We start from the raw sequence: 72,089 nt of genomic DNA, 5'->3' as shown, positions 1-72,089 counted from the left end.
TCTTGCCTTCAAATACTGATGCTCAAAGAAACAATAGCAACATGCCACCTAAAAGAAAAAATTAGAAAAAATTCACAACTTAGGGACTGGTTCTAAGGCCTATTTAGAAATGAAGATGCTTTGACTTGGTCAAAATGGACAAGAGTGGTGATCTTATCTTCAGTTTTACTCAAACTTAATATGGAGTATCTACTCGACTTTTCTCTTATCCTAAAATTCGACTTGCTAATTCGGACTAAAATTTGATCCTTTTTGTCTGAGGCTGAAAGTATGTCTGAGGACTTTGGATAATTTGGAAGGTGACAGTGACACGATCGGAATCACGAAATCGACATTTTGGACTTTTACTAGGCATTTGAGACTAAAGAAGAGGCAAATGAGTATGCTTGGTCATTAGTCAAAACACAAACAAATACAGTGAAATTAGTGACGCTCAAAACCACAAGATGCGTAAAACCATTTCACATACGATAATAATCTACCAGAAGATCATTTAGAAAAAGAATTAACATTTTCATAAACGCACGCCCTTTCATTGATATTCTCACCCTTGTCTTTTATTTAAAACTTCTCTTGCAACAGCCAATGAAAGAAACCAGGATGAATGAATCGAATTTTGACAACTAGGAAACCATTCATCTTTCTCCATGAGAAATGAATGGAAATTTTAGGATTTTATGAGGAACTTAGCAGCAGCGGCAGAAGAACAACATAAAAATATAAAGACTAACAGATGGAATTCATAAGAAATAATTCATATCATATCACTTACTCTACATACATATGCACACTTTGAACATGATCAACTCACGTGTCCTAACAAGAGCCATCATTAACCTAATCTAAAAAAAAACCAGAGAACCCAATATTACAAAGATTTTCAATTTTTCATTGGATCATCCAAAAAAAGAGTCCGAATTTCCATTTTCACAAAAGAGAACATAATTTAAACTAACAGATGGAATTCATAAGAAATAATTCATTTCATATCACTTACCTTACATACATATGCACACTTTGACCATGATCAACTCACATGTTCTAACAAGACCCATCACTAACCCAATCTAAAAAAACCCCAGAAAACCCAATATTACATAGATTTTCATGGGATCATCCAAAAAAAATAGAGTCCGAATTTCCACTTTCTCAAAAGAGAAGAACAATTTAAAAAAGAAAAGAAAACATATTCAAATGCGGTTTCTCTTCAAGCAGCAGATCTAGAAGCAGCAATCGATTTACAAACTTCAACAACCATTCGAATCTCAAAATCCTCAGCCGATTCCTTAACAGTCCTAGCCCTTGGGATCCTTTTCGCGCCAAAAGTTTTTCCGGTCTGAAGAGAGCCCGTTGTTCCGGCCAACTTCAACATAGAGTTCATATAAGCATCCCGGATCCGACCCAAGAACGACGATTTTTTCGGTGACGATTTTTTCATGGGCTCAATTGGGCTTTCCCGGACGGACTTTGATCCTCCAAGAGTATTACCTCCAAGCTTTTCTATTTTCAGATTCTTCTTGCCGGATCCATCTAGGCGTTCGTATGTTGTGGTCCAGGATCTTTGCAAGCTCCGACAAAACTCTGAAGGGAAATCCTCCATATTTTTCTTTTCTCTTCTATGGTTGCTGAAATGATGAGAGAAATCTAGTGAAAGTTTTGTTCAGATGTGTTTGGGAGAGATGGATGGTTTAAATAAGGAGAGAGCATGCCGTCGAGGACTAAATTAATGTGGCGGAAACGTGAAACGACCTCCTAACAACACATAACCGTTCAATAAGCCTTATTTGACTGAGATATATATTATGTATGAAATTAGTTTATTTTTTGTGTGAGTGATTTTACTCTTTCAAACAAGCTCTTCTTTCCTACGAAATTCTCTTATACATGAGGAAGTCTAAACTAAAGGGAGCCCTTTCAAAAAAGAGGTGAAAGGGCTCTCCCATTGGCTGCACATCACCATCCTGCAAACATGATGGTGATGTGCAGCCAATGGGAGAGCTCTTTCACCACTTTTTTGCAAGGGCTCCCTTCAGTCTAGAATTCCTCCTTGTACATATACTAAGAGAAAATTTATACACGTTTTTTTTTTTACTTTATATTAATAGATAAAGGGTGCTGATAAATTCGCCCCCTTAATATTCCACATTCACCCCTTTAAAGATAAAACTAACATTGTAACCGCGTTACCGGCTGCAGCAGTAAGCATCCATTAACACATTGACATTTAGAACTGGGAGGAGAGCAGTAAAACTCTCTCTCTCTCTCTCTCTCTCTCTCTCTCTGGTCAGCTAGGGTTTGGCAGGACCCCTACTCGCAAGGGGCGGAGCTACATGTAGCATAAGGGAGCAGCTGCCCTAATTGAGTTGGGCCAAACTCCTTAATAGGCCCAACTCAATTGGGCCCAGCCTTATGTATAACCTGCCCTCTCATGTATAATACACTCGTTATAACCTGCGCCCCTTATGTATAATCCTGGCTACTGCCTATCCCCATTTCTGTCATGCGTTACAATATCTAGAAAGCAAGGAGGGATAGGAAAAGGAGGAGGGGGTAAGGGGGAGGTCCATTCCTTTACAAGGGTATTACTTTTTTGAGAGATACTTGACTCCTGAGTTAGGCCTCTCTCCAAACATGAGTAGTTGCCAGGAATTGAAATGACATAGGTTTTTCATTATTTCTTTCGACGTCTGCTTTTTCCTCCATGTGGATTTGTTGATGTAAACCTTCTTTGGTATTATTGAAGAAGAAAATACTATTAGAACTAACAAGAAAGAGATATGCGTAACAGAGAAAACAAGAAGCTATTCAAAATAACGTTGATGCACTCTCTGATGGAAACGTTAAAGACACAATAGATAAAACAAACTAGTACCCTAGATATTCTCAACCACTACCTAATGGCTATCCAACCTTAAACAAATAACAAAAAGAAACAAGGACTCTAAGAGAGTCGGTGGTGATTAAACGTTCACAATTCTCCCCCTCAACACCAACTCGCCAAACTACTCAAACATGTTATGAATCAACCCCCGTCGGCCCGACCCCTCCGACGCCGTGCACAAATCAGTGATGACTCTAGCACTCCTCTTCAGCGTTAACTCTCCACAAGTCACGCTAAGTTCCTTCCGAGCATTGACTAATTCTCATCAAACCAAGCTCTTCACGAAACTTTCTGAATTTGTCAATCGGTAGCCCCTTCGTAAAAATATCCGCAATATGCTCATTGGTTTCAATCGGTGTTAGTGAAATTTCACCACACAAAACCTTTTCCCGAATGTAATGATGATGAACTTCGATGTGTTTGGTTCTTGCGTCGAACACCGGATTCTCCGCAAGTCGAATTGCACTTTCATTATCACAATACAATCCAACTGCATAATCAGTATCTTGCCCAACATCCCGCAACAACTGAAGTAACCACGTACATTCTTGAGTTGCCATCGTTGCTGCTCGATATTCCGCTTCAGTTGTTGACAACGCAGCCGTTGATTGTCGCTTGCTACACCAAGATACTGCTCCAGATCCGCCACTGAATATGTATCCAGTTGTGTTGATCTGCGTGTAGAATGGTCATCTGCATAACTAGCATCACAACAACCATAAATCTCAAATGGATCGGAACCCCTTTTTCATATAGGATACCATAATCAATGAGTGCCTTTTTCACCTTTTTCACGTTTTGCACAGTGATACCGATTTTGTATATCTTTGCTTTATTTTTTATACTTCATTATTACTCCCTTGTTAAGTCCAACAGTATCTTTCTTCCTAAATAACCCAGGAGAGTTTACAATTACATTTACAGCAAAAACTGAATCAAGAAAGGTACTTGTTAGAGTTTTAAAAATGTGTTACCGACACCATATAAAACATGGGTAACCTAGTTGACGTTTGGTGTTGCAATATTAGTTTTAATCTTTAAAGGGGCAAATGCAGAATGCGTGAGGGCGAATTTATCAGCTCCCATAAATAAATATAGAAATGGGATTTGCTAGCGTCCATCACGGAAGGCATTTCGCAGATGGCCTATTGCATGTGAGACCAGCCATCTCGTGAATGAAGACAAAATCTGCTGGAAAGTCAGCCCGTGTGGATGCTCTCTCGTACAACAAGCCATCCGAGAATGCCTTCTGCGGTGAACGCAAGCAAATCCCTAAAGAAATATATTTGCTCGGAAATTTTGCTGAAATCTACTTTGTAGGTGACTTTTGCATGATATCAGCCGCACATGCAGATTTTTCAGCAGATTTTGTCTTATTCATTTAATTCATCTGAGGTGGCTGTTCTCTCGCAAAAGTCAGCAGTGAAATGGCTTTCCGTGAAAGGGCCTAGCAAATCCCATCCAAGAAGCATAACAAACCGGTTTCATAACCAACCGGATTCGTATGAAAGTTGCATCCCAAAAGCCTGAATCCGAACCAAATAAACCAATACATCAGTAACATGGATCTCACTCCATCAATGACTACCATTTGTTTATCAAATGCTTCAGCAGGCCATGACCTCATTTTAATACAATGTGGCGCCCCCCAGGGCAGACTGGGCCCTCCACATTTGATTGATCTAAGCCGTCCATGTAATATTGATAGACCATGCTTTAGATTTTTTATGGCCCCAAAAATATCATGCTGATCACGCAATCATAACCAAGATTTTAAATTTCGACCGAAATCCGAAATTTCGATCCAGGTTTCGGTCGATAACAAAACCGAAATTGATGATACATGAAACTGTATTTTATTTCGGCTGAAATTTCGAAATTTCGTTTATCTCGAAAAAAAATTCTGAAATTTAAGGGATTTCACCCATGGTTTTAAATTTCGGTCGGTCAAGACCGAAACTGAAACGTACCAAATTTTGGTCGAAATTTCAGAAATTTCGTCAATTTCGGCGAAATTTGGAAAAAAATAGTATTTTTTTATTCCTTTCCCAAATTTTGATAATTTCGGACAAAATTTTGGACCAAAAAATCGACATTTCGAGTGTCTTTACCTCGGCCAAAATTTCGGGATTTCGGCTGAAATTTCGATTTCGGCTAGGTTCGAAATTTATGCCGAAAATGAAATTTCAAACCATGATTTCACCCAAAAATCAGGATTTTTTATAATTATTTAATATTATCCCAAAATTTCAGCCGGTATTACTAAACCGAAAATTTTGAGCCGATATTACCAAACCGAAAATTTCGGTCGAAATAATTTTGGGGAAAAAATAGCCGCTAGAGTAGATTTCGTGGGATTTCGAACGAAATTTAGTAATTTCGGCAAAAATTTCGATTTCGGTGAGTACCGAAACTCATTCTGAATCTGAAATTTAAAACCTTGATCATAAAATCTAATAATATGTAATTTTTTTCATTTCATGTCATCCGTTTCTTATATTTAGTTTTGGTTGTTCATGTTCAGCAACAAAAATTACAGGTTAATTATACTATTGGCCTGATATTTAGGCCATTGGAGATCCACAGCAAGGACTATTACGTGGACGGCTTAGATCAATCAAAAGTGGTGCCCACGACGCCCTAGTGGGGTGCCTTGTGCCCACATGAGGTTCTCTTCTTAATCTAGTCTTATACATCATCTCCTTCAACATCTTGCCATGCTCTCTATTTTCTCTCTTTTACTATGATCACATCTCTCCCCTTAGTTTCTTCCTTACTTGATCTTTACTTCATCTTCTTTTCTTTTTATCTCCAACATTAATGCTTGATTTTCAAAATTTCAAGTTGTCTATACACTCCTCCTTCATCTCAATCTCCATACTATAACTCATCTAGCATCCAATAAATTAGATGAAAATAATTATCTGTTTTGGAAGAATGAATTGGTCCAACCCTTGATTACTAAGATCTCTTTGGCTTTGAAGATGGGTTATTTTCTCTACCTTCATAATTTTTTATTGCCAGAGAGTGAATCTCCGACTCCAAACCCAACTTTTGTTCAGTGGGCTCGCATTCGTCAAGTCCTCTGCAGTTGGATCAATGCAACTCTAACTGAAGGATTTGTAGCCCATGCTATTGGACACCTTATTATTTGTAGCCCACTCTCTATTTTTGACCATATGCAACCCTCTCTAATTTCACTGACAACTATCTATCAGACCATTTTATGCAGTGATCTTGTTTCTCCTTGCACATGGTTGCCTTGGTTTTTATTACAAATCCTCTGTTACCGTTGTCACAACTCTCATTTCCCTCAGTTTGACGAAATACATACTCTCCTTAATCAAGTAAAATCGTTTGAAATATTTCCACATCCAAAACAAGGAGAAAACCCCCTTTGCTTTCATTCCTATGCGAGGAAAATCGTTTGGGTTCGCCATATACCGGATACAAAATCTCACACAATAAGTCTAATTCTATTATTAGCTTTGACACTCCACTATTCAAAGTTGTAAGAGATTTGATCATGCATGTGAGGTTAATAATTAATCTTCCTTGGTCATTCCCGCAATGAACATTTCCCGGCAATACAATTTTGATTGATACCTTTACTCTAGAGCTCCCAAGATATGGCAGCTAACGCTTCCAACCTTTAACAACAAATGGGATGTCTACAAATACCCCTCTTTAACAAAGGGTACATACATGCATTACCAGAGCTTGAAAGATGCCATCATTATTTACAACTGATTGATAAAAGGTCGGGGCTTCAAGGATCTCAAAATTTCATTCCTCATAAAAAAAACCATTGTGAACTGGTCAAGTTAAAAACCTCTCACTTACAATTAAAAAACCTACGAAAACTAAAGAAAATCAAGTGAAAGTCGTGTCCTAGAGAAATAACTCAATGGATTAATACTCAGAATATCCCAAATGAACAGGTTCTAGAGAATCACGACACTGTGGGATAGCGATAGGCCCTGAGGACGAAATTGTCTTCATAGGATGATCCTAACCTTTAGTTTCTATAACGTACATTCTCTTTATAGATTGGAGTACTATATATGGAGATTATTTTCAGCCTATTTACGTCGTGGCCCAACAAATGAATGGTTTGGATCATCCTCTGAAGTGGGCCCCAAGTACTTTTTGAAAACTGCTGAACTTCACAGTCACACACCATATAAAATCTCTAACTTTCTATGACTAATATTGAATACTTTACAAGTTAGGGTTTAATAGATAAAACTCCTTTTCAATTAATATCTTTCGTATATAAACTTGCTTTATTTAGTGGGCAATTCCCATGAAAATGAACCTTCTAACTTCAACCAAATGTGCGCTTCAAAAGCTAAGGGTGCATTTGAATGTACTCCCAATTTGCAATATGGCTACGATTTGGAGCTTTCTCGATGGCTGTTTATGTGGATAATGTTGGCACAAATAGTCACACAGAATTTCATACGCGTTACAATGACTTATACAAGTACTCAAAGGAGTGTTTCCTCTTGCTAACTTCTCTGATGGAGACAAGGTGAGAAGCTAAGTTGGGTAGCCTTGCTGGTGCAGGGACCTCACTAATATCTGCTTAGCAGCTTAAGTGAGATATGGGCTCTGTTAGGTAGGGAAGATAAATAGGACACTAAGGGCCCACAACTTAGAATCTATTTATCTTCCTAATGTAAGAGAAGGAATGGATCTTGTCCGTACTAACAGATCCACTTCATATCGGATCCACGTAAGTCTTTGCCACTAGTATCATGACCTTGCCACTAGTATCATGACCCATTTCCTTTCTGGAGTGCTTTCACATCCTACTTTTTGAGTCCGAGTCACACTCCATGTAGAATGGGACCATCCATCAGAGTGTCCTGGTCGACAAGGGCGATGGCACATGAAAGGGAAGGGGGACAATTGCCCCCCTTAATTTTTTGGGAAAAAAATATATGAGGAAGTCCGGTGTTTCGGGACTCTATTGGCCAATAGGGAAGGGGGACAATATTAGGGGTGTAAATGGATATTCGAAAATTCGATTACCGTCCGCATCCGAATCCGTTTAAAGAGAATATTATCCGGATCCGTTTCAAGCGGATATTATCCGAATCCGTTTATGAGATATCCGGCTCTTAGCGGATGCGAATCTAGTAAATGGTATATCCGATCCGGTTAACATCCGAATCCGAGAAGTAAATCATTTTTATTTATTATTAATAATATCATTAATATTTATTTTTAGTAATGACACACTATATTTTGTTTCTAAAAGAAAAGTGAATTTTCTTTTTAGAAAAAAACAAAAAAAAAGTGTTTTGGGTAGGAAATGAAGTAATCTCTCATTTTAAGGGCATCCTTGAAGTTTGACATGGCTTCTTTATGAAGCAACAAATGTGGCCTGTATGATGAAAGAGACAAATGGATGATGATGATTGAAAGAATATGTCATAGTTTCTAGAGAATTCTAAAGCAAAAAGGCCATCTAGGTCATTGATGGTAAATGGACGGCTCATATCAATTTTCCAACTTAGGGTTATATAAAAACCCAAAATGTAATTAAAAGAGGGGACTTCTAAGGTTTGCAAGGAGAAACAAGAGAGAGGAGAAATGAGGAGGCTGAGACACCATCTTCGGCATTTCTTGGGGCCTCTAACCTCACAAAAATCCATCGCCGCCCATCTCCACCTTCTCACAGCCACCTCCATCACCGCCAGTCACCTTCATCTCTAACCCAATCCCCATCTCCATCCCCATTTCTCTTCATCTTTCACAGTCAGCACCCCCACTTCCCCTGTTCAAAATAGCCCAACCCATTCCATCATATACACACACAAAAAAGAAAGAAAAAACCCAAAGATCACTACGAACACCATCATCCATCCCGACCGCCTCTCTTTCTGCCTTTGTTTTAAAATGAAGAAGAGGATCTCATATATTTTAGGGTTTGAGAGTTAATTTTGTGAAGAGAAGGTAGAGGTCTGATTTTAGGATTTGGAAAATTCATTTGAGGAGTAAGAAGGAGAAGAAAGATAAAGTGTTGCAATAAAATGTTCGAATTTACAGGATAAACGGATATGGATAATATCTGAATCCGAACAATATCCGGCGGATACGAATTCAGTAATAGATATTAAATATCCGTCAAATTCGAATCCGAATCCGAATTCGGATAGTGTATACGGTAATCGAATTCGGATATAGTCATATCTGATTCGAATTCGATCCGTTTACACCCCTAGACAATATGAAGCTATTCGAGACTCAGTGGCCATAATGTGCCTTGCTGGCTTTCCCTTCTAAAACTACAATTAATACATCGGCAAAAAAATAGCACATCTACTCTTGATGCTAAAACTGACAGGCTGGCATTGATTTTGAAATAAATTCGTCTCTTAAATACCATCAATAGAATCCTAAATAGTCGGCATTTTCCTCACAATCAAAACCATTGATTTGTTGCACCCTTGCCCATCAAATCATCTCCATTGGATGATCCTAACTCTTCAATCTATAGATATTTCTAAATGTAATTTATCTACATATTAGAAGGTTAGGATCATCCTATGGAGATGATTTTTTTCACCTGTGATTCCTAAATCAAAGTGTACTAATAGGACACACACGCATAATCTAATATTTGCACTCCATTTAATTGAAAGGTCTCAGATCCCTTGAGAAACATCTTTCAGAGAAGGAGATTATATGAAGCGGTCATGTATGAGGGTGTAGCCAAGGCCCACATTATTTGGGTGATCCAAACCGTTCATTTGTTGGGCCCTAATGTATATAAGATGTGCCCCAAAATATCTTCTCCATTGGATGATCCTAACCCTCCAATTTATGGAGGTTTAAAATTGACGGTACAATATAGAAATCTGTACATAACAGAGGGTGAGGGTTCGGATGAACAGTATGGAGAATTTTTTTTGGGATTCACCCTATCTACATCTACGTAAGGCCCAAAAAGTAATGGTTTGGATCAGCCAAACGATGCTTGGTGGCCACCATATATAATCTCGTTAGAGAGGGGTTTTTTTTTGTTGACTCAAATAAACCCCAACAAGTTGACACGTGATAATATAGAAGTCTCAAGTAACTATATTTACTCCGTCAATGCCCGTCAAGAATAACGATATAACGAGAAATGCGCATTAAAGAATGGAGCATGGCCGACTATTTAGACCGATTTTTTTGCCGATGTATTAATCGTAGTTAGAGAAGGGCAAACCAGCAAAGCGTATTCTGGCGAATATAGAATTCCGAGTACAAAATAAGTTTAAAATTTTAATTTTACCATTTTTATATCCCTTCCTTCTAAAAAATATATAACAATGAACATATGAGGGTTTTTTTTTGGAAACTATAATAGTGCTCTCTTTTGTTTGGAGAAAAAAAATTACTATAATTTTTGCCCCCCTTGTGCAAAATTTCTAGCATCGTCCCTGCCCACAAAGACAAATCCACAGCATGGGGATCTAATATGCTTCGTCCAAGGGAGAACTTGGAGAACGATGGGAACCCATATGGAGGAGGAAGGAAGCTGAAGGTCGATCTGTTTTTTTTTCTCTGGACCTTATGCCAAACACCTTGATCCGACGAAGGGGACCGAAAGTCAGGATGGTCATCATGACCAAATTGAATCTGTTTGCCTTTCTCATTAGCATGCTCGATTTCATCGTCTAGAACTGCAAATTTGTTTGGATGGATTTGATCTAGAAGAGCTGAAGATAAGGCCACAGAGGGTTGAGAAGTGACATTTTTTATATGGCTTTCAGGTTGATGGGCAGATGGGGGGGGAGTAGGGACATCTACTGGACCAACAACTGTCTCCTTGGGGGGTTTACTTTTGGGCCTCCATTCATTATTGGGTTGGGGTTGGGATTGGGGTTGGGGTTGGGGTTGAATCGATTGGAGATGACAGTAACCTGATCCATGGCTAAAATCCAAACAGTGAATACAAGCTTTAGGCTTCCAGGCATACTCTATTGGCTAAGTGATCTCTCCCGAGGAAGAACAAAGCTTGATGAAGTCAGGGAAATTTTGCTCGGCATTGACTAAGATGCACATTCTAGCATAATTCAGCCTAGAGGATTCAGCCGTTTGAGTGTCCATGTAGAGGGGCTTCCCAATCAAACTAGCTATTCTACTAAGGCAGTGAGAGTTCCAGAACTTTAGGTGAAGGCCATGAAGTTTGATCCAAATCGGAACTTCCGATATTTTCTTCCTTTCCATCGAAACATTCGGATCCCATCTTTGGAGAATCAAGGGTCTTCCTCCATAATTTTGGCCATTTTCTTCTAAAACCCGAGTGCAATCTTCTGCATAAGAAAACTTGAATAAAAAAAAACCATGGTCCATGGTAAAGACTTGTAGATTACCTTTCAGGTTCCATTTACGGCTGAGGGCTTCACGAAGAGAGATAAAATATGGCTTTTTTCCAATAAAATACCCGGGACTCTACTTTATCACATGAAGGACTGGATAATGGGCAAGATTTCCTAAGAATCTGGGAGTAGTCTCGGGGAGATCCCGCACAAGTTCCAACAGCATTTACTGCTATCCCTCTATTAGTACTATTAGGAGAGAAAGCAGCGGTCTGGGCATGCGTACCTATCACCATAGATGGAGAACCAGAGGCTCCTAGTATCCCCTAGAGTTTGTAATTGAACACATGATACTAATGAAATTTTAATATGTTATGGATCTAAAAAGATACTAGTAATGCATCACAAAACAATTGGGAAGAGATTGATGGACGAAAATATATAATTAGGCAATAAATATGAGTGTTTTGTAATCAGGGAGGCGACCGATCAAGTAGGAGGGGCGACCACCAGTCCAGTTAGGCAATCATCCTTTTAACAGAGCAGTCGACATTTTCAACTTACATTTTTTTAATAAATTGACTTGAAATCTTAAAATTATTGGGACTTTGATTGAATCTAAGAATGAATTATACAAAGTAATTAAGAACACTCATAAAAAAAATTAAAATAATGATCGACAATGACTTTCGACCTGCATGTTATAGAAACAAATTTACTAAGAGAAAATTAGTACTTTTGAAAAATATTTGAAAGCAATTAAGACTAATAGAAAATACCCAGCTAAGACTGACTTAAGCATGCAAAGAAGTATACAAGCTAATAATGGAAACAATTCAAAATAAATATGAAACTATGTCCCAAACATGCCTTAAAGTAGAGAAAAAAACTAGAAAAATAAACTCAAACTTATGAAAATCTTGAAAAAAAATAATTATGTCTTAGAAGGAGTAGATCGAGGGTGAGGTTGTGTGGATACTCAAGTTTGATTTAGAAAAGCTTTGAACTCGAATTGGCATTCTTCTTGCTCTTGTGCTTGGGGAACCCGGGGCCCTCGGGCATAGGAAACATTCTTATATATGAGAATGGCCTCACTAAATGGGCCTTCTCCGCGCCTCTTGGAATCAAGGATTCATATGAGGCAGAAGTGAGGGCGATTTTACAGAGGATAAGACTTTTGTTTGGAAGAGAGATGGATAATCTCTTAGTTGAGGGTGCTTCCCTCAATGTTATCAGATGGTTGGACGGTAGTTCTCCCCATCCCTAGAGATTTTTCAGAGTTCTTTGATGTGATCTTGGACCGGGTGGAGGGAGGACCACCCAGTATGTTTCCAACATGGTGCGAATGGAGCAGCGGATCGTCCAGTGAAGGAGTGTACGGAGCGGCACTAGATGTCTTTGATTTTCTCGCTCTTTGAGGAGGGTTTCTGTCCTTGTATCCTTTTATTGCTTTTGGTTCTTTGTTTCTAGCCTTGACTAGCTCGTGGATTGTTTTTATCAATTAAGTCTTAACCATTTAAAAAAGTAAACAAAATTCATGTATCTATTTTGTTTCTTCCTATCCTTTGTCGTGTTGAGTTTTTATATGATGCCCGACCATGAAGTACCGTCAAAGCGGTACCACTCTTGATATTTGATCCAACAGCAGACCACTTTTTAAGAGGCTGCTGTTAGATCGAATATCAAGGGCGATAACTCTGACATACCACCTTGACGGGACTTCACGGTCGGGCATCATATAATTTCTCGTGTTGTGTATCTCTCTTGTGCCTTAACATATCTTTAATAGGGGTGGAGACCAATGGCTACAAATTTAAGGATGTAATACAGTCTCTAATTTCTAAGACTGTTAAGAATGTTCTTGAAGAATTTAAATTGTTCTGATTTGAGTCTTATGGATAAGGGTGTCAATTTTGGCTCGGGCTCGGAAGCTCGCTCGAGCTCGGCTCGAATCTTTAACGAGCCGAGCCGGCTGTCCAGGCTCGTTAAGCTTAAAGAGCCGAGCCCAAGATAGGCCAGGCTCGGCTCGGCTCATTAAGGCTCATTAAGCATTAATATATTTAAATATATATGTTATATATTAATATATACACTAAAAGGGTTGTCCAGGGAGTGAAAGGGAGAGGCAAAATATGTCACTTCTTTTTTGGAACCCCATTTGTTACTTGGACCACCCCCTGTAGTGTAAAAAGAGTAGTCGAATTACACTAGATAGGGCTGTCCAGGGAAGATGAGGGGTGTGAACTTAATATAACAAAAGCTCGTTAAGGCTTGCGAGCATGGCCGAGCCTGACCGAGCCGAGCCGAGCCCGAGCTTGGTTCGAGCCCGAGCCGAGCTTTGGAGCTTAACGAGCCGAGCCGAGCCTGGCCAAGCTCGGCTCAACTCGGCTCGTTTACACCCCTACTTATGGAGATTGCATGCTGAGTGAATCCCATTCAATTTATATGTTTTTTTTATCTTCTACTCTCCTTTTGATGCATTCCTAACTGGAATCTTCTGCTAAGCACTTAATTTGGGTCGGTTCGGATTAATGTTTTGCAAAAAAATGAATTGGAATCAATCCGAACCCAACCTCACAACCTAATTTTCAGGTAAAAGCTCAACCCGAATTCCCAAAAATTGACCCGAGAGCTGCACCTTTATTAAATTGGTAGTGAAGGGAATTCAAACATTCAAGTCTTTCGGACTAGCTTAATTGATATTCTATTGAAATGTCTCAGTGGGTCGCACCTCTATATCATGGGCTTCTTCGTGTTAATATCCTAATTCAACTCAGACCATGTTTTCAATGGCAGACCACACTTCAATGTGCCGGGCCCACAGACAGATTGGATTGTGTTGGGACCCAGAAGTTAAGGGGAGGAAACCCATTCCCTTATAAGCTCATCCACATTGTACCCTTTTCCGATGTGGTACTATTTTGCTTTCACGTGGAACCCCCCAACAATCTCCCCCTCAACGTGGAAGCACCGTGGACAATCTCACCCCTCATGCCCGGCTCTGATACCACTTGTTGGGACCCAGGTAGAACTCGCCCTCAAAAGCTAGTTGTTAAGGGGAGGGAACACATTCCCTTATAAGGCCATCCACATCGTTACACTTTTCCGATGTGGGACTATTTTGCTTTCACGTGGAACCCACCAACAATCTTTATTTTATTTTATTTTTAATGAAATAGAACACTAGTAATCAGATTCCAAAAGGATCACAACCTTGCCAGTGTGAATTGTCATCAGGTTCATGCCCATTTCACTACATAAAATTCTAAAAAAGTAAACCATCACATTTAATTGCATAAAATTCTAAAAAAGTAAACCATCACATTTAATTGCAGATATAAAGAACAAATGGCAAAACTCATAAATAGGCTGTAGCGCTAGATTATCTACATACGATGATCCTAACCCTCTAACCTACATGTGTTTCCATAATATACGTGCAGTCCTTCTACTGATCGGAGGATTAGGATTATCCTACATAGATGATCTGTGTAGTACTGCCTATTTATGTTGTGGCGCAACAAATGATCGGTTTGGATCATCCTTTGAAGTGGGCCCCACGGTACTTTTCGAAAAATATTGAACTTCAAGAGGACACACCATATAAAATCTCCTACTTAAAAACTAAAATTGGACCCTGGGAAACAACGGCTGTCTGTCTTTCTCATCAAAATGCTATCTTCTTTCACCATTCATATTCATAGTTCCACATGCCCAAGGTATCTCTCTCTCTCTCTCTCTCTCTCTCTCTCTCTCTCTCTCTCTCATGTACATGCACAAGGTATGGTGTTCTCTCTCATCTTACACATTCCACCTGCTCTTATTTTCAGTTTTCAGAGATATATAAGCTATGTCAGGTTGTGATATATAAATTTCCAACGAATTTAAGAATTTTTATAGCCAAAGGCCCAGAGCTATGGAAGGTGGCTGTGTGGGGCCATTGGCTCAATAGATATTGTTATGAAAAATGTTTTGTCCCCTTCAAGGTTTTGTCCCCTTCAAGGTTTTGTCCTAAGCATCGAGATCCTTTTAGGCTATCACTTTCGGTATATATTAAAAAGTAAATTTAGCGTTTGAATTCTCACACAAGCTTTGATTTTTTTAAGTAATGTGAAAGGATTTTTGTATGCTCAGATGATACAATTCTGTGAATATATTTTATGCTTTTAAAATTAAAAACACAAAGAGGATTGAGGATTGGTTGGCTGCATGTTTCCCAAGTCTGATTCTAGACTTCTCAGTTTAAGGCTCTTGTGTGAAACAAAATTAGAGTTTGGAGTTCAAATATTCAATCAACACCTAATTCGCAATTATCCTACCTTAACAACTTTACATGATTAGGTTTGGACCCTTAACCATAATCTTTTGACATTTTTAGGTCCCAAACCCTATGAAATAAGGCTGTAGACCTAGTTTTTTGTGGGTCCGGTTTGGTGGCTAGTAGTACCCCCTGAATTTGATGTGTGCATTGATCTACGCAGCCCTCTCGTACTAGGCTTGGCACCTCGCAGTTCTCCATTTAACATCTAGCGGTGTTCAAAAAAAGGAAAATATTATGAAATGTCAAAAAATTAATAGAAGGAATTTTCGGTTAAGGCTCCATTTCTTTTGATGTAAAACAAATTTTACACCCATTTTTTCACTTTATGCTCTGTCTATTTTGACGGTAAATGGGCATAGGATTTTTTATTTTTATTTTTCACTTAAAAATTGGCGTAAAATTTGTTTTACACCCATTTTACGTCGAAAGAAACAGCCGTAAATATGGGCACAAATTTATTTTTTTTAACGCCTGCGTAAAATGGGTGTCAAATAAAATTTTATGCTCATTTTTAAGTGTAAAACAGTGGAAATTTTGTTTGAATGGGACGAAAGAAACGGAGCCTATCGTACAACAGGGACCCATTTCCAGGTGTCAGTGATCGGGTCCACAGATATTTTTGGCCGTCACAATTTTGACCTGTTGTTTTTTATCCATCCCACCACCATTGGATGATTCTAGACCAAAGATCATGCACAGTGAAAAAGACATATATGTCTTTAAGCTCTTGATTTTTCGTGCATCAATTTTGAAATAAGATCTCTGCTCCACATCAGTCCTAGGACCACATGGTCATGCTGTCATGGCCCAAAAGTTAACGGTCTTGATTACAAAGTACATATGCCACATGTGCATTGGATCATGGTCGTTTTCATTGACAAAGGTGAGATTGATCTTCTGGCCGACCTCTAACACAGATATTATTGGTTCAAATTCAGTGGATAAGAACCAATTGATTGGATGGTTAGCAACATTTAATTTGTGTAATTATTGGCCAGTAGCCAATCCATTTTAGCCTTTAGGGCCCAAAATCTTAACAATTCTAATCAGATTTTACAGACCCACGTACACAATGGAGATTTGAAGAGATTTTTACCGACAAATCCCTAATCTTAGCCTTAATCTTACTCCCATTAAAAGCTGTTACTTGAAGGGCATTTTTGTGAAAAATATGTTTATATCTAATGATGTTAACATAAGTAGCATGAAGTTTTTTACTAAGACATGATTAATATCTAATGAAATTAAAAAAGGCAACGAACGTAACCTAAGTGACCAATAAATTCATTTAAAATTTGGTTAAGTAGTTGATTTTTGGGCTACAGACACTCTTAAGTCTAAGGTGAAACCCATGGCATGAACGATTCATTTCAATATAGGTATACGCCATTTTCACGATCGATGAAATTCAATTTGATCACACAATCTCATCTACTAGAAAGGGAAAGAGTAAATGATTCATATATTCAATATAAGCAAAAGTTCATTAATTGGACGGTTAGAATTAGCCAATCCATTTGATTTTGGGATTAGCAATTGATCAAGACCGCCAATTTCTTTGAAGAGGAGGACTAAGACAATAATTTAACCCCAATCACAATTCACAGGAGATATTGCAACCATTCATAAATAGGGGGAGCGTTATGGAATTTTAAAACTTTTTAAGGATGCTTCGTGAAAATATCCTCCGAGTCATTGAGTGTTGAAGATGTAATAAGCCCCAATAGGAGTGGGGTCCAAAACCGTACTCCTAGATTTCACCAACTTGCCACGTCATTATTTAAGTCGGTAAGATGAAATATCGGTTGCCCACGTAAGCATGGGCCCCAGGAAAGATACCACGTGGCATGTCGCGGCGGGAGATAACTGTTAACGTCGTGAACGGGGACGGTGACGGTCAGAAGACGTAACACCTTTACTTGCATGTGAAAGAAAACTGTAAAAGGACAAAAATAATATTTTATAAATGACGGATGCTTTTTAACGGCAGCTACTTAACGGCAAAGCGAGCTCACTCGCAGAACTTTGGCTGCCCGCTCCACCAATCAGTCGTTTGAGCTTCAGGTTGCTGAAATTACGAAAACGACCCTTGTGTTCTTCCCTTCAGAAGGGTGCAACTTGGGTTGGGCTCAATCCGAACCTGGCTCGTTCATTCCAATTGGGGCTCGTGTTGGGTTAAGTTTGGGTTGGGAAATGCCAACCCAATTTAATTTCGGGTTAAGTTACGGTTGAGGACTTGGGTAACCTTACTTGAACTTGATCCCATCTCTTAATTTTATTGCAATTTTATCATGATGGTCAAAACATCAATGCTATATTTTTTTTGTAACAACGTCAGAGAGAACCTTAACCCCACCCACCTCCAAATCTCTCAACCCCCCAGCCCAAGTGAATTAGGCTAGTTGGGTTAGGGTTGAGAGATTTGGAGGTGGGTGGGGTTAAGGTTCTCTCTAACGTGACACTCAAGTTGGAGTAGGTTAGGATTAAGTTAATTTTACCTTCAGTTACGCTAGGGTTGACCTAAATTCGACCCAACCCGGACCTACTTGCACTCCTATATTCATCCCTACCATTCACACATGATCAAGATTCATCGCTGCTGTCCGGTTTATAAAATGATAGGCATTACTCTTTAATTATGAAAATGAGTGCCATATGGAAGTACTTCTTAAAAAAATGTCAAAGAAATATATTAATGAAACTAAAATAACAGGGGGGAAAACCCAACCGATCAAGATGATTAAAAACAACAAAACATGAAAAAGCCACCACAAGGATATAACTCAATCAAGCGGGGAGGAAATCAAACACCTTCAACTCCACCCGAGAGCACCCTTCCCTAGCTAACTTGTCAGCTGACAAATGATATAGCGAGACTCACCACTCGATCGGATATTTCATCCATCAACCGAGCCAACCTCTGAGGAGGAGATGAAGAACCCTCCAACCACTTATTCACATTTAAAGAATCACCCTCCACAAAAAAAATTGTTTAACCGACGTTGGTCCAACATTGATATTCCATTGTCCAGTGCACGCATCTTTGCCTCATATTTGAATCAATTAAACCAATAGCTAGCAGCCCCCCCCCCCCCCCCCCCCCCCCCCCAAAATAAATAAATAAATAAATAAAATAAAAATTCCCAACTTCATCGCTAAGGATTCTGCCAATTCTCGTAGGTCCAGGATTGCCCAAACTTGGCTCCCAAACTTGGGAATTTGCCGATCTTATCTCCCAACTATTAAAAACCACTTCCCAACCTTGCCATAATTCATGAGTGGAAACAAAGTAGAAACTTGGCAAAGCTCTTGCTCATGCAATGGTTAGAACAATGACCTTAATGTAGAGAAAATGAGGGGATATGACCCACCCTTTAAACACCCATGCATTCCTCTCCTTCCATAGGACCCAAATTACCACTAGCAAGATAATCTTTCATAAATAACCTCACTTCACCCTGCCATGGGGTTGTCGTCCACGCTTCTACTAAATCTAGAGCTTGTGTGGTGATTAGGACTGTTGATCTGTTGGACAAGGACCATTAAGTTTAAAATCACATCAATTATGTCTTCTTAGTTGAGCCTTTGTTAAAGTGATATTTTTGTAAATTCATCCTTCGACAATAAACCTACCCACCAAACTACAAGAACATGAGCCGTTGGCAGCTCCGTCAGTTGCTTGACGCCAGGTCCACGTTATCCGACCCAACACTTGACGCCGTTAATCTCAAGATCCTAAAACCGATATCTATATCTACTTGACATAAAAAAAAATGAGAGTAAAAGAACTACTGCAAAAGGAAAACCATAAAACCCTCTCTCTCTCTCTCTCTCTCTATTTCACTGTTCGCGAGACGTCGAGACTCTCTCTCTCTCTCTAGTGGTTCTATGGCGTCGGTGGGTCAGATTTCCGGCGAGTGTGTCAGAATTCCGGCGATCGTCCGGGAGACCATACAACTCATCCTCTCTGACGAACGAGAGTCCAAAATTAAGGCGGCGAGAGAAATCCGGCGACTGACAAAGACATCATCGAAGCACCGGCGTCATTTCTCTGACGCCATCGAACCGCTCGTTTCCATGCTCAGATCGGACGATATCGATTGCAATGAAACATCAATTCTCGCCCTTCTCAATCTCGCCGTCAAAGACGAAAGGTCTGATTTTTTATTTTTTTTATGCTCCTCTTTACCTTTTTAAATCTTTAGAGGAGAAATTGGGAGATTTTAATTTTTTTTTTTTCTGAAGTTATGAAGAATGGGAGCGTAAAGAGGAGGAATTTGGAGATCTCAATTCGTTCTAGGGTTCTTAAAATGTTTGATTTTAATGTTTGTTGTTATGAATTTCTGAAGAAAGGGGGCGAATTTTAATTTTTTTTCAGCTGAAAATTTTGCTGCTTTTCTTTGAGGAGAAGAATGTTCTTTACTTCAGGGTTTACTCTTCTTTTTCTCTTTCTCCTTTTACTTTTCTTTTTATCTTTTTTTTTTTTTTTTTTGCAGGATTGCTATTCTTTTGTTTATTTTTTTTTAACCTTATTGGATAAATTGATAAAGTTCAATTTTCTCTTTTATTAGTTCGATTAGTGCTTTCATACAGGTGTGTTGTAACTTGCAAGAAATTTGAAGAGCTTAGAATCATGGGTATCACTTGTGAGTTAAAAGAATTATATTATATTAATGAAAATTAATCTATTTTAAGTATTAGAAACTGAAGAACATTGGTTATGTGTAAATTACGAAACACTCACTAAATCTTGGAGATATGATTATATTAGCCCATAATTCAATATGCGAAATCCATTGAATCCTGATGTTTCTTTGAGGCCAAAGTATTCGAGTACAATACTTGTATATGGGATATAGCTGGTTTTGTAATTTTTTTGCTTTCATGTACATTTGTTAGGGAGGATACTTGTGCCGGCATCCTATCCACATCTGTGGAATCTTGTCTAGTTGTATCTGTATCCATGGATTAATGAGAGATGAGGAGGTTGTAGGAATTGTTTCGTATTTTATTTTTGAAAATCTGTGAAGTAATCCACTCTTTGGGGAGTTGGATTTTGAATGGTAAGTATGATTGAACAGGTAGATGACCGTGTTATGGATAGGTCTTAAAGGTCGAAACTGCCAAAGATGGTGGTTATAGGATCCAATTCTATGTTAAGACTGCTTGAAATGGCCGCTTTATGTTGCTAGAGTCAACTTTGTTGAGTTGAGTTCCACTTAGTTGTCTGTATTTCTCTATGGAAAACGGATTTTTTATTTGGCTCGCTTGTTTTAGTGAACTCTGTCCGTCATTATGTTTTTAGCATCTGAATTAGAAAGACCTTAAAACTGGTAAGCTAGAAAAAACAGACTTGGCACAAAGCCCAGTTGTAGGTAATTTTACAGCACTGATATTAATCATGTTCAGTCTTTTTTTGTTTGTATATTTCATTGTTATGGTATTAGAAAAGAAAAATAAAATAAAGGCTTTCCTTATCGCATCCACCGTCACCTCTTCACTGTCTTGATGAATTGGGTGTGATGCTTGAGTTTGTAACATTAGAATACTGTTGCTGCTTGGAGTTAGATTCACTGGAGAATTTTGAAATCTTAGGCTGGATTGGTTTTTTTTTTGGGTTTTCAATGTTCACGTGATACTGATGAAATTTTTGGCCACCCTGGCAGCACAGTCGTGCCCTTTGTATTGTTGGACACCCTCAAGTCAGTTTTGCTACAGGCTGAATTTCAAGCTCTCATCTCAAATTGTTTTGTGTGTATTTCTTACTCTAGCCATGCTATTGGTCATTTTCCTTTAAGATGCTTTTATTTCTCTCTAAAAAGTTGGCTGGTTTGCGTAATAAGATTGGACAAAGAATTTTGAATCCTTCAGTCACTCAGGAGGGGGAGGGAGTGTTGCCCCGTATCATGCCAGGTAGGTCTCATAATTGACATCAATCCAAGAGGTTGATGAAATCCTCCTGCAGGGAATTGAACATTTTTGCTTTGCAAAGATGACATAGGTTATGTCTTCTTTGAAAATATTTTATTGGACCTACCGAACGATTTCTTTTATCAAATGGAAATTGAACTGTACTAACATACAGGGGTCTAGAAAAGAATGGTTGGTGGACAAGTCTGGTGCAAGATTTAGCGTGGTCTGGAACGGTTTATGCATATATTAATATATTAGTAGCTAGAAAATTGGTTGGACTTGGCTCCCGCAAGTGATATCTTGCCTTTCTACATCCATGAGTAGAATCCTTCTGTTACATACATTCCTCGACTGGGGCTAAGTTTACTAGAATGTGTTTATGGAATTTTTAGTAAAAATATTGTCAGGTTTCTTTATGATTCAAGTTCTTCATGTTTGATAATGTATTAATTGAGTGATATCTATCACAAAGTCGCCATGGCTATGTGATGCTCTTTTTGGGATCATTTGCTCCTTAGAAAGTCTTAACATTTCCGGTAGTGGCTTTGAAAACCATGGGCTGCTGGGAAATAGCAAAGCAGGGATTGCTGTTCCCACGTTCAGGATTGTTGATTGAGAAGCTTAAATATTCAAGGTGCTTGTGAGGGTAACTATGGTGAATACATTGTCCAGGTTGCACTGAATTAATCGCTGCACTTGACTATAGTTCATTTGCTTTAATAACACTTATTTGGCTAAAGACTTAGGTATGAAATGCGCGCATCCAGTACCTAGGTTTACATCACCATGTTCATGCTCATGAATTCTCATAATTCTCTGTATTTCATATATTCTTGAGGTTGGTGACGTGTCCACACCATACCTACATGCATTTATATGTTTGTTGCTAATTTAGTTAGCAAGTAATTAGCGTCTGCCGCAGCTATTTATAGTTTTTTTTTTTTTTTGAATGGTAAAATATTATTGACAAACAACAAAGATTACATCAAGAACAAGCCGACTGAGGAGGTCGACATGAAAAAACAAATACAAGAACAAGACCAGAAGCACGATACAATATAAAACATCAAGGGGGCAGGAAATCAAACAACTCTAGCTCCTGTCTCCCCACACCGCCTCTTGCTAGGCCATTCGCCTCAGAATTAGCAGACCTTTTAACATGCTGAAAAACAACATCCGCTCCTCCAGTCCGATCTCTGCCGCAGCTATTTATAGTTTTGCACGTAGAGTTTGGACTTTGGATACCGATGGTCAACATAGCACTCTAAATTTAGCTAAAATAGGTACACAAAATCTAATCAATAGCTTTTCATTTGAAACAAGTAATTAGGGTTCATACATTAATCCTAGGAGTGGTAATTGTGACAGTAGTTTATGATTAGTATGTAGCCTACAGTTTGTAATATTTCCAATTACGAATGAGATAACATGTCTTTGTTCTTTCCTTTCGCATTTTGAGTTTTTTGTGTTTTCTGATTTCTACATTATGATCTGCAATAACTAAGAGGTGACTTGGTTTTTACCAAGTGCAGTGACAATTATTTTTTGGTTTGTTGCTAATTTAGTAAGGCAAGCTTGATTGTTAGAAGCTTTTACGACGACAGCTGATTTCCATGTTAATATGATACACAGTTCTAGTCTTGATGCACCCCTTGTTTTGATCTTTACTGTGATTTCCTTTTGTTTTTCCCTCTATAGGAATAAGATCAAGATTTTGGATGCTGGTGCACTTGAACCACTTATCAGTTTCCTACAGTCACACAGTTCAAATTTGAGGGAATATGCCACTGCTGCTTTACTTACCCTCTCTGCTTCCGGCATCAACAAACCAACCATCAGTGCCTCAGGTGCCATCCCTCTCCTTGTAGATGTCCTTAGAGATGGAAGCTCACAAGCCAAAGTTGATGCACTAATGGCTCTTTACAATCTTTCTACGCTCCCCGATAACCTTCACATAATTCTTTCTGTTCAAGCCATCCCTCCACTGATTAACTTGCTAAAGAGCTGTAAGAAATCCTCGAAAACAGCAGAAAAATGCAGCGCCCTACTGGAATCCTTGTTGGGTTTTGATGAGGCAAGGACCGCATTGACGGCCGAGGAAGGTGGAGTGCTCACAGTGGTCGAAGTGCTTGAGGATGGATCACTCCAAAGTCGTGAACATGCTGTTGGGGCACTTCTAACAATGTGTGAGAGCGATCGATGTAGATACAGAGAAGCAATTCTCAAGGAAGGGGTCATCCCCGGTCTTCTTGAGCTCACTGTTCAGGGCACACCCAAGTCTCAATCCAAAGCTCACACACTCCTGCGGTTATTGAGGGATTCTCCTTACCGAAAATCAGATTTCGAGGCTGACACTCTAGAGAACATTGTATGTAACATTGTTTCCCAGATCGATGGTGAGCACCGGTGTGGGAAGGCAAAGAAAATGCTGGCTGAGATGGTGCAAGTTAGCATGGAACAGAGCTTGAGACATTTACAACAGAGGGCTTTTGTATGCACTCAAACTGAGTTGCCTCTTGCAAATTGTCCTTCTGAAGTTCCTTCAAAATGACTGTTTTGGTTTTTGGGCTTGTTTTACGGAGTTTGGGAGATCAGTCTTCTATAGATAAGAATAAGATAGAAGGATATGCCAGTCCAGGCCATGATGGTAACAGGTGACTGGTACGTGTTCATGTTTTGTTCTTTAGTTGGCATGTAAAATAAAGTGTATTAACATCTTGGATGTTACCCTTTGAAATTCTGTTGGGCAGGGGTAAGTGTGTTGTATGTATATAATAAGAACAGATGGAATTCAACTTATTCTTTCGAGCTTCCATATCAAGAAAAGAAAGAATACACTTTATGTAAATTGTGTCATATAGACGGTATTTGTTTTTAGAGAGTCTGAAAACTGACTGACTTTGTTGAGTTGCATTTGAAGGCTAGAAAAGATCAGTTTGTTTGACATCCCTAGTCCTCTATTTCCTGTGGGGAAATGATCTGAAAATTTAACTTTTGTCGTAATCAGATCAGTTCGAGAACTGTTTTGTACCCACCAAGAACCAACTCTATATCAAAAATTATTGTGCACCTCAATATTTATTTTGCCATAATGCTCATCTTTCTTGCATGATGTGAACATAGTACATCGGTGATAAGAATCTACTACAAAGGGTGATTCTGAAAGATGCCAATGTGGGAACAGGTTCGTAAGAAACATGGCAAGACTTGTCCCTCGTATTTCTTATTCCTGGCATTCCTTTATTTTGACCTTCTAACCAACAAGTCTCATGGGCCTAAGAAGACTACAAGCTCAAATAATCCAGACTTAAAGGCGAACGGTGCAGTTTTCAATTTCAGAAGTGATGAAAGAGCAGAAAAGAGGAAAGAGGTAAGTACCACGCGGTTCTCTTGACTTCATACTTGCTTCAACTATAAATTATAGAGCTTAATTGGCTGAGCAGTTCATGGCTGTGGCTGATCTGATCCAGTTCTACATGAGGTTGGAGGAAAAGCTGCATACTAAAGCGGTTAGGATGAACCAGATCGAAGCAAGAACAAAGATGAGAATAATCTACCAGTAAGTTTACTTGTATCATTTATTAATGAAAACAGTGTTTCTTGTAGTCAATCAGAAATGATGGGATCAGTTTCTCCTGTTATCCCACTACATCCCTGAAATTAGATTTTAATTGCAAAGCCTGTTTACGGGAATTTCTTTTCATGGGGATTGGGTAGGAGATATCAAATTTTATGGGTCTTAGTAGGTTTTACTGGAATTCATCAGCCGACCCCAACTAGTCTGGGACAAAGGCTTAGTTGAGTTGAGTTGAGTGGGCTTTACTCGAAAATCCCAGAAAACAAAAAAGAAATTACAAGAAAAAATAATATAAAAGGAAACCTAGTAATAAATTGTGAAAAAATGTGAAAAATGAGTTTGGAAAACTAATGACATTTTTCATGCCTAATGATGCACATATCATCGCAAACAATGTGAGTAGAACAATGGACGAACAAAACCTAGAAGCTTTGTAGTACAATCACGAATAAATAACGCGAAGCTTTGATCAAGAGTTGTTCAACCACAGTTCCAAAGGTACAGAGGGGCCATGACCAAGAACCCTGAACACAACCTATACTGTGTATTGAAAACCATGATTTGCTTGTTGCCATGGCCTACACATGTTTTCTTTTGAAAGGTAACAGATTTTATTAATGACGACGGCCATAATACAGGCATAGGGGACAAGGTGTCCCCCAAAGCTACTACGGCGGTATCAGCCCGATCAGCAATAACGCCTATCCTTTGCCCCTTTGCCTCACAAAGGGACCCACCACCGGTTAAGGGTCAGTAATCATCCATTATAAAACAATGAGAGGTGGGATTTTAGTATCCTCCAGCAATAATAAACAAAGAAATTAATCTCAAATCAAATGGCTCAAAGGGTCTCATGCTTTCCCTTGGCGGTTTGCCTGCTTCTTTGACGAGATCCAGGATTTTTCCAGCAGTGTGAATATTTCATTTCAACATGTAAGGAGATCCGCTAACGGGCGATTAGCAAGAGAAGGGGTGTCTAGGGAGGTTTTAGCTCTTTTTCCCGCCTTGATTATTGTTGGCCTCTGGCCTTCCCCTTGGCAACCCGACCCGAACCCGACCTCCTTCCTCTAATTTTATCTTGATTTTCTATGGGTTATTGTATTTTTCTATTTGGCCCAAGGTGAACCCGAACCAACCCGATTCAACCCGACCTGATTTTGGTTAGATGGGTTGGGTTAGGGTTGCGAAATTTGTAGGCGGGTTGGGTTAGGGTTGACCATCCTCAACCCGAGGCCCGGGTTGGGTTGGGGGAATGCTATCTCGGGTTGTGTTAGGGTTGGCCTCAACCCGATCCAACCCAACCCGAGTTGCACCCCTAGCTAATTCGGATTGCTCCGGTATTATGTATGTATAATTCCAGCTGCTTGGAATATGGACCTCGGATGCTTTGATTTTTCTAGTGGTGGTGGATTTTGTGGATATTTGATCTTAATAGGGAAGTGAGGAGATTCACCCGAAGATTAGTTAAATTTATGATCTGGATTATCTGAAATCCCTTATCGTTTGTATAGATTTCCAACGAAAAAATATGATATCAAGAGATTGGAAACGAGTGAAAAATGTCAAATGAAGTGAATTTTATGAGAAAAGAGTAGAAAAGAGTAATTAACGGTCAAGTTTGACGCCATATATAATTCTCCGTATCAAAGACTTGGGATCATCCGATGGAGATGATTTTTGGGGCAAGGCCTATTAATGTTGGGTCCCAACAACTGGATGGCTTGGATCTTTGAACAAAGCAGGCCTAAATGATTTTTTCAAAAAGGATCAATTACCAATGGGGGACAAAAATTAGGTGAAATTATCAACAGGACCCATGCTTTTCAGAAATTATCAACGGGGGACAAAATATGTCTTGTCATTAAAAGCTGGACGAAAATGCCCTTTTCTTAAGCAACACGTTTTGCTTTTCCACTTTTCCCCTCGAGTCCTGTCATGATCGCGCACTCGACGAAATAGCTTTACAAGTGGCATTGCCCTTCTTCACTCACGCGATATTGCTGGATCTACCAGTCATCTTCTTCATCATTTAGCCACCATTGGAGGTGGGAAAACTCAAAATTTTGAAACGTGAGTTCATTCCCATCTATATTTCAATATCTAGGTTTTGTTTTTCATTTGTTTTAGGGTTTTGCATTTCTCCTTCTCCCTTTCAATGGAGGATGAGGAAGATGAATCGTACGGTAGAAAGAAAAAAAACGTGAAAATGAACGAGTGCAAAAAAACATGAAGAAAAAATGTGTTCATAAGAGACTTGATAAGCCCATTCGGAATTTGGTAACCCCATTTTGATACTGGATAACCCCAACCCTAGAGACTTGAAACCCTCTTCCAAAACTCCAGTACCCTTGGGCAATTTTAAGGGACTTGATAAGCCCATTCGTAAATTGGTAACCCCATTTTGATACTAGATAACCCCAATCCTAAATACTTGAAAACCCCCTTCCAAAACTCTAGTACCCTCGGCCAATTTTCAGAGACTTGATAAGCCCATTCTGAAATTGGTAACCCCATTTTGATACCTGATAACCCCAATCCTAGAGACTTGAAAACCCCCTTCCAAGTCAAAACGTGTTGTATATGCTAAAGGGAATTTTCGTCCAGCTTTTATTGACAAGACCTCTTTTGTCCCCCGTTGATAATTTTTGAAAAGCATGGGTCCTGTTGATAATTTTGCCTAATGTTTGTCCCCCATTGGTAATTGGTCCTTTCAAAAAATATTATTATTTGATGTGGGCATTGGTGTACATATTTTATTTTAAAAAATGGTGGGCCTACTTTGTTCAATGATATAAACAAGAAATGATATATCTGCCCTCTTTTCTTTATTGGCCACCCTCTTTTAGTGTAAAAGGAGTAGTTTTAAACAAGGTTTAAAATTTCGGTTTCGGTAACTGTTTTGGACCCCACCAAAAACCGAAATTTCGGTCCGAAATTTGGTAATTTGGTTCCAAATTTCGGACAAAATTTTGTAACACTTTTTTTTTTTTAATAAATAATGTCTTTAAACCGAAATTTAGGACCGAAATTATTTTGGAAATTTTCGGTTTCGGTCCCCACCGGTATCCGAAATTTCGGATTTCGGTAGAAATTTTAAACCATGGTTTTAAATACCCTAGAGAGGGTGGCCCGAGGAAGAGAAGGGGCCGAATAGTTTACTTCCTGAAAACAATTCAGTTGGGCCCAACGTACACGTTGAGAGAGAAGGTACTTTAGTCATTTGAAAAAGTAACACAAGTTGGTTTTGGGAATGTTTTAGCAATTTTTTTCTAAAAGCAATACCTTTTGGCAAATATTAAAGGACTAATAATTTTGTAAAGCAAGGAATAATTGGCAAAAATCAATTAACTTGGATTAATGAAAGACCAACCACATAGTGCTTATGTGACAATCAGTTAGGAAAACAAAAGTTGAAGCAAGGGATAAACTTTAATCTTATCAACATCCAATCATTACAATGTATAAAAAAGTAAGTAGTGATTATATATAATTTAATCCTACTCAGTTAATCAAGATATGAAAAAGCCAATTGTAATTTTCTTTATTTTATCAATGATATCTGGTAGGGGTCCTGCCTAACCCCAGCATAATCATCAAAAAAAAAAAAAAAAAAAGCCATTTACCATAAACGTCCTTCCTTTCTTTCATTTCATCCAATGCTAACCCTTTGTTCACTTGCAGCTTCATATCATCTGCTTCCAAAAGGGGGGAAAAAAACAAAGCATCCCATACAACTCCCATTTAAAATTAATGCAGACTCATTATTTGCTACATCTGAAAAACAGGAAAAACTTAAGCTCACTAACTTAGAAAAATGGCTAACAAAACCATGAACAAAGCTCCGGTAGCACCGGTTGTAGAAGAAAGCAACGCCGGGGGCGAAGGATTCCTGTAATAATAAGGAAAATAAGGTAAAATTTTGGTAGGAGGGGGAGGGACAGGATTATTAAAGTATGGTGGAGGGTATGGGAAATATGGTGGAGGGTAATTATTTCCGGTGCCGGGACTATAAGGTGGGTAATAAGATACGGGATTCGAAGGCGGTGGGGGTGCGAAATTTGTGGTTGATGTGGGTGGTGGTAGACAAGGGTATGCGCATTCTGCCGGAGACGGAGGCGAACCATATGTTTGATCTGAATTCCTTGTCTCCAGCATCGCGGTTGCCGGAAATTTCATGATCATGGTTAGCATGCAAAGGGTATAGATCATTTGATAGAGTGTGGTGGCCATTTTGTTGTGAAATGGGGTGAAGAAGATGGAGATAGGGGAGGAGGAAGTTTTGTGTCAAAGATAGGTGGAATAAATGAATGATAAAGGTTGAAAATAACTTAAATTAGAGGCTGGGCCCACGGTGATTGGGTGGTGTAATACCGGACCCACACCTGTCCCTAGTTCATGCAGAGTCTTTAACCGGTGGGAGAAGTTTCAAGAGGAGTGGTGACTTCATGAGGAAGGGAAGGAAGGACACTTAAAAAGCAAGTAGGGGGAAGAAGACCAAAGTAGACTTTGGGCTTTCCTTTTTGTATCAAAGTTAGGGGGAAGGATTGAATGTTGTTATGTTAAATGTTCAAAATAACATAAATTAGAGGCAGGACCCACCCATTAAACAATCCTAATCGTTCGATCAATAAACATTACCTATTGTTTGCTTTCAATCACGGTGATAATTTTGCCATTTGAAAAAGATTTCCCACATTTAATAACACCGTTTTATTAAGCCCAAGGGAGTCTTGGGATATAAGGTAAAGAAATTATGGAAAATAATATTTATGACGACAAAAATATTCCATGGATAGTATAATTCCTACGCCTAATTAAGTAGATTTTATGTTTTCGTTGAACAGAGAGAAAGATTTCTGATCATGGGAACCAAATTCATGGAAATGAGTTAAACCAAACATTGGAAAATTCATTTTCATGGAAATTGTTTTCCATACATACAAACATTCACTAAATTTTGATAACTTTTAAGCCATGATTGTTTTGGATTATGAGAACCTATTGTGAGCCCAAAACTGATTATTTGAGTCAAATTTTTAACCTATTATTATGAGAACCTATTCCATGGTTGCCCCAGTGATTTAACTCAACTAGAATGAGTCATGTTGACTCTAACACGAGAAAGAAATTGAGGAGTTTTTGTGCTATGTGACCTATTCATTAGAGTGTGTTGATACTCGAATCCGGCTCGGTCGATCAAAGGGCCCTTCCTGATTCTAGTTGGAGAAGAGAAGCGGTCGGCGGGGTGATTTGCAGAAGGTTATACTTAGGAATGCCTGATGTCGTTACCCCTGAGAAACCCTTCGACATTCAAAGATATTAGAGGCAGCAGATAGAGCTAAGTGCCAAATGCTTGGGGTCTGAGTGTTGGTTCTCTCGTACATGGATTAATGGACTGGAGTCGAATTCAGAAATCCGATCCGAAGTCCCTCTTTAATTATATGAGGGTTGGCCTTTTATATTAGAGGTTCCGTACTTCGTGGCCGAAGATGGCGTAGTCACCATGGCAATCGCTGGCATTAATTGGTGCTTGTACCGGTGCTGCCGGGTTATTCGGGCATGGCATGCAAAAAGGAACAAAACTTGACTGCGCAACGTTGCGCAGGAGGTGCAGGAGGTTCCTGCGCAACGCCCTAAAATAAAGAGGAAACATAGGGTGTAGAAATATCAAACATGGGGTGTGAAAAATGTAAAATGATGAATTGATATTTGCCACATCCCCTGCTTTTAGTGTATTTTAATGCCTTGCGCAGGAGGTTCCTGCGTAGCCAAGTTTTTTTTCTGCAAAAAAGGCATGATTGGCTCTGATGCTGCACGGGCTACATGACGATGGCATAATTGTTCCTGACACTGTACTGTCCCAGAAGCTTCAGTTGCGGTGGCGGATTAGGTGGCAGAGGTGGATGCCATGTAGACTTGATTTGCGGCGTTGGCCGAGGATTTGGGAGCCTACCGAGGTTCCACTTCTTCTATCCCATGTGGCAATCAGGGTCTTTGGGAGCCCAAATTTACCCCTAAAAAAATTGGTCCAGTTGATGAATGGTTTGGATCATCAAACCCGTGAAATTGACCTATAATTCATCCAATTTCCCTGCAATTATTGTTTCTGAGAAAAAACTACCATGCATGCATAGAGTATATAGGAAAAAATATTCACATGTTCACTCCTAACAAGCAGCAGAGGAAGCTCTATCTTCTAGGAGTAGTTTCGAAAGACGCATCTACTTTTGGCCCAGATGAATTATAATGTAAAATAAAACATGAAAGGTGATATGTATATAAGAATTGTTATTTCTTCATACAATTGAGAAAAGCAAGAAGTGGTCAAGGCTTCATGGCCTCTCAGACGGCCATTTACAATGTCCAAGATGCCCAAAAACATAAAAAGCCACACCCAATTAAAATTGGCATTGCTCCGACGAAATCCCGATAAGCACTAGAGGGAAAACTATTTGGGTCGACCGGGTAAAGGTTCCCCGGTGGGCCTGTCATATAAAGGTAGGCTGGTGGAGGCCGCGAAGGTGGCGGTGGGCAGTTCGATGATGCAGGGTTATTAGGTGGAGGTGGTGGCCGATGCTGATGTTTTTTACTTTCATGGATGGTTTCCGAAGTCAGGGAGTCGATCGCGGTCACCGCCATGACAATAACCAGAGTAATCAGTACTAGTTTTGGAGAAAGGTAGTGATTTGTCCGTGACATTTTCCGATTGTTGGGAAGCAAGGCCTTTCTGTCTCTGTGTGAATCAAAGAATCAAATAACCCACAAACGCGTCTGTATATATGCCGGGAAAATAAACCATGCCACAAATAACTCAACCCGCAACACACGGATGATGCTAGATGAATCCTCTCCCTCTCGTGGGAAGGCTATGGAGAAATTTTTATCTTCTTATTTGATGTTTGATTATGTGGATCCGAGTGAGAGTAAATGGAGGAGGATTGGAAAAGAAGAGGCGTGGTGTGTCTTTCTAACGTTTGATGGTGCATAGAAGTTGAAAAGGAAAGGGTCTTGCCTTTTGTTATTTTGTTTTGATGGCAAAAATAAAAGGTGGCGTGTTTCGATTGTTCTTTATCTTGGGTTTCTTTTGTCTAGAAAGGGATGAGCATGTGATGTTGTAAATGTGTGGATCTCATCAGTCTGCCTTTTCAAAGCGATTGATTCTTATTCTTCCTTATTTGAGCAGAATGTCAAAACGAACAGAGCCTGAGTGTTCTATATAAACACTTGTTAGGACTTAGAAGTTAGTACTAAATGTAAATGACTCATGGTTAGTGGAAAGCACTCAGTGGGATAAACATAGAAAGAGATTAGTTTAAAATTGGGAGGTGATTAAGGATAGAAATACAAATCTAACCCAACTCTAACCTATCATCCAAAAATTCCAATGGTCAGATCTCTCACGAGGTCTGTGTATTCTTACATGACCATTAAAATCCTGGACAGCATAAATTTCGTGTTGACCATGCAAAAATTTGTTGAGTTGGGTGTCTTGAATTCAAACCCATTTACGGTCCGAAATATTGTGTGTGACCCGGATTAGGCCCGTTTATTCGCTTGGCCCAGCCCGTTTTATGTGTTTTTCGGCCCGATAAGATTAACTTAAAGCCCGCTTTATATAAAAGGGGCTTTTAGGGCTTATTTTATGTGCAAGTCTTGCAAAGAGGGTTGAGAGCTCTAAAGAAAGGGGAAAAGGGTGTGCTAGGGTTTCTAATGGGTTTGGTGAGAGATAGACCAATCTTCTCTTGTAATCTCTGAATCTTATAGTGGATTTTCTCGTCGCCTCTGCTGTGGAATAGGCTTTTGCCGAACCACACAAATCCTTGTGTCTTCGTGTGATTGCTTGTATTTATTCCTTTGTTTTACTTTACCATTAAAGTCACATACTGCTATTTGAGGTTTTTCACAACAAAATCATACGTAAGGACCCATAACTAGGGATGCGACGACAATTCAAATGGTGGAGAACCTTGCTATATGAATATACACCGGATCATGAGGGACTTACCTGCTATGAGATGGGTATTTTTGCCATCTGCTAATGTTTTTGGTGGAGCCAGGGACACTAACTATCAAATGGATAGAGACCCTGGACCAGCTTTTCTTGGACTGAAAAAATGAGAAAAGGACAAGAGGTTAAGAGTCGCACTAGGAATCCACTTGTATTGATGAGTGATGGAGGAAAAAAACTTTACTCCACCGCCCTACCCTCTAAGCATCTTCTATCTCTTGCTCCGAGTCAATTTCCTAATCAGATGCTTGTATATCTCATTTTTAGGCCCTCACTCGAAAAAATACCATTGCCCTTATATAGAATTCCCAACTGCTCCAACCCTAGGTCTTTAACACCTACTAAAGAGTAATGATCTGGCATTTGTAGTTGATATACACTGGACTATCTATCATGTATAGGAATATCTAGACCGTCAAATCATGATTGATGTTGATCAGAAAGTGGAATACACCAGTTACTTATGTGGGTGTGGGGGCCACTAAGTGGTCTGTATCTATAATGGGCGATGACTTCACGATATTATGTAAGCTACTGGACCATTCTTCTTAACTTCTTGTGGATATTTGCACAAGGTAACAAAAAAATAATCGGGCACCATGACAATGCACGCCCCACTCGCAATAAAGTGGAATACTCCTGACGTGTTGCTAGTCCTACCGTGTCATCACTCTTATCAGAAGAGTAGGTACCTAATAATTTAAGAAACTTTGGGGTGAAGCTACAAACACTAATAAAAAAAGCACTCATGGCATTTCCTTTTTCTTCTTTTACCATCCAAAATTAACCTTCCCTACTCCATTCTCTCATTCATCCCCCCAGTGCAAGCCACCGCCTTTAGTGTGTTTATGACTACTCTTTTCATTAAAAGGGGTGACCGGGGAAGAAAAGCGGAGGTAGGTCTACTATATGTGGACCCCATATTAGGTGTATAGTTTGTCACATGTGTGCTCCACATGATGTTCATGGTCCATTAGCTATGCACTTAATGCTACAATTCAATTTAGGTTTATTCTCCCTGGTTAGCTACAAACGCCCATATGTAGATTTTTCTTTTCATTTTTGCATTTGCTATACTTTTCCTTTCCTATTTCTCACTTTTGGGACACCATATCCAACACTTTTTGAGGAGAAGCAACTGATAGGAGCCGTGAAGTTTTTCAATCAATAAGCTTTATTAAGAGGAAAACAACATCAATGAATATTAAATGCCTAAAATCCTCTTGCACATTTTTCATTCCAAATACTTTTTTTTTAATGGCGGTGAATTAAATTAAAGATAGATAAGGAAGACCCCATCGATCGAGATGATCAAAACAATACTGAACCACAAGAAACAAGAGAAAAGAAATAAACAAAAGCGAAATATACATTAAGAGGGGGAAATCAAAGACTTCCAACTCCGCCCTAGAAGCACCATCCCTTGCTACCAATCAGCCACGCTATTGGCCAACCTTCTCACATAATGAAATAGGAATGACGATCCCTCCACCCAATCTGAGATCTCATCGATACATCTTGCAAATCTCACTTGCTTCCCTTCAACCAACTTATCACGCTTGATGAATCGCCTTCCACTATCAACCTTATCAAGAATGTTGTGATCTATCAACAACCTTAATCTTTGATGCGCCGCTCTAATTTCCGCCTCGTTGGAATCCGTGATCCCAATTTTGATTCTGAATACACAATTTAGCATATCAATCACATATAACGTCTTTCAAAAAAAAAAAAAGTACTTTCTATAACTCCCGCTAATTTAAAGCAGTATTGCTAATGCGGTCGCCCACCAATCACCATCTCCATCCTACAATCAACTGACCATAGTCTTCAGGGCTCTTGGTGGATTCGGCCACTGACCGTCACCTTTGGAGCTCTCAGTGGCGGAAGCCACTGAGTCATCCATGTGTTGGGCCTCTCGATGGATAGTTCATTACATCCCGAACAGGGGGTTGGAGGAGGAGGAAATAGAAAGGGAACTCACCAAAAATTAAATCAAACCTGTGCAATTTGGTGATGCTTAGCTGTAAACTGGAAAGTTTTATGTGTGTCATGAAAGAGGAGTGATGGTAGTGTCTATTATCTTTCACATTATGTACTTTATTAATAGGGATTTGCTAGGGACCATCGCAGAAGGCATTTTGAGGACCGGCTGTGCATGAAGGAGCAGCCACCTCAGGTGAATTAAAGGAATAAGACAAAATCTGTTTAAAAGTGAGTCTATGTGGCTGCTCCCTCATGCAACAGCCGATCCTTGAGATGGCTTATGCGATGATCCCTGCCAAATCCGTTAATAATGTATAGATGCAATAGATTATGCATAAGCTTGTCTACTTGGGTTTATTTGAGGGCCCCAATGAGCTGCGATTTGAGTACTTATGTGTCTTTCTAGTCCCACAATATACTCGGTTTTGTAGGAGTTCTCTGCCACAGTAATACTCTGCCCTGTTTGGTTGCATGTAGAGTTTCAAACAATGAGGAGATTACTTAGTTATTGTCTTTGTCTTCCCACAAATGATACCTGCAAATTACTAACAAAATCCAAGCAAAAATAAATTCTGTTGACCCTAAACTGAATTTAGGCGTTTTTTGATAGGTAAGCTGGGGTTGAATTAAGAACAAAGGCTTCACATTGAGCTGGAGCCTCAATCACGTCTGAGGCTGGACCTCTAGTGTGCGAGACTTGGCTTAACACTTTGAATATGGGCTTTACTCAGAAAATATCCACCTTAAATAAACACGGCCCAACATTCACACCCGTCATACTTTTCAACAACTCGCCTCTCCATAATGTTTCTTCTTGTCTTTTTTACTTAACCAAAGCAAAGTCAGAAAATAATGGAGGAAGTTACTCAATGCAGCCGGGCTACCCGTAAGATCACTGAATTGATAGTCCTCTTAAGCACAATGCCTTTAGATAAAAAAGCCAAAGCATTGAGACTATTAGATTTTATATGGTGTCAGCGTGTATGGTCCAGTATTTTTTGAAAAGTTCTGTACGGCCCACACCATAGAATGATCCACGACGTCCATTTGATGGACCACAACGTAAATTAGGTTGTGCCCCAAAAATCATTTCCGCAGGATGATCCCAACCATCCGATCTATAGAGAGACTGAATATTAACTTATAGAGATAGGATGGTTGGGATCATCCTCCGAAAATGATTTTTTGGACAAAGACTATTAATGCCGTGGCCTGCGGCTTGATTCATCCTATTGTATTGGCCGTACAGTACTTTTTGAAAAATACTGGAGCATACGAGCTTACCCCTATTTTAAAAAAAACCTCTGAAATTAACAAAACTGTCTGGGGAAGTTCCTCCTTGCTAATAGTGTAATAGCAAGGGTTGTGGAAATATGAAATCCTTTTTAAAATAAAAAGTATCCATGGATTTGATATTTCCACACCCCCTGCTATTAGAGGGTACTTAGACACTTGTCATGAGCAGTAATTTTTGTACCAAAAAAGCCAATGTCTTCGGGACTTGAACCTTGTCTCTCTTCTTAGACGCAATTATAATCTAACACGTAGCATGATCAACTCCACCTTCTATTACACGGTGTCCTGTCCAATCCAAACTCGACACCCATGCCTATAAAAAGGGGAGGATTCCAACCACGAAAAAACAAGGGAAACCACAAAAAAAAAAATTATAATCTGTTTTCTTCAACTGTTGCATTCTCGGAAAACATGGGGGTCGGAATCGGAGTTCCAATATGCGTGCAATGTGGTACGACTAGCAATCCATGCCGGTGCAAGGTGGTGGGTCCAACCCTTGGTTTCGTGGCCTTTGCCGTGGCCGCGGTCATGGAATGGCCAATCGGAGCCGTTGTTTACATCTTTCGCCACAAGAAAGGTCGTCGGATCATGGCCCATCCCGCTACTGTTGTTATATCCTTCTGTTACCAAAGCAATTCCCATTTAAGACCTTATTAGTGTCTCACACAACCCTTTGGGGTTTTTAGTTCTTTGTTCTCTAGTACTTAACCAACGATGGCTTTTTGTATTCAGTATGCATGTGCAAAATAAAATGTAGCCGCTGATGAATAAATATACACTCTCTTTTGGTTTTGGTTTCTTTTAATTTATCCCTTGAATCTTTCTCTTTTCAAGTGTTTGTTGGCAATAAATATGCTTAACCAACGATGACCCAAATGCGTATATACGAGAAATTAAGGAGGGTAAACATGACTTTTCACAATATTTTAATATAAATATATATTCAAATTGGAGTATTAATTACTAAATAGAGTACATTTGGGGCTCTAATAATTAATATTGTTCGTGGCTATTCTATTTCAAAAAAATATTGTTGGTGGCTATTGGAAAGTATTAATCATGTGTTGTCCATTAGGGGTGGACATGGTTCGGTTCGGTTCCGGGGTATACCCAAAACCGAACCATATGCAATCGGTTCCTAGAATTTGGAACCAGAACCGAACCATATATCTTTGGAACTAGAACCAAACTTGATCGGTTCGGTTCGGTTCTGAGTTTACCCAATCTTTATTATATAATTTATTTCCACATAATGATTGAGATTTTATTCATTTTTCATAATTTACAATTAAAAGTTTAAAAGGCAAAGCAAAACATTAAAGGGGAGTGAATTTATCCTCAAGCAGTAAGTGTAAAGTCTAAAGCATTTTTTTCTCATGGAATCGTATTGGGGGAGAGGGGACGAGATATGATCCTACTCAGGTCAGGATCCCAAACCTAGAACCGAACCGCATTCTCACGGTTCCAAGAACCCAGAACCGGAACCGAATCACCAAATCCTAGAACCGAACCGAACCGAATTGGCCGGTTTGGTTCGGTTCTTCGGGTTGAACCGGAACCATGTCCACCCCTGTTGTCCATCCTCCCTATCTAACATTTCCCTCGTCTAGTACTATGTCCTAGCTCTCTCCACATTTCTGGTGCACCAGGTGTATACCATTCTATCTGACAAAAAAATACTCATTTACTCTTATTGCCCAGTACCACTACAGGGCGGGAGTCTAGAGTTGTTGCCTTGGCTGAATTTGCCATGGGTGATGGTCCCACTGACATGCCACCGATGTTGGATGTCTTGGCAATGGCAGCTAATTGTCGACTCCATCCAGTTGATCCAAGCTATGGTATGGTACCATAGCTTTTTTCTATCTTTCGTACTTAATTATGTTAAGGTTCCGATCCTATCCTTTTTAGTTTTACCTTTGGTTCCCATCTTATGTCGACTCCATCCATGATTGTTGTAACTGCCACAACGAATTTTACAGAAGAGACTGAAGAACGTTTTCGATATACCTATAATGCACTTTAAATATCATTATTATTCACATGTATGTAGTTAAACAACATTCCCTAAGAAGGTACTCTCCTATATCTTATAAAACTGGGTTGATGTATTAAGTATAAGAATTAAGAGAGTTTGAATTTTCATTGGTGAAACAATACTAGTTCCTAGTCTAAGGAATAAAATATATGACATTTCAAATTTACGGAGCATTAAATAATAGAGGTAGAGCCCAAATTGCATACAGGTAGCCGAATTTCCTTTATCTTTTGGATTCTTTTCCAAATCCTTAATTACAAAGTTATAAGCATATAGAAAATCACATCAATCTTTGTCAAAGGCCCTGCTTGTATAAGATTATGACGACCGATTGTGACTGTCAAACCGATTATTGGACTCAAAATTACGTTTAAATTTGAGTCCAATAATCAATTTGGAACTCAGCATCTGTTGTCATAATCTTAGATGAAGAGGGCCTAAGTAAGATTGCTTTTATCTCTTGGATTCTTATCCAATTCCTTACAAAGTTATAGCAGCATTGAATGTCTTTTTTATTACAATTAAGTTTCAAGGAAGCGGGTATCCTTCTTATTTAGGGAAAGTTACCAAATGGCTTGGTGATTTAGATAAGTTGCTAAATGGCTGTAGTCGCTCTTGTGCGGTATGGCAATCGATATCAATTTGTTTGGCGCATGAAACGATAGTATTACATATTTGGCATATAGAAAGTTTGGGAAACTTGCTCATTTCATTTTTAGGATAACAAATGAGTAGATCGAGGAAAAAATCAGTGAGTGTCTTGTTCTACTTGGGCTTTCATCGTGTTGATGGCAAGCTAGTGTTTATTTTGTCCCTGGATAGACTTGCTATCATCTGTTCCTATCGATATAATCTGAAGATAAACTAATCAAAGCAGGATAGTCCATCCCAGGGATTTCTAAGCAGATGGCGAACAGCCTCATTATGATTGTCCAATCAGTCACTTGTTTTTCAAAATGGTCTGATATCCGTGCTACTATATTTTGATAATAGGCACTAAACACTTTGTATTACACTGTTCTGATGTGTTTCTCTGATTTTTTTTGGCTATTGTGACAGCTTTTGCAGTTAGTTAAAAAAGTGTGAAACGAAGATTTGTGTCATAATCAAAATATGATAGTGACATGTATCCGTCCTATTTTGTATTTTCAAGACTAAATTTTAGGCTACTGATCTTGGCACTATCATATAATTGAACAAAATCAGCTTGTCTTTTCTTGTTTGAACAACTGTCAAGGGTTGTTACTGTTCCCAAAATGCTCTCTAAGCCAATTAAGAAAGAGAAAACAAATTGAGTTTGTGCAATTATTAAAACATGGTATTGCGAATATCAGTAGCTAAAATTTATAGTCACCGACCAATATTAGTTGAAAACATTCTTTTGATAGAGAGCTGCTAGGAAGACTGCACCCGATTTTAGGTTTTGGGAAAATTGTGATTTTAGGTTTTCGGAAAAACCTAGGTATAGCCCTCCTTGTCACACGATCATTGTGCAGAGGCAAGGGTGTGGCATGAGGCTTGGGGTGTGGCTACCTCGAGGGAAGAGAGCGAGAGAGAGAGATGTGTGAGTGGGGGGTGGGGGGGGGGAGTGGGTGCGGGGGTGGTGTTTCTTCTTGGCAAGTGGTATTAAAGCTAAGGTCGGAAGGATCGTTGAGGCTGGGTGGAGTGATATAAAATTTCTTCTAAAATTTAGAGGGAATTGATATAATTACTTTAGATATATATTATCATAAATTGAAGTTCCATCTAAGTAAAAATTGAATAGTGTTGGTCCAAGTTGTCTCTTTTCACGTGCGAAAAAAAAAAGTATGAAATTTTTTAAATCTCTTCCTTTCTAAACTTTTCCAGCAAATTCCTGTCATCCAAACGCGGCCTAAAGGAAAGCACTTCTAAAACAGGGCTATTTTCATGTGTTTTAGTGTATTTGTGGAGATACGGCCCTCTTTTTGGTTTTCTGTACACTTGTCACGATAGATGACATCGTGCATTTTTTCAGATCCCGTTTTGCTAACAGCCTCTAAATTAAAAAACAAGATGATCTAGTGCAGTTATCAAAACATGGCGGTGCCAATATCATTGGAGTTTATGTAATTTTAAGTATACCTAAACAAACTTCATTCCATTAGGCTTTCATCACCGGTGCGTAATAAACGATACATATTTCCTTCTCCCTACACAATACGTTCACCGAAACAACTTCCAGTGTTTCAAAGTAGAGTTTTTGATAAAGTGGAAACCAAATTCAAACAAAATTATATTTATTTGATACAGAGAAAGGAAGTGAAATCTATTAACCCAACGAGCATTCGGGACTGTAAATATCCATGCATTTAAAGAACTATAGGTTGTTGACGTCCGGAACATGCATCGGATACTTGTGAATGCAATCGGACCATGCATCGTCTGTCGGTGTTTCAACGGTCCGATTATATTTCCACATGGCACTGTTACACTTGAATCCACTTCCTAACCCAATTTGCCACACGCGATCTCCTCTCTTCATCATCCCCTTGGCTTCTTTGTAACTGAGCTCGTACCAAATTGTGGAAGACGACGTGTTTCCAAACCGGTGAAGGGTCATCCTTGAGGCTTCAACGTGGTCGGGCATTAGCTGTAGACTCTTCTCAACTTCATCGATCATGGTGCGGCCGCCCGCATGGATGCAGAAATGCTCGAAGGTCTGTTTGAAGTCCGGCGTGTATGGCTTCCATTTTTTGTTGAAATACTTCCGGACGATGAGGTTGAAGAGGTAGAGGAGCTTTTCGGAAGTGGGGAGAACGAGGGGAGCTAAAGTGGTGATGTTATTTTTTAGGGCTTTACCTGTCGAAGTATAAATGATTAAATAACACCAACTCTAACAGCTTAAGCTTTTGGAAGTAATTGGTTGTTTGGCATGGTATACCAGGTTCAAAACCCAACAACTCCTTGGTATTAAAATTCACATGTAATGCTATCCAGAAAAAGAGAGGCGAAACGTGAGGAGTGTTGAAGTATAAGTGATTAAATAACACCAACTCTAAGGCCCTATTCCTTTAAGATGGTGAGAACTGATGGTGAGGCCCCAACCGAACGAACAGTAGGGGTGCAACTTGGGTCGGGTCGGGTTGAGCTTTTGCTAAAAAATTAATAGGAATCAACCCGAACCCAACCTGATTATAAGGTTAAAGCTCAACCCGAATTCTCAAAAATCGACCCGAGTTGCACCCCTAACGAACAGGGCCTAACAGCTTAAGTTTTTGGAGTAGTTGGTTGCTTCATGGTATCAGAGCTATTTCCCCACAAAGTTCAATACCAAACAACTCCTTAATATTAAAAATTCATATGTAAGACTAACCCAAAAACGAGGGGCCAAACTTGAAAGGGAATGTTTGAGTATAGATGACTGAAAGACACCAAATAACAGCTTAAGCTTTTGGAGCAAATGGTTGTTTCACATTACCGGCCACAATCGGTAGATCTTTCGAGAGGCTTGCACCAGCTTTCCCTTGCTTGTCTTCTTCCACATGGATACTATAGTATCCCATGTCTTCGGATCCGATATGGGTCCGAACCAAATGAGAAAGATGATACTTGGCTCGATTTCTATCGGAATTTTTGTTGGATAGAAGAATGGCTGCTCCACCCATACGGAATAGGCAATTAGAAACCAACATCGACCGGTTAGTTCCCGTGTACATTAGTGGGGTGATGATCTCCGTGCTCACCACCAACGCATACGAATTTGAATAAACTTGGAGGACATCTTTAGCTAGATCGAGAGATAACAGCCCAGCACTACAACCCATACCCGAAAGATTAAAACATTGTACATCATCTCTCATCTTATACTTATTAACTACCATGGCACATAAAGAAGGGGTGGGGCAAAAGTGGCTACAATTGACCACGAGAATGTCTATTTCTTTAGGATCAACACGTGTTTTCTCTAAGACAGAATCGATTATGGAGAAAATGACTAGTTCAGCCTCTTCTCTAGCGTCCTCCAAATTGGATATTGGGGGAATGTAATGGGCCGCAGGTGGGAGGCAAGTTTCATCGCTGAGGCCCGATCTTTGAAGAAGTCGGATCATGAATTTAGAGCTTTCGGGGTGAGAGGAGTATAACAGCCTAGTGTGTTCGGCAAATGTTGAGAAGGGAGCACGCATGTGACCGGTGGCTTAAAGCATGTGAAATCCACCAGGTAAAGGGGTTTGGGTTTGGACATGAAGTATATGGTGGTGATTATGATGAGGGAGAATGAGCAGAGAATTTGGAGGACGTTGAAATGGGGAGGGTTTCTTAGGCCGATAATATGTAACATAAGGCTGGAGATGGTGGGGATGAGGACTAGTAGTAAGGTGAGGGTGAAATTGTTTACAAGAAAATGGTGACCTCGTTTGAGTTGATTAACCTCGAGGGTGGAGAAGAAATGTGATACAAAGGTTAGCATTTTGGTGTATGTGAGCATGAGAGACGTGGGGACTACTACTACTACTAAAGAGATTTTAGACTGGGAGGATTTAAAGCATATAGGAAGGCACAATGAATTATTGGGCAGGTGCTCGGTCACGATTAATGAAGAAGCCTCATCAATATAAGGTCGTTAATAATGAAAAACCCACATCAACGTAAGGTCGTTATTAATGAAAAACCCTCATCAATGAAGGTTGTTATTTTTAGGGGACATGCATTTAAATTTATGATGTCTCTTGACTATTAGTTGCACACAGTTGCTGCTGAAATCTGGATTGATGCTGAGATCGGTCCCGGCTAGCTTTAAGGTTTGTAACAGCGAGCTTGAACAAACGTTAAAAAACCACCCGAAGTGTCATGTCTTGAACCAAACCCGTGGCCTGCAAAATGAGGCTCACAAATATGCAAGGCTATGATATGGAGCAGATAATACCAGTAACTGTCATGATTTGCAATTAATATCTCAAAAGAATTGCTGGCAGGAACTCTCAGACTCTCTTCCTCATTCGCAGTGTGGATGCCCTTGGAGGATACCTACTTGCATTGAACGAAGGCGTGTGAATTTCACTTAAGGCCACGTTTGGATACCTTATGTTTTTGTATTTAGATTTGGATTTGAGTTTTGGATACAAAATATATCAATCATCTTGATGCGCATGTTGTACAAGAGAGAGAGAGAGAGAGAGAGAGAGAGAGAGAGAGAGAGAGAGAGAGAGAGAGAGAACTCTCGGACTCTCTACCTCATTCGCAGTGTGGAAGTCCTTGGAGGATACCTACGTGCATTGAACGAAAGCGTGTGAATTTCACTTTAGGCCACGTTTGAATACCTTATGTTTTTGTATTTGGATTTGAGTTTTGGATACAAAATACATCAATCATCTTCATGCGCATGTTGTACGAGAGAGAGAGAGAGAGAGAGAGGGAGAGAGAGAGAGAGATCTTGCTGCTACTGCAGCAAGGTCGAGGATAAGTGAGGGTGAAGGTACTTGCCACAAGTATGGATTTCCAAATAACGTCTTGCAGAACAGATTTGAAAATCAGATATTTTTTCACTGTTGTAGCTGATTTGGAAATTTAAGGATTTGATCCAGATCCAAATCTCAACTGCCAAATGTGAGATATTCAAATCTAAATCTTGTGGGAATCCAAAAGTGGCCTTAAGGTATCAATTGCTTTCTTGCAAAAAAGGTATGTCAACTGTTGCAGAGTACCAGAAGCGCTTCAAGGCCATTGGAGATTACCTATCTGCTATTGGCAGACCTATCCCCGACAGTGACAAAGTATCTCCGGTGCTCCATGGTCTCGGACCCAATTATGAATCTTTTGTCACCTCTGCTCTTGCAAACTATGGATGCATATTAAGAGACCATGCTGGGCAGCCTAAAGTAGCGATTACGGCCGGGTGTCCTCCATCCTTGTGCACGAGCTTGAGGCAATTCGAAGAGGAGTGGGAGAAGCCCAACATATGATGAACTCGTTCCAAATCTCATCAGCCAGGAGATACGGGCAAAGAAATATATCTGTGATACCTCTAACTCGGCGCTCACCAAGGACGAAATTAGAATAAATCTCATCAAAATTTCAACTGAAAGAACTCTAACAAGCCGTCGTAGATTCAATAGTCAGAATCACAATCATCACGCCTCAAATCAGAATCACCGATCAAAGACAAATAATGCTTCACACAACTACAACAGTGGTTCGAGTAGCAATCCAATCCCAACACCGTGTCCTATGTTAAACCTAGACGTTTGCCAAATCTGTACAAAACGGTATCATACGGGCTATTGACTTTTGGGAAAGGTTTAATCAAGCTTATCAATCAACTAATGCTCCTACCTCTCTCGCCACTCTATCAATCACATATCCGGATGATTCTCATTGTACCCTTGTACTGGTGGTCTGGTGCAACTTCTCACATCTGCAATGATCCAGATTCCAGGTAATTTTACTTCTTTGACTCCCTACGATGGAAAGGATCGTGTTTATGTTGGAAATGGGGATGATTTACCCATTACCCACATTGGTTCTACTATGGTTTCTAGCTAGTACATGATTACATGTGGCAATCTTCCTCTTAAGAATGTTATACTTGTTCTTGGTATACAAAAGAACGTGCTCTCAGTTAGTTGCTCTCAGTTAGTCAGTTAGCTGATGATCATAACTATACAATTGAATTCTCACAAGTTGGCTTTATTATAAATGATAAAAAGCAGGAATGATACTAGCAAACGGACATAGTCTCTATTCCTTCTCAAATAATGGTAAGCACATCTTGCTTTAAGGCCCTCTTCCACTCTTCCTTCAGAAGAAGTATGGCATTTTGAGATTGGGGCATCCCTCATTGAAGGTTCTTCAAGTGTTGAAAAAGGAAGTCTATCCATCGATTTCTCAGAACAATAGAGTCTAGCATCTCTACGAGGACTGCCAACTTGGGAAGAGATGTCGTTTACCATTTGCAAACAAGGAAGAATTCTACTCCATTCCATCCATGCAAATTCTCACTCAGATGTATCCGTCAAGCTCCAGTTAGCTTTGTAAACGGCTATTGCTTTTATGTGAGTTTTATCAATGAATATGCCCTGCAGGTTTACTTGATTTTATCCAATGAAATGCAAATTTGAGGCCTTTCTTGCTTTAAGAAATTTCAGTCAATGGTGATGAATTTTTTTTCGAAAATCGTTACAAATATTTCAGAGTGATGAGGGCGGAGAGTATAATTCCCACCGATTTATTTCTCAAATTGAGGATTGTGGCATTATACATTATATCTCATGTCCACACACACCATAGCACAATGGCATGTCAAAAAGTAAGCATAGATACATAGCAGAGATGGACCTTGCCCTTCTTTTTCATAGAAAAGCCCCCGCAAAATTATGGGTGTAAGCGTTCACCATAGATCTTATAAATTGACTACGCTCTTGTGTTGCATAATGTTTCCCCATACACAATTCTCTTTGGATCCTATCCTGATTGCACTTTCCTTCACCCATTTGGCTATCTATGTTATCCATATCTTAGAGACTACAATGCACACAAATTCATACCCTATAGAATAATGTTTTCCCATGTGTGTTCGTAGGTTACAGTGACATGCAGAAAGGGTTTCAACGTTTACATCCTCCAACTGGGAGACTTTACATATCCCAACACATTGTCTTTTATGAATCCATCTTTCCTATCAATTCGCACCGTATTGATTGTTCTACGTTGCAGGTATCTCATGGAGACGTTATCATCTTTAAATCCATGTTGCCATGGCTTGGGTGGTCCTAAAAACCCACAATCACTAACAATTAGGGGTTGGATACGCGGATTTTAGGATCTTAGATTTCCTCAAAATTGTAGATGGGAGATGAGAGAAGAGACTAATCATCATTTTTTTATTTCTTGCCCTTCTGGCTTCTTCCTGACAGCAGGAGATCGTCCCATGTTTCCAGGTTTTAAAAATCGGGATGGGAGAGAGATTTCTGTAACCTGGATTTCTTACTTAAAGTCCAAGAAACACTGTCAGGACAGAATACAACAGCTTGATCATAACCCTCTTTTACACTGATTTTTACAGCTTGATCATGACCCTCTTTTACACTGATTTTCAAACTTAAACCTGGATTCTAAAATCCGCATATCCAAAGGGCCCCTTAATCTCACCAAAGAGTTGAGATTCCCCATCCTAGCAAAGACCACAACTACCACCACCATCACCACAAACCGCCCTTGCCATCCCTACCACAGCTAGCCTCACCTTACTCTTCACCCCATCCACGATATTCCCCCATTGTGCAAACAATATCCTTTTCTCCGATTACAATGACGATCTTGCCAGACGGCCATGCCATCCCTACAGGTGAAATATCATCCATCTCCCCTCGCTTCCTGCATCCCAAGTCCCCACCTCGGATTTTTCCCTAGAAACTACCTCTTCTCACCGTATGGTAACTCGTTCCAAATCTAAGAATCAAGGACAAATTCATAAACGCCCCCCCACCCCCGTCTCTCTCTCTCTCTCTCTCTCTCTCTCTCTCTCTCTCTCTCTCTCTCTCTCTCTCTCCGGCGGCAGTTGGATCTATCACGATTCTCTTCCGTCTAACGATGTTTACTTGCTTTCATTGATATGCTCGTTAAACCAAAGTCATTTAAATCCGCCCTCCAGAGTTCACAATGGAAAGCAGCCATGGACAAAGAGATTGTCATGCCCCAAACCGGGGTCCCTATGACAGTGCCGCACGCCTACATTTCCAACAACAGCCACATGGACGTGCAAGGCCAAAACAACTATAAATACCTGTTATCAGAGATATACAGAGCAACTAGCGGAAACATTTATTTATTCATAAGAAAATCCATAAGATAATTAATCCCAATACCTTCAGGGCCACACTTTGCCCGATTCACACCGCTACAAATAATGATGTTCTTCAAGTAACTAAGCAAATTTAATTGTCTGACAAGCTACAATAGTCTCTAACAAAGCCGAGCCCTTTGTCACCTCCATTCCCCGCGAGCTGCTAACTACTCCTCATTATCTAAAAAATGATAGACAACATGGGATGAGCTTTTGCGCTCAATACATAATAAGGAATCTGCATAGGTTGGATCAAGTACGCAAAACACGAGTAAAGCATTTATAAAAGATAAATGCATATTTTATTCAAAATAAGCTTGTATCATGAGGTAGAACGATAAAATAACATAAGTAACAGTTTAGAACAATGCACACAAGTTTCATTATACAAATAACCCAACTAGCAAGGGCATCTCCTTCGATGGAATCTCCAAAATATTTGCAGAGAGATGATGTAACCATCTCATATGCATAGAACTAAAAGATCCCAAAACCAATAAAGCACCTTTCAGTTGCCTCTTTAACTAGGAATTTATTATAGTCTTATAGAGTAGAATCCTACCACCATAGAACATCAACATGGAACGTTCTCCAAGAAGTTTCTGGAGATTCCGTACTTGGCTATTCGTGGCTATTCCTTCCTAAGAGTCCCAATTATAAAGACTCTCCAAAAGGTCTCTCTCTCTCTCTCTCTCTCTCTCACATACGCGTCCAGCCGACCCAATCTTTTGAGATTTGCCAAAACCAATTAGTAGGGCTGCAACTCGGGTTGGGCAGGTTGGGTTTTGAAGAACCCAACCCTACCTGAGAACTCGGGTTTTTTTTCCGGAAAACCCACGATTCCCAAACCCGGCCCTACCCATGATAAATCTCGGGTCGGGTCGGGTATTTCTACATTAACGCAATTTTTAAGGAAAACTCTTGTTTGGCATAGAAGTAGAAAAACCCAGCCCTACCCATGCTTGGCATTTGGATTGAGAGGTCTGAAATGATCCGACAACAGTGAGATCGATGGCAATGGGTCAACTCCAGGTGGCAATACTGATCTGTTTAAGTTCCTGGTCTAAGAAATAAGATACAAGAGATCATAAATTTAGGGTACATTAAATATGTATTAAAGCCCCAACTGTATATAGGTAGTCGATCGAATTTCAAAATTCAAAACATCTTCGGGTCCAAGTCCATAGAATATAAAAAATCACGTCCATCCTTGTCTAAGCAAGATTGAGTTTATCTTTTGGATGCTTATACAAATCCTTATGAAGCTATAATCGTATTGAAAGACCATTAGGAATATAAATGAATAGATGGGAAAAACTAAATGAATGGTTGATTTCGAGTAGGAAAAGTCATTATCTTCTTCTACTCGGGCTATTCATCTGCATCAGGTGGGGTCGTAAGCTGCTGTTTATTTTATCCCCGGATAGGCTTATCTAAGCTGATAGTCCATCCCAAGAACAGCTAATCCAAAGATTTCTATAAAGATGGTGAACAACCTTATTATGATTGTCCAATCAGTCACTTACAGGGTCCGATATCCGCGCAGTACCATATTTTGATAGTAGATTCTAATCACTTGTTTTCTACAGGGTCTGATATCAGCACTACCATATTTTGATAATGGGATTTGCGGAATGCCATTTTGCTTGCCGAAGAGAACAGCCGTGTAGGCTTACTTTTTTAGCAGATTTTGTCTTACTCATTAAATTCATCTAGCAGCAAAATGGCTTTCTGCAAAACTGCCTAGCAAATCCCTTTGATAATAGGCACTAGTCACTTTGTTTTACACTTTTCTCATGGGTTTCTCTGATTTTTTTTGTATTATAAGTTTATGACAGCTTTTACAGATGGTTAAAAAACCAAGTGTAAAATTAAAATGAAGGGAGTTGTGCCATTATCAAAATTTGATAGTGACCCATATCAGTCCAATTTTGTATTTTCAGGACTAAATTTCATAGTCTAGCACTCAGGCAAATTTTCCGTGAAAACATACTTTTAATGGGAATTGCTAGCGTCCATGGCAAAAGACATTTCGCGGCTGGTCTGTCGCATTTCAGATCAGCCTCCTCGTGAATGGAGACAAAAGCCGTTGTCTTCATTCATGCGATAGACCGGCTGCGAAATGTCTTTTGTGATGGACCCTAGCAAATCCCACTTTTAATAGAGAGCTGCTAAGAAGACCGAACCCATTTTTTCTTAGGAAAAGATGGCTTGATGTTGCAACAACTGTGCAAGAAGACAAAAAAATCCGCATTACATTTTTTGATAATGGCACTCATTACTTTATTAGTCACTATTCGGATTTGTTGTTGTAAGCATAGTTAGCAAAACACCATTTTAAACAGCATTTTTTTTTTTTTAAAAGTTGTTTTATCGGTTTGCCAATTTAATACTCTGTTTAAAACTTTTTTTAAGAAAATATTTAAAAGTCACTTAAATGCGTTTTAAACGTATTAAACGTGTTTTTTGGCCAACTTTACCGACTATATTTTATAAATGACAAAATTTTAAGGGCGATGATAAATTCGCACCCCCTATAGGATAAATCGCATCCCTTTAAAGTGAATTATGTGGCAGACTTTAATGCTTTTTCGACGTTAATTCACATTAAAAGGGGTGCGAATTATCCTACAGGGGGTGTGAAAGCCAATTTTAAATGATATTTTTCGTTTTTTTTTATGCTAATGGTGTCATTATTAAAACAAGGGAGTGGGGATATCAATTTCTTTATTCTATATCATTTGTTCTTTCTTGTTTATGCTTCTAATATTGGCACTATCGTGTTCTATTAATTACACAAACCCAGCTTGTGTTTTCTGTTTTCAATGGGCTTTTGAGAGCTTTTTGGGAACCATTACAACATTTGACAGCTATTTAAATCATAAAAGACAAGATGAGTTCGTGCAATTATCAAAACATGGTGGTGCCGATATCATTAGCATGAATTTATTTTTAAGTGTGCCTAATCAAACTTCATGACATTATGCTTCCCTCACCAGTATTCGATACATGTTAGCATTTATTACCCGAATAAGAGTCACTAATTTTGGCTAAATATTTCCTTCTCTTAATTCCTTTACAATACCTTCACTAAAACAACTTCCACACTTTTTCATAAAATCGAGCAAGAAAGAGTTCTTGATTAAGTAAAAACCATTTGCAAATGAAACTATATTTATTTGTTACATAGAAAGGTAGTGAAATCTACTGTAAGAAACACAACGACAATTTCAGACTTACGGTGTTATGAACCCAGATTGATTCGCAACTGATTTGATCTTCTTAGAGGGAAGATCAGCCTCTTGACCCACTTCGAGGGAAGGGTCATTCCTCTTTCTATGCAAAAACACAATTTTGGGATAAATTTCTTCATTCCTCAAGAAAAGTCACGTACAAGTTATTTGTAGAAAATCCCTAATCTAGATATTCCCTATCTTTAAGACTCCTACACATCCCATACAATTACAAAGTAAATCCCTAACTAATAAATCTAAACTAATTTATTCTAGCCCAAGTGGGACCCATAGAGGCACGTAACATTCCTCCCCTCTTCGAATCAACATTGTCCTCAAAGTTGGAAATTAAGCAATGGCCCGTTGGTGAAAGAATTGCGTAGAATCTTTCAAAATTCTTCCATCTTCTCTTTTTCTTTTCCTTCTCACTCCCTTTCTTCTCTTTGTCTTGCAATTAATCACCAAGTGTTGAGGAAGCTCTATTTTCAAATCAATATGATCGTGTTTTTCATCAGAGCTCCATCGCCGTGCTCGTTTAGAATAATTGGGATTTTGACGCAAGAATGGTCGTGAAGGAGGATCTTCTTGATGACGTACAGGCTGAGAGGAATTACGGATTTTCCAGCTACCAACTCGACTACAATACTGAAAATCAACAACTCCTTTCGGTTGTGGCCTTTTCACTTCTATCTGATTTCTTTCGCTCTTCTTCTTTCTTCCCCTTTTTCTATTTCTTCTTTTCTTTTCCGTCATACACTCCTCCTCGACGGTGATCTCGCTGAACCTTTCATTCATCTCCTTCAAACATAGGGGATCTCGCTGGCCTTTTCATTATCAGATGTTGTCTTACTCATTAAATTCATCTAGCCGCAAAATGGCTTTCTGCAAAACTGCCTAGCAAATCCCTTTGATAATAGGCACTAGTCACTTTGTTTTACACTTTTCTCATGGGTTTCTCTGATTTTTTTTGTATTATAAGTTTATGACAGCTTTTACAGATGGTTAAAAAACCAAGTGTAAAATTAAAATGAAGGGAGTTGTGCCATTATCAAAATTTGATAGTGACCCATATCAGTCCAATTTTGTATTTTCAGGACTAAATTTCATAGTCTAGCACTCAGACAAATTTTCCGTGAAAACATACTTTTAATGGGAATTGCTAGCGTCCATGGCAAAAGACATTTCGCGGCTGGTCTGTCGCATTTCAGATCAGCCACCTCGTGAATGGAGACAAAAGCCGTTGTCTTCATTCATGCGATAGACCGGCTGCGAAATGTCTTTTGTGATGGACCCTAGCAAATCCCACTTTTAATAGAGAGCTGCTAAGAAGACCGAACCCATTTTTTCTTAGGAAAACATGGCTTGATGTTGCAACAACTGTGCAAGAAGACAAAAAAATCCGCATTACATTTTTTGATAATGGCACTCATTACTTTATTAGTCACTATTCGGATTTGTTGTTGTAAGCATAGTTAGCAAAACGCCATTTTAAACAGCATTTTTTTTTAAAAAAAAGTTGTTTTATCGGTTTGCCAATTTAATACTCCGTTTAAAACTTTTTTTAAGAAAATATTTAAAAGTCACTTAAATGCGTTTTAAACGTATTAAACGTGTTTTTTGGCCAACTTTACCGACTATATTTTATAAATGACAAAATTTTAAGGGCGATGATAAATTCGCACCCCCTATAGGATAAATCGCATCCCTTTAAAGTGAATTATGTGGCAGACTTTAATGCTTTTTCGACGTTAATTCACATTAAAAGGGGTGCGAATTATCCTACAGGGGGTGTGAAAGCCAATTTTAAATGATATTTTTCGTTTTTTTTTATGCTAATGGTGTCATTATTAAAACAAGGGAGTGGGGATATCAATTTCTTTATTCTATATCATTTGTTCTTTCTTGTTTATGCTTCTAATATTGGCACTATCGTGTTCTATTAATTACACAAACCCAGCTTGTGTTTTCTGTTTTCAATGGGCTTTTGAGAGCTTTTTGGGAACCATTACAACATTTGACAGCTATTTAAATCATAAAAGACAAGATGAGTTCGTGCAATTATCAAAACATGGTGGTGCCGATATCATTAGCATGAATTTATTTTTAAGTGTGCCTAATCAAACTTCATGACATTATGCTTCCATCACCAGTATTTGATACATGTTAGCATTTATTACCCGAATAAGAGTCACTAATTTTGGCTAAATATTTCCTTCTCTTAATTCCTTTACAATACCTTCACTAAAACAACTTCCACACTTTTTCATAAAATCGAGCAAGAAAGAGTTCTTGATTAAGTAAAAACCATTTGCAAATGAAACTATATTTATTTGTTACATAGAAAGGTAGTGAAATCTACTGTAAGAAACACAACGACAATTTCAAACTTACGGTGTTATGAACCCAGATTGATTCGCAACTGATTTGATCTTCTTAGAGGGAAGATCAGCCTCTTGACCCGCTTTGAGGGAAGGGTCATTCCTCCTTCTGTGCAAAAACACAATTTTGGGATAAATTTCTTCATTCCTCAAGAAAAGCCACGTACAAGTTATTTGTAGAAAATCCCTAATCTAGATATTCCCTATCTTTAAGACTCCTACACATCCCAAACAATTACAAAGTAAATCCCTAACTAATAAATCTAAACTAATTTATTCCAGCCCAAGTGGGACCCATAGAGGCACGTAACACTCCTCCCCTCTTCGAATCAACCTTGTCCGCAAAGTTGGAAATTAAGCAATGGCCCGTTGGTGAAAGAATTGCGTAGAATCTTTCAAAATTCTTCCATCTTCTCTTTTTCTTTTCCTTCTCACTCCCTTTCTTCTCTTCGTCTTGCAATTAATCACCAAGTGTTGAGGAAGCTCTATTTTCAAATCAATATGATCGTGTTTTTCATCAGAGCTCCATCGCCGTGCTCGTTTAGAATAATTGGGATTTTGACGCAAGAATGGTCGTGAAGGAGGATATTCTTGATGACGTACAGGCTGAGAGGAATTACGGATTTTCCAGCTACGAACTCGACTACAATACTGAAAATCAACAACTCCTTTCGGTTGAGGCCTTTTCACTTCTATCTGATTTCTTTCGCTCTTCTTCTTTCTTCCCCTTTTTCTATTTCTTCTTTTCTTTTCCGTCATACACTCCTCCTCGACGGTGTTCTCGCTGAACCTTTCATTCATCTCCTTCAAACATAGGGGATCTTCTATCTTCACGCCAAACGAAAGTACCATCTTGTTGAACTTCGCATTCATAGCAGAAAACATTTCATGCATTGCCTAGATCATTCTCTCTTGTCCCACAACAAGAGAACTCACATTCGCTTCCAACCGTCTGATCGTTAAATCATCCATGCCTTACTCTGATACCACTTTGTTACGAACCCAGATTGGTTCGCAACTGATTTGATCTTCTTAGAGGGAAGATCAGCCTCTTGACCCGCTTCGAGGGAAGGGTCGTTCCTCCTTCTATGCAAAAACACAATTTTGGGATAAATTTCTTCATTCCTCAAGAAAAGCCACATACAAGTTATTTGTAGAAAATTCCTAATCTAGATATTCCTTATCTTTAAGACTCCTACACATCCCAAACAACTACAAAGTAAATCCCCAACTAATAAATTTAAACTAATTTATTCCAGCCCAAGTGGGACCCATAGAGACACGTAACATACGGACTGTAAATATTCATGCACTTTAAGTACTATAGATTGAGGAACTCCGGAACATGCATCGGATACTTGTGAATGCAATCGGACCATGCATCATCCGTCGGAGTCTCAACAGTCCGAATGCATTTCCACACAGCACTGTTACACTTGAATCCACTCCCTAACCCAATTTGCCACACACGATCTCCCTTCTTCATTCTCCCCTTCGCTTCGATATAACTAAGCTCATACCAAATAGTTGAAGAAGATGTATTTCCAAAACGGTGGAGTGTCATCCTCGAGGCCTCAACATGGTCCGGCATTAGCCGGAGATTCTTCCCGACTTCGTCGATCACGGCCCGCCCACCAGCGTGGATGCAGAAATGCTCGAAGGCCCGTTTAAAGTCCGGAACATATGGCTTCCATTTTTTGTTGAAATATTTCCGGCCCATGAGGTTTACTAGGTAGAGAATCTTTTCTGAGGTGGGGAGAACAAGGGGTGCTAAAGTGGTAATATTTATTTTGAGGGCTTTACTGGCTACAACCGGTAGGTCTTTTGAGAGGGTTGCACCAACTTTGCCTTCCTTGTCTTCTTCCACATGTATGCTATAGTAACCCATGTCTTCAAATCCGATATGGGTCCGAACCAAATGAGAGAGCTGATACTTGGCCCGCTTTCGGTCCGAATATTTGTTCGATAGAAGAATGGCAGCTCCACCCATACGGAATAGGCAGTCCGAAACCAACATTGACCGGTTAATGCCGGTGTAAATTACCGGGGTATTAATCTCCGTACTCACCACTAGAGCATATGAATTTGAATAAACTTGGAGTACATCTTGAGCTAGGTCAAGAGAGATTAGCCCAGCACTACAACCCATACCCGAAAGATTAAAACATTGTACATCATCTCTCATCTTGTACTTATTAACCACCATGGCACATAAAGATGGAGTGGGGCAAAAATGGCTACAATTCACCACGAGTATGTCTATTTCTTTAGGATCAACGTGCGTTTTCTCTAAGACAGAATCGATTATGGAGAAAACGACTAGTTCAGCCTCTTCTCTAGCATCCTCCAAAGTGGGTACTGGGGGAATGTAGTGGGCCGCGGGCGGAAGGCAAGTTTCCTCGCCGAGGCCCGATCTTTGAAGAATTCGGATCATGAATTTAGAACTTTCGGGGTGAGACGGGTAGAGCAGCCTAGAGTGTTCGGCAAATTTGGAGAACGGAAATCGGCACGTGACCGGAGGTATAAAGCACCTGAAATCGACTAGGTAAATGGGTTTGGGTTTGGACATGAAGTATATGGTAGTGATTAAGATGAGGGCGAATGCACAGAGAATTTGGAGGACATTGAGATGGGGAGGGCTTTTTAGGCCGAGAATATGTAACAGAAGGGTGGAGATTGTGGGGATGAGGAGTAGCAGTAAGGTGAGGGTGAAATTGTTTATGAGAAGATGGTGACCTCGTTTGAGTCGATTAAGCTCGAGAGTGGAGAAGAAATGTGATACAAAGGTTAGCATCTTGGTGTATGTGAGTATGAGAGAGGTGGGAGCAATACTAGTTCTACTAGAGAGAACTTGGACTTGGAGGATTTAAAGGCTAATAGGAAGCCACAATGAATTGGGGCAGGTGGCTCGGTTACGATTAATGAAATACCCACATCAATGAAGGTCTCACATAAACCAACGCTATCCCACCATCATTTTTTGGCCTGACTGGAAATAGGTACATGTGAAACAAGGTTATTTCTGAGGGGCATGCATTTAACTTTATGATCTGTTTCTTGAGTATTAGTTGCACACTACCACCACCTACATTTGTACGGGGAGTTGGGTTAGGTGGGCGCCCACAGGATGCGGGATTTTTTTGGCAGATATTAACCTTGTTTTGATAAAATAAAGGAAGCTGAAAGATATCCTCCTACAAGATTCCAAGCACCTCAAGGGAATCGAGCACCTCGACTTAAAGGAGTTTCTATTTAAGCACACACTACAGCTAATTAAAATCAGCCAAGAAAGAAAATAGAAATAGAAAAATAGAGAGAAAGTTTTGTTACTTTTATTATGTCTTTTCTTCTTCTTCTCTCTTTCTTCTTTCTTGTTTTTATTCTCTGGGTTGTCCTTCTCGGTCTATACAAATCGCTATTTCAAAAATAAAAAAATAGAGAGAAAATAAGAAAGGTGTAGAGAAGCAATGACTCTCGGCTGTAGATGGCAAATATCAATATATAGGAGCGAAACTCTGGGCATCTGACAGGGTGTGAATTTTTGTTTTTCGTCATTTTAAAAAAAAAAAACAGGTGTGGATATCAAATATGGGGGTTTCGCACAAGATGAGATAAGAGAGGCTTGCATGAAAAGTAGGAGATTAGAAATGCAAGGGAAAACATTTAGAAAAAATAAGAATGGAAGAGGATTCAAAAGTTGGTGCTCCTTGACTAAAGAAAAGAGTTTTTCATTAGACAAGACCGCGCGAGAGTGTGAATATTAAAATGAGAATGTGTATTTGAGTAAAGACGGAATAAGGGTGATGTTATCGATATCCAGGGATGAGATTATTGCAAAAGAAGTGTGTTCACAATTAGCGATGCAGTAGAAACTTTTCTATCTAATCAAGGAACAGTAAGTCATTGCATGATTCAGTGGCTTGTATGTATGGATAAACAATACAAAAAAATAAGAGATTTTTTATTGGAAGGTGAGTAAATTTTTGGGAAGTGATATTTACGCTCCTTTTGATCACCAGGACACCCAACGTCAGTGTATCAATGGCAAAAAAGAAGATGATATACTTTATGTCAAAAAAATCTAGTGGCTTTTGTTGCAAAGTACACGGGCAAATGGGTGTCCCTGGTGATGAATGTGGCGTAAATATCATTTGCCAAATTTTTATGTGTGATGGTGAAATGTGACGTAGGAGGGTGATTTGACATGTTGCCTCTTCCACTAATTCCAGTACTTTCGCAAGCCTGGTTCTGATGGAACCGAAGGGGACTATGGTAGTGGTTGCGCAGTTCTTAGGGTGTTATTGTTGTCACTAGTGTTTTTCCACATCGTAATCAGCCGCAAAATTGTCATTAATCTTCTGTTTATTTCTCTCAATTTCTCTCTTGTTTTTCAAACCCTATGCTCTGTTTGGTTGCTGGGTTTTTTTTGTTCCCAGGATTTATGTGGGTAAAGGTTTAGTGGTCACATCAGCTTTTTCTTGCTGACATCAGCAAAATCTTGTCTTGAAAAGGGTGTTCTCTCTTTCTTTCTCTACCCTCTCTCTCCACTCATCATAATATCTTTCTCTAATTAATGCTTGTCCCCTCTTTTGTCTATTTCTTTCAATTGAGGTGCATCACTTGTGGGGGTGTCTGAAATATTGACTCCTTCTAGTTGAGACGCTTCATTTCTTTTGAAGTATGCACCTTAAAGAGAGTTTCAAATTCCATAAGGATCAATACTCAAAATCGACACATGATGCCTTGCCCACCGAAGCTTACCTTTGCTCATTGAATTGGTCCATAGTGACCCATTTCAATGAAGATGGGTATCCAAAACTGACACGGTAAGACTCGTCTATCGAGGCTTGGATTCTTCCAGTCCATTGTGACTCACCTTCCAAGCGATACATCTTCGGCATTATTGGTAACATACATCCGTCAACATCAAATTAACAGATTTAAAACAATTTGGGGATATATATATATATATATATCCTATTGTAGTCAAAAGTATGTTAGATTTCCAATCCCCATACATTTGAGGGAGGCTTATAAAGTGTGAGAGTTCTCACCCTTGGATTATCAAGGATTAGATTATAAGTAGGTTGATTAGATTTGGCAACTGTGTAGCTAGTTTGATTATAAAAACCAACTCTCTCTCTCTCTCTCTCTCTCTCTCTCTCTCTCTCTCTCTCTCTCCCGTGATAACCCTAACCCTAACCCTAACCCTGGAAAAAAAAAAAAAAAAACAGAACCATGCCCTCTCACGATCCGAAGATGAAACCGATTATGATCCAAGACATATGGTCCTGCAACCAGATAATGGAGTTTCAACTGATTGAAAGCATAATCGATCGATATTCTTACAATGCCATGGACACTGAATTCTCTGGAGTTGTTTTCCGGTCCACCGGAGGCGAATCCTTACCCTACTATCAACAGACACCGGAGCACCGGTACCGGATCCTCAAGGCCAACGTGGACGCCCTAAATTTAATCCAAGTCGGACTCACTATAACTGATTCGGAGGGTAATTTACCCGATCTCGGTACCGAAAATTGCTATATTTGGGAGTTTAATTTCAGAGACTTCAATGTGGCTACAGACCCTTCAGTGTATATATACACTAAATGCAGACTGGTTTTGGCTGATGATAAGGAAAGCAGTTTGGGTGATAATAGGGTCTAAGTTGTTATTGTTAGAAATTAGGAGTCGTATAAACAAAGATAGCCTTCGCTAGCGAAAATACAATTACTAACTTATTGCAAAGAGAAATTGCTAGGACACCAATTAAGGTGGGACAAAAGTGCTCTTATAGACCTTGCATGGGCAGCTAGCATTCTTCTAGTTAATTAGGACAAATTGACATGTGATGCAAGTGGCTAATTTTGAGGGTGGCGGTAAAAATCCTCAAAATAATTAAAGTGAAACTTACCTCAAGATAATATATATATATATATATATATATATATATATATAGGTTCCTACACATATGTGTAGATAAGTTATCTACACACTAGCTTAAAATACAGTGGGGGCCACATTATTTGGGTGATACAAACCATTCATTTTTAAGGCCCTCACACAGATAGGGTGTCCACAAAGAATCAGATCCATAGGATCATCCTAACCATTCGAACTGTGGAGGCAAAAAATGGACTAATTTGTAAAGGTTTAAAGACATCCATTTTACCTCTACGTGAGGGCCTTAAATTAGACATCCTATGGATCTGATTCTTTGTGGACACCCTATCTATGTGAGGGCCTTAAAAATGAATGGTTTGTATCACCCAAATAATGTGGCCCCCACTGTATTTTAAGCTAGTGTGTAGGAACCGTTTTCTCATATTAGAAAACGGTTCCTACACATATGTGTAGATAAGTTATCTACACACTAGCTTAAAATACAGTGGGGGCCACATTATTTGGGTGATCCAAACCATTCATTTTTAAGGCCCTCACATAGATCGGGTGTCCACAAAAAATCAGATCCATAGGATCATCCTAACCATTCGCACTGTGGAGGCAAAAAATGGACTAATTTGTGAAGGTTTAAAGACATCCATTTTACCCCCACAAATCGTAGGGTTGGGATGATCCTATGGATATAATTTTTTGTAGACACCCTATCTATGTGAGGGCCTTTAAAATGGATGGCTTGGATCACCCAAACAATGTGGGCCTCCACTGTATTTTAAGCTAGTGTGTAGAGAACTCTCTACACATATGTGTAGGAACCGTTTTCTCATATATATATATATATATAGTGTCACCAGCTAGCATTCTTCTACTCAATTAGAACAAATTTACAAGTGGTGCAAGTGCCTCGTTTTGAGCCAGCCAACAAAAACCCTCAAAATAATTAAATTGATCATACGTACCTGCCCCATCATAATTTCGTTCTCTTGAATATGGGTTGTATTGATTATTTGATCGTTGGTTTGATGGACTCGACATTCATGCTAGGCAACTAGACGAACTACACATTGGGTTTTCATTCACACCTCTTTAAGACTCAAAAAGGGACCGGTGGACTCGTGATTCTAACAATTGCACGAATAAAAATAAATTGGAAATGCAGTTCCGTTTCTATTGTAAGAATAATCTGCCTATCTACCGACCACAAAATAATTATTATGCTTTTTCAGGACAAGAGAGCCAGAGAGGCAACTACCATGAAGAAATGTCACCAACCTCTATTTGAGGAGTAAATTTTCAAAAGAATGCCACGATTTATTGGAGGTTTTCTACTGGGACAAGTGGCTAGAACGAATTGAAGCCTCCTCGCTGGGCCAACTGTCCTCTGATACCGTATTGGCAGGACTACAAGACTTTTGTCGTTACTCTAGTTTGGCGTGTTAAAGCCTATATACGATGTATTTCATAGCATTGGATCATTCGAAGACTTACCGCCAAAATAAGACTTTTTGTCACCTTTCAGGCCATGTCTGGCAGCCAGGACTTAATATTTTTCATGATAAATTAGGGTGTGTTCAGTAAGCCTTAACCATGTGAGAAACGGATTGATGAGATCTTGGGAGCGAGTCCGAGTCACTCAAAGGAAGAGATTTAGAAACAGGCTTGTGGTGGGTCGGGTGAGCTGAACAAGATTTTGGGGATTCACATTTTTTTTCATTCTCTACCTCTAAAAAAGTGGCACAAGTGATTATCTAGATGGTTGCCAAACGGAACCGCAGTGACTCCAAGTGGTGAGAGAAGAGTAGGGCTGGGAGAAGGAAAATTGAGAGGGCATGAATGAGTTGAGGGTGAGATGTGGCTAAAAAATAATTACTTTGACAGACCTCTACTCTTTTGATAATAACTTTTTGTAGAAAACTCCGATTGAACATTCATTTTTTTTTTCAAAACTAGATTGACTAAAAAAATCTTTCCATTAAAACATAATTTGCCATGTTTTGGTTAAGATGATATTGAAGATCCCCCAGGATGGTACACCCTCCTTTTAAGTGAATTGTGGCCAGACTTTTAACACTTTTTGACATCAAATCACGTTAGGGGGGGGGGGGGTATCGATCCTACAGTGGGGTGAAAAATCATCTCCCATAAAAAAAAGAATCCATCCTACAGTGGGGTGAAAAAATCATCTCCCATAAAAAAAGAATAAAACATGCATAAATTATGCAATAAACTTTCCACACAATATATTTGTGGCTCTAATACCAATGTTGGGAAAACTAGCTAGATGGAGGGAAAAGATGAGATTCAAGAGAAGAAAATTGTTTTCTTGATGCCAAACACGGAAAAAATGAAGCTACTGGAGTAAAATTTTGAAGTCACTTGACTATTGTAACAAGTTGAGCTTCACTCTTTATGTGTTTGGCATCAAGATAACAATTTTCTTTTCTTGAATCTTATCTTCTCCCTTCACCGTATTTGTGTTTCATGATTCTAGCCCTATTAATTGCCTTTTCTGTGAACGTGGCACCAGTAATTGATCCCCATTTTTTTTTTAACAAAACGGATTCCTGTTTTGCTAGCACCGCTCTTAGAGAAAACACGATCCTTTTCACTTATGAAGTGCTCCATTATGAGAAAACAAGAGAGTGTGAGAGAGGTGTTTAAGTGCTACTTGGGAGAAGTAAAAAATATCAAATTTGCAGGTTCTTGTTTTGTATGAATCGTGGCCTAGTAGATGAAAAAACTATGAAATAAAGGAAAAAAAATCTAGCAAGCCTTCTAGGCTCCTTCAAAGTTGTGTGAGCCTAATCAAATTCGCGTACAATTATAGTTGGAGGCGGCATGCCATGTATCTGAGACTCAGCTAACTATTTAAATGTGTCCCAACAATTCTTCTTTGCTGAAAAATACTGCTTACTTTTCCAATGGCTTCCATTCAAATACAAAGGGTGGGAGGTTACGTAGCGTTGGCTGATGTGAGAGCTTCATAAATTACAACCAAGCCACCTGCCCCAATTCAATTTTTCTAGTTAGCCTTTAATTCGACCAAAATTCAAGATTCTTGCACCATATTACACACTCTATTTCTATCTTGATTCAACCCAAATACCATTTTATCTATCTTAGCGCTGTTCTTCTTCATCTCCTCCCATCATGGCCGGAATTCTCTTAGAGGACCTTGCCCTATGGAAATCTCCACAATTCAGCTTTGCCCAAATCCTTTTCTCATACCTCATTGTCTTAATTGCAACCATACTCTTCACGTCCAAACGTCGACGAATTTATCTAGTCGATTTTGCGTGCCATAAGCCGCCGGAGACCGGGCGACTTCCCTGTTCTACCTTAGTGGAACATGCTACTGTGGAGTACGCGTCTGACCCAAAAAGTGTAGATTTTATGAGGAGAATACTCACAAGATCCGGCCTCGGAGACGAAACTTGTGTTCCTCCGATTGTCCAATACATCCCGCCCGTCCCCACCATGGAGGCCTCTAGGGAGGAAGCTCAGCTAGTCATCTTTTCTGCCATTGATTCCGTTCTCGCAAAGACGGGAATCAAACCTAAAGACATTAACATACTTGTGGTGAATTGTGGGGCCTTCTGCCCAACTCCCTCCTTATCTGCCATGGTGGTGAACCACTATAAAATGCCTAGCAACATACAAAGCTACAATCTCTCCGGAATGGGATGCAGCGCCGGGCTCATATCGATCGATTTAGCCCAAGATCTCCTTCAAGTTTACCCCAATTCTTATGCTTTGGTTGTGAGCACAGAGATCATAACCCCCATAATTTACACAGGAAATCAGAGGTCTATGTTAGTTGCAAATTGCCTCTTTCGGATGGGCGCCGGTGCAGTAATTTTATCGAGCCGGCGGAGCGAGAGGAAGCGAGCAAAGTACCATCTTCTCCATGTGGTAATGTGAAACAACCAATTACTCCAAAAGCTTAAGCTGTTTTATACATTTATTTGATTATTTATATTTCAACACTCCCCCTCCTTTGTGGCCACTCTTTTGGATTGTCCGTACGCATGGATTTTTTATCATCGAGGAGTTGTTGGGTTTGATCCCAGGACTCGCAGTTCCATGTGAAACAAGCAATTACTTAAGCTTTGGAGTAACTGGTTGTTTCACATGGTATCCATGTTGGAGATTGGTATTTATATTCAATAATTTATACTTCAACAGGTGAGAACCCACACAGGATCCGACGACAATGCACACAATAGTGTAAGAATGGAGGAAGACAAGGTGGGAAAGCTAGGTGTTTCCCTCTCCAAAGACCTAATGGTGGTGGCTGGTAAGGCCCTCAAATCAAACATCACAACGTTAGCACCACTAGTCCTACCTTTCTCAGAGAAGCTCCAATACCTCTTCAATGTCATAGCTCAAAAGATCTATAACCCTAAGATGAAGCCTTACGTACCAAATTTCAAGAGGGCGTTCCAGCATTTTTGCATCCATGCAGGAGGCCGAGGTGTGATCGATGAGGTTGAGAAGAACCTTCGGCTCTCGCCGGAAAATGTAGAGCCATCAAGGATGGTCCTCCATCGGTTCGGAAATACTTCGTCGTCCACAATTTGGTACGAGTTGAGCTACATTGAAGCCAAGGGGAGGATGAAGAAGGGTGACCATCTGTGGCAGATTTCATTTGGGAGTGGATTTAAGTGCAATAGTGCTGTTTGGAAATGTAATAGGACCATTGAGACTCCGACTGATGGACCATGGTCCGACTGTATCCACAAGTATCCGGTCCAGATCCCTGCCGTCCTTGATATATAGCCCACGATGCATGCATGCATGTAAAATCTCTCTCTCTCTCTCTCTCTCTCTCTCTCTCTCTCTCTCTCTCCACATTCTGCCACATGACAAGCAATCTTCCGTCAACATTTCCTTTATTAGTTTCCTCTTATAATTAATTTCTTTTTGTCGGAATCTATTGTTTCTATTATAAAGAGAGGACGCTTTAGGGGGCTAATTTCTTTTTGTCGGAATTTAATATTCATGGCTGAAAGTTGATCTATCACTCCTTGAAACTCATTCAAGTGATCGGATATAGATTGTCCATCTCTATATTTCAATCCCATAAATTGCTTTATCAAGTACATCTTGTTGTTGCCGGTCTTTCGCGCGACGGCAAACATTAGGCTTTAACGGCTATTAATGGCCCCCTAAATTCCCCTTTTTGTTTCTTTTTTGAATCATTTAGTGCACGTTTCCCACCTCTCTCTCTCTCTCTCTCTCTCTCTCTCTCTCTCTCTCTCTCTCTCTCTCTCCACAACAGGAACAATTGATGGCCCCCTAAAATTCTCCTCCTTAGTGCCCAAATCCAACCCACTATGACTAGACCTGGCAAACGTGCGGGCCAGGCCGGGCCGACCCGCGGGCCACCCGGATTTTTTACATATTTTTTAAGATTTTTGTATTTGTACAGGGATTTGCTAGCCACCTTCGCAACCCATTTATGTTGACTGTTTGAGAGATTTGTCTTATTGTCGCTTGGTGCAAACTGTAAAGATTGGCAAAAGTACGATTTGTGAAAAGGTGGCTAGCAATAAATAATAACCATGGGTACTAAGTTTTAAATGAGAAATTACGGAAAAATGGAAGCAAAGTAGAAAAATTCCAGAAAAAAAAACCGAAAGAATGTTCTAAAATATGACAATTACGGAAAAAATACATAGAAAAAGCAAAAGTTATGACAATGACGGAAAAAATACATAGAAAAAGTAAAAGTTATGACAATTACGGAAAAAAAGTGCCAAAAGGTGCACACTTCTCTACGGGTACCCGCGGGTCCACCCAGCCCGGCCTAGTTTTGACGGGCCAGGTGGACCCGCGGGTTAATTTCAAACGGGTCACTGATTGGTGACCCGGACCCGTAATTTACAGGCGGTCCGAGTGGACCCCGCGGGTCCGGGTCACTTTTTGCCAGGTCTAACTATGACAGTGTACCCTCCAGACCCATAGGATGATCCAAGCGGTCCATTTGATAGGCCACATCGTAAATAGGTTGTATCCCAAAAACCCATTTCCATATGATGATCCTAGCCCTCAGATATAAAGAGAAATTGCTTATTATGGAAACCTCTATAGATTGGAGGGTTGTGATCATCCTATGCAAATGATTTTGGGGGCACAACCCATTTACGTTATGGCCCATCAAATGGACGGCTCAGATCATCCTATGGTCTGGACGGTACACTTCATTTTCAAAAATATGGGTAGGGCCTAAATTGGGCCTTAATGTTATTGTACGAACCACACCATAGGATGATTCAAACGATGGACGGCTTCGATCATCCTATGTTGTGGACGGTACGCTTCAATTTGAAAAATATTGGTGGGGCCTATGATTGGGCCTTAATGTTACTGTACGACCAACTCCATAGGATTATCCAAACCATGGACGGCTTGGATCATCATATGTTGTGGACGGGCCTTAATGTTACTTTACAACCAACTCCATAGGATGATCCAAACCATTCATTTGATGGGTCACAATGTAAATAGGTTGTGCCCCAAAAATCATTTCCATAGGATGATCACAACCCTACAATCTATAGAGGTCGCATAAGATGTAGTTTCTATTTATATCGAGGGCTAGGATCAACCTAAGGAAATGATATTTTGGGACGCAGCCTATTTACGTTTATGACCGATGACGGTTTGGATTATCCTATGGTGTGGTATGGGCAGAGCCTACATTGTTAAAAGATTGGCCCACCATTCCACCAACGGTTTCTGTTGGGCCCACCAACTGTCCTGTTGTGTGTGGGGGAGACAGAGAGGTCAAATGTGAGAAACATGGGTGCGCCGGGGGGGGGGGGGGGAGCGCGGGAGGATACTTAATGTCTCGAAGTAAATATCAGCCGTCTAGGTGCACGACAGAGTACGATTCTAGGTACCACAGCAGAGTCCGATTACAGCGGGTGTGGGGATACTTCCTTTTTTTTTTTAATGGCAAAGAAATATATAGATAAGAAAAGCAGCGCCCACGCTTTATTGTCTTGAAGTAAATATCAGCCGTCTAGGTGCACGACAGAGTACAATTCTAAGTACCACAGCAGAGTATGATTACAGCGGGACAGCGGGTGTGCGGATACCTTTTTTTATTTTTTAAAAAACAAAGAATTATATTAAATAAGAATAGCAACTAGACGAACAAAATCAACATAGACAGCAAGAGGGAGGGAGGACTTATATGGTGGCAGCTAGGGCTGCAACAGGTGGGGTTGTTCAAAATCCTAGTCCAACCCTGGATCCCATTATCTTGGCCCTGATCCGCCCTGACCCTGAGTCAGGGCCGAAAAACCTCAACCCATGGCCCGCCCTACAGGGCTCAGTGCTGACCCTGGCCTGCCCTGATTGGGCCAGGCCGGACCAGCCCTAATTGACCCTAATGCAGATACTTGTTAAGAGTGCCAAAAATAAAGCAATCACTTATCATATAGAACAAAATGATCAATAACAGAGAAATAGAACAAAATAAGACAATATGAATTCAACAGCATGACGGGCAACAGAGACAATTAATAATAATAATCTAAAGAAACACCAATCCAAGATAATAAAAAATATTAGCAAAAGAAACATGCATAGATGGTTCAATTCTATGATAGAAAACTTAGGGTCGGGCAGGGTCAGGGTACCAGAGGCATTAACCCAGAACCCGACCCGACCTGAGTCAGGGCCTAAAAAAATGAACCCTGACCCGCCCTTAGGGTTGGAAAATCCAGCCCTGACCCTGTTCGGGGTCAGGGCCAAACTTGCACTCCTAGTGGCAGCCCTTGTTGTTTGACGGTCGGCCACAATATAAATTCTCAGAGGGAGGAAATCAAAAAACTTCCCCAATACAGAATCTTGTAAGTCCAAAAAATCTCATAAATCAAATGTGCAGACCTCCAAGAATGGGAGAGACCTTTTTTGGGTTGGTAAGCTGGGGCTTGGCGGGGACCCAGCCAGTTTATTAGATAAAGAGAAAGATTTTATATTCATGAGTACAAGACACTATCCCTAACTCGGAACACATGAGAGAGTGAGATCGAGATAGACAAAAGCAGAACACTAAACCTAAGAGATCAAGCTACTCGATACTCTTGAGTTACATATTATCAGCTAGCTTAATGGGAGCTTGGGATCTTTGGGAGCATCTTAGGCAATTTTTCTTTGGAATCTTCTGCCATGGTTCACCTTCGGAGTCATTGTAATTTGTCAATAATTCGTCCACGGAGCTTCTCTCACCTTACTTTACCCCTTCATGGCCTGCTTAGGAGGGGACCATTCGATGAGAAGTGGGGAGATGGGAGAAACATCCCTTCCACTATAAGTTATTCGAGGATGTTGGGCTCATTCTAATTCTTTGATGAGCGACTCTGATCTCTACCTCATTGGAGTTTGTAATCCCAAAATGGGGCATGAGAAAGCTCTAATTGTTACGCCGGTATAATTTCAAAGGAGACCTCCTACTCTAACTCACCAGGGTTCCCCAAACTAGAACCATCAAAATTCAACTTAAAATATCGACAGCTAGAAGGCTCCCATTACTGTACAACGGACGGCCCCTGCTCACTGATGGTGCAGGCAATTGCCAAGTTTCTGTTTTAGTCAATTTAATTAAGACCAAAAAGATGGTTGTCATCTAAAATCTTGGATAAGGGATTGAAGTTTATCATGTTGATATACATTCACAATTCACATAAGGGAAATGATATCACCACTACCCTATTTTGATGATCGCATTCCTCAGTTTATTAAAAAGACGGTATGGCCCGCACCATAGGATGATCCAAATCGTCCATTATATGGGGCCACAGCCTAAATAGGTTGTGCCCCAAATATTATTTCCATAGGTTGATCCTACCCCTCTGATCTATAGAGGAACTGAATATTAGAGGGAGGGTTGATCCTAACCCTATATAGATCGGGGGGTTAGGATCAACCTATGGAAATAATTTTTGGGGCACAACCTATTTAGGCTGTGGCCCATCTAATGGACAGTTTCGATTATCCTATGGTGCGGGTCATACCGTACATTTTAATAAAGTGAGGAGTGTGATCATCAAAATACGGTAGTGGTGATATCATTTCCCTTCACATAAAAGGAAACAATAAATAGGGGTTGAGCCTCTAGCTCAATTGGTTAAGGCTTTGTTCCTCAAATAGGAATGAGGTTCAATCCCTACTTAAGTACCCTTAAACAACCCACAAATGTGTCTGGAAAAATAAACCACATCACAGATAACACCGCAAAATCGGAAAGCAAGAACAATAATACGATGCAACCACAAGCCAAACCATAACACCAGATTTACATGAAAAACCTTTAATTGTGAAAGTAAAAAACACCAACAGCCAACACATGAGGCGCCTCTAACACCACCTGAGGTCATCATCACGTGACCTTCTTCCAACTGTCTTTGAAGAAACCGAAGTGTGAGGCGCCTCTGAACACGTGACCATGCATTTTTATTTTTATTTTGGTGTGTGTGTGTGTGTCCATGCATTTTGCTGACCCTCTTTATGAGGTTTGATAGACAATGAGTTTTATACTTTTTTTATCTACTAATAAATCGGGGAAGCTTTTGTTTTCAACATCAGCAATTAGTTTCCTGCATATCTGATTCGGCATTTGTCTGTATTAAATGAGGGATTAAATGCTAAGAATCTCTTCAAAAAATTGTGGACTGAAGCTTATGAAACTGAACATCTAAATCTTAGATAAAAAGGTAGGAATCATATGGTTACTCTTTATACACAAAAATTAAAGTTCATGGGGACCCAATGGGAACTCTCAAACTGTCAGGCAACTTGCCACTCATAAAATTAGGCAGTTGCCAACCATATCAGTATGTGTCAATGCTTAAAAGCAATTACAATGAGACAAATGATATTGGTGGGAAATGCCTTAATGTTTAAGTGGGCCAATAGAATTTCTATCAGCAAATATGAAAAACAAAAGGTAGATCTTGTAACAGAAGCCTTTTTATTTATGACTACTCCTTTTACCAGGGGTGTCAACGGATCTACTTCGGATTGGATCCACCTATGTTTTTGTCATGATCCATTCAAATCTCTTATCGGTCGGATCAGATTCTGAGTTCTGACTGTTCTTCGGATCGTCACGATCCATTTTCAAATCGGACCGTCGAAGTGTCCTAGTTGGTCCTACTTACATTTTAAATAGTTAAATTTCTCAAAAGAGGGCGACGGCCGTGAACGTGACTAGTAGCTACAAGGGTAAGCCTCGGCGACGGCGACGTAGTGGGCTAGGGACTTAGGGTCAATGGTTAGATAAGGAGAAGAGGATGACTCGAGAGTGGAAATTTGAGAGGTAAATGCAAAATATTAAAAGTCAGAATCTTTCTAAAAAAATCATATGGCAAATTTTGACTAAAATACCCCTAAAATAATACTTTAAGTGATAAAAAATTAGAGGGTATTTTCATAAAAAGGTATAATAAAATAGGATTTAGGACTATCCCACAGGCTTTTGTTAGTTTTCTGGGTTGGGTGGGTAATAATTTCAAATCCGGTGGTAGGGTCCCGAAATGTGTCCATGGATTCTGGAAATATGTCTTAGATACTATCCATTTAAGTTCGGATTCGGATAGCCCATCGAGTCGGAGCCACATATAGCGTGAGCGCCTCCCTCCCCCCCTCTGCAAAATCCCTTTTATAACTAAAACAAACAAACAAACAAAAAAAAAAAGGTTTTTACCTGTGTTCACGAACACCGCTAAAGAAAGAAAGACATTTATCAACGTTCGTGAACGCCGGTATTAGTAAGCGGCCCCCACAAATGCAGTGTAAATTAATTTGCCCGCCACCCACCCCCCCCCACACACACACACACACACACACACAAATTCCTGACTCCGCCCGTGCCCATCGGACCGACTAGGTCCATTGATATCCCTACCTTTTACACTACAAGGGGTGGCAGAGGAAAGAAAAGCGGTAAATATATCATTTCCTGAAGCAAATGAGAAGTATTTCCTATGGTCCCCTACATTACAATATGGGTCCAAAGGGCCCCCTCCTTTCCCACCTTTGCTTCAATGAGGGTGTTTAACACAATCAAATTTGTCTCCTCCCACCCCAGCAATTCTCGATCCATAACAAATGCACATGTCCTTGCAAGGGCTCGAGGCCGGTACTCCATCAACTTGGGGTTGGACTTCAGAGTGCTCCCTACGGATTCGTAAGAGGTGATGATGACATTGAAATGCACTACTCACAGGCAACATAGCACATTGGATTGTTAAATTTTTCTTTTTAGTCGGTGGCCTTGCAAAGGCCCTAGCCGTTGGATTCCTTGTGTGGGCCAGCTTCATTAACTGACTGTTGTTGCAGCTATTTAATTGGTGTTTATCCTTATCATCGGCGAAACGTGGTGGAATTAAATCCTCTCGGTGAGCTAATAAGACTATGCACTTGCAGTGCTGGTTGCCAAAAATACTAGGAAAAACCCATTTTCCTGGGATAATTTTCTTGGTAGAAAAAATATTTAGAACGGTAGAATACCAATTAACAATGGTATATTTGCACTTTTGCCGGGAATGTGTATTATGTTGATAAAATCCACTAAAACACATACACCGCGAGTTACCTGGTTCGGCCGAGATGCCTACGTCGAAGAACGTGATCTTCACTACGAGAAAACTATATACAGGGATTACAATAGGATTAACCAGCAAACCGCAATCCTTTTTCCTTATTCCCCCCAACTAAGATCGTGCCCAACAGAAACCCTAAAAAATAATAAGAAACCCTCTTCTCCATCTCTTTCTCGACTCTCTCCCTTCTCCTTTTATCTCTCTTGCCTCCTATTTGCAGCTGCCATGTCACGCCCCGACCCCGCTGCGTAAATATTGTCTAGTTTTGGGCCTTGTCACCCTCCCCGGTTTTGTTTTCCAAGCAGCACTAATTGTGCCTGACCCATCTGCCCTTTGGAGATGCTAAAAGCCGTGTTTAGACAGGGAGAAGGAGAGTTCACATAAATAGTACTACACAAACTTTCTTTCCCTTTCTCATGTGGTATCTTACAATCCACTGTCGTTGGCACACTATACTATGGGAGGGAGGGAGAGGGGGTTATCTTTTTCCTTGGAAGGGCCAAGCAAAGTATCCATCCTTCCAAACAAAATATCAAATTTGTCATTTGTCTCACGCCAACACTCTTCAGAGAGATTTTACATTTGTAGGCGTGAAGTTCAGTATATTTTAAAATGTATAGTGGGCCACTTCGTAGGAGGATCCAACCCATTCATGTATTGGCCCAAAAATATAAATAGGTTGTAGCCCGTAAATCATGTCCATGTAATGATCCTAGCCCTCCGGCCGATAGAATTTTCTATGATGTGCAGTCCCTCTTCAGATCGAGGGTTTAGGATGATCCCATGGAGATGATTAACGGGGTACAACCTATTTACAATGTGGTCCAACAAATGAACAGTTTGGATAAGGGGTGCAAGTTTGGCCCTGACCCCGAACACGGTCAGGGCTGGATTTTCCAACCCTGAGGGCGGGCCAGGGTTCATTTTTTTAGACCATGACTCGGGTCGGGTCAGGTTCTGGGTTAATGCCTTGGGTACCCTGACCCGGCCCGACCCTAAGTTTTCTATTATAGAATTGAACCATCTGTACATGTTTCTTTTGCTAATGTTTTCTATTATCTTGGATTGATATTTCTTTAGATTATTATTATTAATTGTCTCTGTTGCCCGTCATGTTGTTGAATTCATATTGTCTTATTTTGTTCCCTTTCTTTGTTTATTGATCATTTTGTTCTATATGATAAGTGGTTGCTTTATTTTTGGCACTCTTAACAGGTATTTGCACTAGGGTCAATTAGGGCCGGCCCGGCCCGGCCCAATCAGAGCCAATCAGGGCGATCCAGGGCGAGCACTGAGCCCTGTAGGGGGGGCAATGGGTTGAGGTTTTTCGGCCCTGACTCAGGGTCAGGGCGGGTCAAGGCCGAGATAATGGGATCCAGGGTTGGGCTAGGGTTTTGAAAAACCCGACCCACCCCGACCCTGTTGCAGCCCTAGTTTGGATTATCTTGTGTAGTGGGAGCCGCTGTTGAAAAATACACAGCACATAAAATTTCGTATTGTTGGAAACCGGGTGGAATGGAAGCAAAGGTGCATTGATCCAGAGTGTGGCACTCTGAAACTTAGCTTCAACTGCACTTTGGGCTAAAAATCGTGTACCATAGTTCAATAGTAATCCGATTTGATCGAGTCATTAGCGAATCAATTTGTAGGATTGACTGAGTTGAGTCGATAAGTCAATTCAGCCACAACTTGGATGGGCTGTTCCGAGATTGCAACTACGCTAGAACCATGAATAATATGCTAAGCTATCCTAGAGTGAGGATTTATCCTTGAACAAGAATTATTCCTAAGCAGGTATTATTACAAAACCAAACACATAAT

The 72,089-nt window shown here is 39.8% G+C and overlaps 2 protein-coding genes, 2 long non-coding RNA genes and 4 pseudogenes across 4 annotated transcripts; 4 read left to right on the top strand and 4 right to left on the bottom strand.

The window, feature by feature from the left end:
• The first annotated feature begins 19,283 nt into the window (after positions 1 to 19,283).
• LOC143892760 (uncharacterized) lies at positions 19,284 to 24,323 on the top strand. Its single transcript, XM_077397622.1, has 2 exons — positions 19,284 to 19,674; positions 23,132 to 24,323. The coding sequence occupies exons 1-2, from the start codon at positions 19,409 to 19,411 to the stop codon at positions 23,982 to 23,984; spliced, it is 1,119 nt and encodes a 372-aa protein (XP_077253737.1). The 5' UTR covers positions 19,284 to 19,408; the 3' UTR covers positions 23,985 to 24,323.
• A 4,209-nt stretch (positions 24,324 to 28,532) lies between these two features.
• LOC143892759 (uncharacterized) lies at positions 28,533 to 33,321 on the bottom strand. Its single transcript, XR_013255602.1, has 2 exons — positions 33,016 to 33,321; positions 28,533 to 31,081 (listed from the first exon to the last, which is right to left on the bottom strand). It is a non-coding gene; the product is annotated as an uncharacterized LOC143892759 (long non-coding RNA).
• An 895-nt stretch (positions 33,322 to 34,216) lies between these two features.
• LOC143846318 (uncharacterized) lies at positions 34,217 to 35,514 on the bottom strand. Its single transcript, XR_013234745.1, has 2 exons — positions 35,003 to 35,514; positions 34,217 to 34,697 (listed from the first exon to the last, which is right to left on the bottom strand). It is a non-coding gene; the product is annotated as an uncharacterized LOC143846318 (long non-coding RNA).
• A 1,150-nt stretch (positions 35,515 to 36,664) lies between these two features.
• Positions 36,665 to 37,105, top strand: LOC143847404 (uncharacterized; annotated as a pseudogene).
• A 3,571-nt stretch (positions 37,106 to 40,676) lies between these two features.
• LOC143846314 (3-ketoacyl-CoA synthase 5-like) lies at positions 40,677 to 42,767 on the bottom strand (annotated as a pseudogene).
• Positions 42,768 to 52,858: 10,091 nt separating this feature from the next.
• LOC143892757 (3-ketoacyl-CoA synthase 5 pseudogene) lies at positions 52,859 to 55,606 on the bottom strand (annotated as a pseudogene).
• A 2,381-nt stretch (positions 55,607 to 57,987) lies between these two features.
• Positions 57,988 to 58,419, top strand: LOC143892118 (putative CCR4-associated factor 1 homolog 11 pseudogene; annotated as a pseudogene).
• A 3,322-nt stretch (positions 58,420 to 61,741) lies between these two features.
• On the top strand, positions 61,742 to 64,156 carry LOC143892758 (3-ketoacyl-CoA synthase 6-like). Its single transcript, XM_077397621.1, has 2 exons — positions 61,742 to 62,565; positions 62,839 to 64,156. Exons 1-2 carry the CDS (start codon positions 61,804 to 61,806, stop codon positions 63,430 to 63,432), a joined length of 1,356 nt encoding a protein of 451 aa, XP_077253736.1. The 5' UTR covers positions 61,742 to 61,803; the 3' UTR covers positions 63,433 to 64,156.
• The last annotated feature ends 7,933 nt before the right edge of the window (positions 64,157 to 72,089 follow it).

The sequence above is a fragment of the Tasmannia lanceolata genome, unplaced genomic scaffold (assembly GCF_043159265.1).
Source record: "Tasmannia lanceolata isolate RefF3 unplaced genomic scaffold, GAP_Taslan_0.1 ptg000015l, whole genome shotgun sequence".
Classification (NCBI taxonomy): Eukaryota; Viridiplantae; Streptophyta; class Magnoliopsida; order Canellales; family Winteraceae; genus Tasmannia; species Tasmannia lanceolata.
The sequence above is the reverse complement of the archived record's forward strand: the minus strand, read 5'-3'. Positions and strand labels throughout refer to the sequence as shown.

Bases quoted from the DNA above. Each gene is read 5' to 3' on its own strand.
- LOC143892760 (XM_077397622.1), top strand. From the start codon at position 19,409: ATGGCGTCGGTGGGTCAGATTTCCGGCGAGTGTGTCAGAATTCCGGCG. The intron at 19,675-23,131 runs GTCTGATTTTTT...TTCCCTCTATAG, and splicing joins CTCGCCGTCAAAGACGAAAG to GAATAAGATCAAGATTTTGG.
- LOC143892758 (XM_077397621.1), top strand. From the start codon at position 61,804: ATGGCCGGAATTCTCTTAGAGGACCTTGCCCTATGGAAATCTCCACAA. The intron at 62,566-62,838 runs GTAATGTGAAAC...ATACTTCAACAG, and splicing joins AGTACCATCTTCTCCATGTG to GTGAGAACCCACACAGGATC.